General features: G+C 49.1%; 1 protein-coding gene across 1 annotated transcript; it reads right to left on the bottom strand.

The window, feature by feature from the left end:
- Positions 1-1,658: 1,658 nt before the first annotated feature.
- Trim71 (tripartite motif containing 71) lies at positions 1,659-58,079 on the bottom strand. Its single transcript, XM_028892996.2, has 4 exons — positions 56,904-58,079; positions 19,670-19,837; positions 10,402-10,536; positions 1,659-8,703 (listed from the first exon to the last, which is right to left on the bottom strand). The coding sequence occupies exons 1-4, from the start codon at positions 57,714-57,716 to the stop codon at positions 7,252-7,254; spliced, it is 2,568 nt and encodes an 855-aa protein (XP_028748829.1). The 5' UTR covers positions 57,717-58,079; the 3' UTR covers positions 1,659-7,251.
- Between the last annotated feature and the right edge of the window lie 13,827 nt (positions 58,080-71,906).

Here is a 71,906-nt window from a genome sequence, read left to right on the forward strand (position 1 = left end):
AGTCCTAAAGTTTAGGCCCACTCTCTTAGCAGTTCTACATTCTGGCCACATTAGGAAAGTGACAAATTACTGTTGCTATGATTGACTGATAAATAAAACGCTGACTGGCCAGTAGCCAGGCAGGAAGGATAGGGTAGACGAGGAGAATAATTCTGGGAGGTAGAAGGCTGAGGCAGAGAGATGCTGCCAGCCGTCACTATGACAAGCGAAATGTAAGGTACCAGTAAGCCATGAGCCATGTGGCAACTTATAGACTAATAAATATGGCTTAATTTGAGATATAGCAGGAAGCATGAGCCATTATGCCAAACAGTTTAAATAACGTTAAGTGCCTGTGTGTGTTTATTTTATAAGTGGGCTGCAGGGCTGCCGGGGCTTGGCAGGAGCTGGAGAGAAACTCTCCAGCTACAAACTACAACATCAGTTTTAGGAAAAAACGCAAAACTCAGTCAAGTGGGTGACCTCCAGTCTCCAAGAACCTCTACTCAAACCCAAGGCTACCTGCTTTGAGAACCAATCAGGTTAAGATTTAGCTCTGTTTAAGTTCCAAAGGAAGTTGAGAGCAGGCAAGGCTTGCTTGCCTTCAATCTTTAAGGAACTTTTTAAAAAAAGATTTATTTATTGTGTATACAGTGTTCTGCCTGCATGTATGCCTGCCAGCCAGAAGAGAACACCAGATATTATTACAGATGGTTGTAAACCATCATGTGGTTGCTGGGAATTGAACTCAGGACCTCTGGAAGAACAGCCAGTGTGCTCTTAACCGTTGAGCCATCTCTCCAGCCCCCTTAAGAAACTTTTATCTACGGTGTTTTACCTCCCCGTACGTCTGTGCATTGCGATGTGGTGTCAGGGGCCCGGAGGCCAGAAAAGGGCAATGCATCCTCTGGAGCTGGAGTTGGGAACTCGACCTGGGTCCTCTGCAAGAGCAATAAGTACTCTAACTGCTGAGCCATCTTCCAGGCCTAAAACTTTCCCCAATTTTTTGGGGGGTTTTCAAACCTGAGCCTCACACTACATAGCACATGCTGGCCTCAATCGCATGGTCCTCCTGGGATTACAGGCATGTGTCCACCATGTAGAACTCAAAGGTCTGTTAGAGGCTGCTCCCCTGCCCCCACAAGCCACAACTGACAGGAGGGTGAGTTGCTCACTCTCCTTGGGCCACAGCTCAGCTGTGGATCCTTCCCCATCATCCCAAGCTGAGAATAAAAGGCCAGTATCTACCAGGGGAAAAAAAAGGGCAGTGGCAGCTGGTGAGTCACACCCAGCACTCCCCCCTCTGGAGAAACATCTGTTACTCTTCTCCTTTGGGAGAAGGAAGGACAGGGATAGAAAGCCTGCTTGTAGTTTTAATTTAAATACGAACACACAGCCGGGGTGGGGGTGGGGGTGTGGCACATGTCATGGTGTGAATGTGGAGGTCAGGGGACAAATTGTGGGAGTCGGTCCTCTGGGCTTGGTGACAAGCACCTTTACCAGCCAAGCTGTCTGTACCTAGCCTGTTTTGTTGTCTTCTTTTAAAACAAACAAACAAACAAACCTACCAACACCCAGTTTAGCTGCCCACACACAGCCCTGGGGCAGTCACACTAAGGGGTTGTGTGTGACCCCAAACACACCCACATCTCATCCAGATGGAAAGATCACAGACACAGTTTTCACAGTAAGACCCTCTGTTTATTTGATTAAACAAAAATAAAATAAGCTGCATAGGAACCATTTAAAGTCCAAAGAGACACGGGCTTTGTTTTAAGGCTGCAGTAGCTGATACTGCCTTTGCCGCTTCTCCAGCCTCCTCTGTGGGGCACAGAGATACATTCAGAAGCCTGTTAGCTCACAGGAGGTTTGGAACGCTTCTCCATTGGCTCTTCACCTGCTCATTGCCCATCATGCCTGCGGCTGGCAATAATAACAACATTTAAAGTTTTAAAGGTAAAAGTCCAAAATTGGGAAAAGGGACTTGCCCCCCCCCAAAAAAAAAAGGAAGAAAAAACGTCTTTTGCTTTGAGGTTTGGGGGAAATTCCCCTAACCACCCACTGCCTTGACGAGCCCTGAAACACCCCAGCTATTCCAGAGGTGGCAGAGGCAGCTGGAATCCCAGGAGGGCTGGCAGTGAGGGATTTGCTGCCAGGGGAGGCATGCTGGCAGTGTGTTCCTTCAATCAGCTTGTGTGACAATAACAGAGACTTAAGTCACTCTAACATTAGGCAACATGCCTCTGTGAATTCCACCCAGATCTGTATTCACTTCTTTAAAAAACAAAACAAACAAAAAAAAAAAGGGAGACCCAAATGAGTTATGTAGTCTCTAGTTACTTAAAAATTAAAGTTTTTCTTTTCTTTTCTTTTTTTTTTTTTGGCTGACCAGGCATGAGAGCTAATGGATAGTATTAAACAAGATCCATTAAAACAATAACCAAACAACCCTCCCACCCACAACTACTTGTAACATGCTAGTTAAACATCGCTAAACCACCCACCCTCACCAGCATCAACATTAAGGGAAAAGACATTTTACCACCCTAAAAACAAGAAAGCCCCATACATATGAACAGTCTCCCTCTAAAGGAGCCAACTACAGACCGTTTTGCTAGAAACACAAGAACCATCGCAAAGCTGGTTACAAAGTAACCGTGGCGGTGCAGCCACGGGCGCCAACATTCAGCCAGTGTGCTCTGAGATAGCCTTAAGATACGACCTGAGCTCGTAAGTTAATACAATCATTAAAAGGAGGTCTAAGACCATGCGGATACACAAAAACATTTAGAACCATTGCTGGTTGAATGACGATGGAAAACAGCCCACCAGGCTGGATCTGTTAACCCGTAAGACCAGTTCTAAAAAATAGACATTATTGAGGTATTTCTTCACGGTGACACTTATTCATAAACCCAAAACCCAGTTACTCTGGGGGCCTTCAGGATGCTCTCACCCAGGTAGACCAGAAGGTTACCGGGATGTACAGAGGTAGGTTAACAGTACAGCATTTCCTGATAATGTGCTTCTCAAATTTATCAAGTATTTAACAAACAAGGAAAAAAGGGGGGGAGGGGCACACCACAAATGTCAAAGTGTTGCCTTTGGTAGGAAGAACAAATCAAAACAAAGAGCAGTGTACACGTCACCAGTCACTGTAGAGGGGGCTGCACCAGGCGACAGACATCCTGCTGGGTGCAGACAGCTGCAAATACAATCATGACGTCAGAGATTCTCAATGCCTTCAGACACCTGATGCTCCCCACCAGACCTTCAGGGATCCCACTGAAAGGGCATGTGTGCAGACACTCCTACCAGATAAAACAGCTTTCTCTTGAAGAGAAGAGAGACCTAAGGCCTTTTTCTAGTCAAGTTCTCCATTAGGCCAGAAGCAGTTCCTAATACTATATGCAGAATTGGGTTTGTGGCAGACAGAGAAAGCAAGATTGATGGAGAACTACTTGGATGAAGGCCCACACCGACTGAACAGGTCAATGTTCTGTATTGGAAGTCAATTCTGGATCTTTGAAGCAGCCTCCCACGGCTGCCCATCTCCACCGGATTAATACTATCCCTTTGAGACCCATCAGGTGCCCACATGAGGTAGATGACTTTGCCAAAAGTGAGGTAGACAATCTAATAAACCAACCAGTGTGGCAAGAGGTGCTGTGTCCTGTGACCCTGGTCCACACGATGACAGAGAAAGCCCTTGAGTGTCAGGAGGTCCAACCTTACCTAATGTGCGAACAGGTGACAATGTCACCTTCTTTACAGCCCCAGACTGGTCGAACCTCAGCAGGAGAGAGATACTCTAAACAAATAATTTTGGCACGTGTGTGTGTGTGTGTGTGTGTGTGTGTGTGTGTGTGTACATATTTCTTAAACAACAGGGAAAAGCCAGCCTAAAAACTTTGGCATACCTTTTACTATCTACCAGAACACAGCAACTCTAGAGTCTTCCAAACACAGAAGACAACACACCAACACTATTGTTCTGCTGCAAGCCTAAGACTCCCCAGCTCAAATAACTAAGCTTTGGCTTAACAACGGTGATTCGGTGAAGCAGACTGAGCCATCCACCTCAAAGTGCCTTCATCTTGGCAACTTCTTTGGCCCAACACGAAGTCCAGTTCTGTTTAGGGTACCCTTTTATGTTTCCCCAGATAAGTTAGACTTAAAAAGGGTATTGATTGAGGAATTTAGTGCACTTGGGGGGCAGCCCAGACAAGACAACGGGGCTCCAAGCCAACTTTAGGAGTCACCTGCCAGCCACAGTAGAGCACAGGTGTGGAGGCAGGCAGGGTGGCTTCAGGAACAAATTTAGAGATGAGTGATGACTTTTAGATTATACTTTTGGAATGTCAGGCAGGTGGCAACCAGGTGTTCAATACTCAAGCTTAGATATATTCACTTCCAATAGGGATCTCCTGATGCCCACGCCCTCCAGCTCCTGCCACCTGACCAGGGCAGATCTACATGTGTCTACCTCCACTGCCTGCCTGTCTCTCACTGGTGACAAAGCTTCCTTTCACAGCACTAAGGACCTGGTCTCTTTCCTGCCGTTCCCATCATCACCTCGGATTGGGCAGCAGGTGTACACACAAATACATGGCAACGTCACACTAGGGTGGCACCAGACATGGCTTGTATCATGATATGGAACAGTCCACATTATCACACTTTCCAAAGTGCTTAGCACTGATTCCCCCCAGGCCAGGAGCAATCTCAGGCGGCTGCAAATGGCCACTTGTTTTAAAAACAAAAGTTCTCCAGGTGTGACCACATACGTTCCTTAGAAGCCAGCCATAAACCAATTCTGGATACAGAAAGGTAAAGAGCCACACACCTCTAAGGACACTTTGCTCTAAGCCTTCACTGGCTTATCTACTTACTCTTTAAGACCTGACCATTTCAGCCACAAGGTGGAAACCTGGGCTGAGCAACCAAATCCTAAGTAAATTATCAAGTATTTTTATCTGTCGTAATTCACCAGAAAAAATTTCCCACTAAATAGCCAATATTCTTGTCATAGGTAAGCTATGAAGAGGAACAGAAAGGGGGGAAAAAAAAAACAAAAAAAAAACTAAAATAGCTTTTCCCTGGCCACAATTAAAATCAGATTTCTGAGAATTAGAATCATCGTTACATAACACCAGTTGTATTGAGTGTTTAAGGGCATTTTGCTGGAGGGGGGACCTGCCTCCCAGTTACTCTGTCCTGTAAAAGCCAGCTTAACAATTAGGGGGCACAATAAAGGCTAAGGAATATGAACTGGGGGAGGATCCACTAGGAAACTTCAAAAAAGGAGCTTGTACCGAGTACGATCTCTTTCGCAGTGGTCCTTCCACCAACCCAGGACCCCGGAAAGGAGGACTTGGCAGCTGGAAGCTACCTTCGGGGTTCCTTGATTGTGTACCATTCTCCCTAACAAAGTGACTCTGGTACCTGCTTCCCCATCTGGGTCACTCAGAAATCCTGAAATTAAAGTCATGTGAATGAACATCATAGTTCACACTGGCAAGTTAAATGTCCCAAAGCAATGTGACTGACCCATCACAGGCTTCCCATCACCACCTTCTTCTTGGGATGACAGGGGGTAAATTGCTCCATTTATTAACTTTCTCTTTTAAAACCAAATCCATTTCTGGGCAGAAACTCATCTTTTGGTCTGTTTCAGGCAGGAGCTTCCTGTCCTCAGTCAGCGATGTGAGAGCCCCTTTCAAATCCAATCTGATTTCAGTAGTGAGGAGTACAGAGGCTCGATGGGGTCCCCATCCTCAGACAGATGATGATGTCGTCGAGACCAAATGTGTAGTTTACCACTAATCAGTCCTGTAGTGGCATGGGAGCCACATACCCCCACAATCCTATTCTTTGGTACAGGTTTAAAAAAGGATATATATTGTGTCCTGCACTTTGGGTCAAGGGGGATTTGGTCTACAAATACTTTACATTCAAAGGCCTTTGGGGGAGGGAGTGGGGTTCAGTTAACCTTGAGGTCTGACTCCACTCAGAGACAAGGATCCTGAGAAAGAGACCTGAGCCAAGGGGGTGGGGATGGGATACTCCTACTTGTCATTCAAACATACTTCTATATTCCCTGAACTTCCAAAGCAGGAAAAAAAAAATTGTGCTTTTTCAAATAAAAGTTTATCCCTTTGCCTACTATACACTCTTGCAGACCTTCCCTCTTGGGACGGGATCCCACCTTCTGAACAGTCCCTGATGTGGGGTGCCTCACTTCTCCAACACCCCCCCCCACTTCTGTGGCACCCCGTCCACATCTGAAAAGCCCCTCTCTGAGAACAAGGTTAACTTATTTGCTTATACCTAAGTCTTTAGAAACAACAAAACACAGAAACTTAACTTGAGAACACTTTCAACTGAGAGTCCTGAGCTAAATCTATTTCTTAGAGAGCAAACTGGGAAGAGAAGGTTCCCTGGGACGCCATGTGTCAAGTCCAGCTTTCCCCCAGGCGAAGATGGCTTTGAAACACACACACACACACACACACACACACACACACACACACACACACACCCTTCCTAAGCAGAAACAAAGACCAGACACCTAAAATATGAATGGTCTGCTTTTCTTGGCTAGCAAGCCACAGCCATCCTAGGGATGAAGATGTTAGACATTGAGGTAACCCAAGAACAGAGGAAAGCTCTGTTGCAGCACTTAAAAAGAAAAAAAAAGAAAAGAAAAAAATTTTCCCCAAAAAGATCAAACCCAACAACCTAACCCCACATACACAGTATTCAAGAACACAAATACACTAGAATTATGAATTTTAAATCCTATCTTTCCAACATCTTATACTTTTCTTTTTTACTTAGTAGTTATTTTTGGGTTTCCTTGGCTCAATCCACAAAATGCACCCCACCATAATGCTTCCAGTGCCCTCGAGGTCGCAGGAGCGCTGGCCTGTGCATTCCATACCCTCAAGAGAAAAGGGAACATGAGCTCCGTGGAGGGGCAAAGAGGGCTGCTGGAGAAGGTATGAAAGACTTGAGGTAGATAGAAATTATCACTTCACAGGCTCAATCCCTGCACAAAGAGAATTACATTCATCTGTAAAAAAAAAAAAAAAAAAAAAAACCAAAAAAGCTGAGGTAGGACTTATGCAATGTTGTACTCTTGTCCTCTTTTAAAAATAAAAAAGGGAGGAAAAAGAAAAAGAAATATCCCTGAGATGATTTCTTCTTTGAAATTCAGAAACGAGAGACGCACACATGCACACCCTAAACACAGAAACCCAGAAGATTCTATTAGAAGATGAGGATTCGATTGTTGCCGAAGTCCACCACGACGATCAGTCCATCTGGGGTGACCGCGATACCCGAGGGGCGGTCCATCTGCCCAAAACCACTGCCCTGAGCACCAAACTTGCACAGGAAGCTGCCGTTGGCCTCAAACATCTGCACCCGGTGATTTCTGGAATCGGCCACAATGATTCGCCCTTCTTGGTCCACGGCGACACCCTGCGGTCGGAGAAACTGTCCATTGTTGCTGCCCTCTGAGCCCAAGAAGCGTGCTGACTGACAATCAGGGTGAATGACCAGAAGCCGGTGGTTGTTGAAATCGGTGACTACCAGGTGACCCTCGTGGTTAAAAGCCACACCCCGTGGAGAGTCAAAATGCTTCCAGAGAGACCCCTCAAAGCCATACTTATTCAGGAAGACCCCATCAGGCCCGAACAGCTGTATGCGGTGGTTTCGGGTGTCTGAAACCAGGATCTTGCCCTCAGAATTCACTGCTACATCCCAAGGGTAGTTAAACTGCCCATTCTTGGTTCCTTTCTCACCAAACTTGAGGAGGAACTGGCCCTCAAAGGTGAAGATCTGAATGCGATGATTGTCTTTGTCGGCCACTACGATCCTGCGGGAGGCATCGCAGGCCACCCCAGCTGGTCGGTCAAACTGCCCAGGCCGGGAACCTAGGGTACCAAATTTGTGGTGGAAGGAGCCGCAGGGCTTGAACACCTGGATGCGGTTATTGCTGCGGTCAGCCACGATGATGTAGCCCTCCTTATCCACACTCACGCCCCAGGGCCTGCAGAGCTTGCCTTCACTGTCCCCTTCGCTGCCGAAGCTCAGCCCGGGGAGCCCGATGCCCACGTAGCTGCGGCCTGATTTGACCACTACCTTGAAGGGGCTGTTCTCGATGTGCTGGTTGCACAGTGTCACCGACACCAGGTGCTCACCCTCGAGCTGGGGCCTGTAGCTCACCACGTAAGTCCCATTCTGCTGATCACTCACTTCTGCACCAAACAGGTTGCCATCGGGGCCCAGGACCACAGCTGACATCAGGTCGCCTCCGGAGAGGCGAGGCTCACCATCATGATCATAGCCCATCACGGTGAAGGAGGCCACTTTGCCCTGGAGGGCTCGCTTAATGCCATCTCCTGTGGCCTTTGTGAGCGGGGCAAACGCTCCGCTGCTGACAAAGCCGAAAGACTTGAGGGCCAGGTACAAGGCCTGGTCAGGGGGCGTGAACATAACTCGGTCATCTTCCTGCGGCTGCAGGAGGCTCCGGATGGCCTTGAGCTCTTGCACTTGGGCCAGCATCCGGTCTCGGGCCAGCAGGATGTCCAGGGCCCGGCCCTCCTCCAGGACCTGCTGGACGGCACTGACGGTGCTGTCTAGCTTGTTGAGGTTCTGACGAAGCTTCTCTACCTGCAGGTACAGAGACTTAGCCTTCACCTGCCGTATCTTCTCCACCTGGAGACGGGAGAAGAAACAGGGCAGACTCAGAACCAAGCACAGACAGAGTGTGGGCACAAAAGGCTAAAAACGATGTGGAAACAGATCTGAAATTTTATCTGACCAACAAAACAGAACTATTTCCTCCTTTCTCTTTCCTTTTGCATGCAATTCTCAACAGTTCCCTAGTTCTAAGCTAGGTGCCCACCACCACCAGAAGTAACTCATTTCACAGGTTTGCCTGGCCACTGAGACTTTTCAGTGCTCTCCAAGCTGAAAGCTATGAAAGGCCAATGCCAACTTTTCTGAGGTCTAGATTTAAAGAAAAATAAATGTTGTTGTTTTAATGATGTGTATCTGTGCATGTGAGTGCAGGTGCCCACAGAGGCCAGAGGTGCTGCATTCCCTGGGAGTCGCTGGTGGTGGATTCACTTTGGTCTCCTCCCCCCCTCCCGAGACAGGCTTTGCGCCTTTCCTGGATCTCACTCTGTAGCCAGGCTGGCCTCAAACACACAGAGATCCGCCTGCCTCTGCCTCCCGAGTGCTGGGATTAAAGGCGTGCGCCACCACCACCCGGCTTGGTGGATTCACTTTGTAAACCAGGATGGACTTGAACTCCTAGACTGCTTTGTACTCCTCTAGTGTGCAGGTGCTGAAAGGCACGTGCTGCTATCACACATGGCTTGACTGCTCTTAACTGTCAATCTGATAAAACTAGGATTACTTGAGAAGCGTCTCCATGGGATTGCCTAGATCACTATAGCCTAGCTTTATGGTGAGGATCTTTCTGAACTGGATAAAGAGAAGGAAGACCCACCCTAAAAGCTAGCTGAGCACTACCACACACATGCATCTCTCCGCTTTGGAACATGTCATGTGACCAGACACTTCAAGTCATGCTGCTTTTACTTCCCCATGACAACAGACTATATAACACAGAATAAACTCTTTTGTCAGGGTATTTTATTGCACCAACAGAAATGAAATGAAAATAAGAATAAACAAGCAAATGAAAAAGATGGATGAGATGGAGGTGTTTATCAAACAGCAAGTTTATTTAAGAACAGGGGTCCTCTTTCCTTTCCGCTCCTTCCTTCCTTCCTTCCGTCTGTCCTCCCGCCCCCGTCCCCAATAAAGCTCTAAAAAGGTTAAAATAATAATAATAATAACAACAGGGATTCTGCCGGGGTTTTTTTGGGGGGACTTAGATGTTATCCCTACCATAGTAACGGGGCAAACCAGACATCCAACAGAGGAGGTCTCTTAGAAGCCGGATTTGCAGGGTTGAATGCCAGCCCATAGGTAGCCATAGGTAGCCTCAGCTGACCTTTCTTCTCCAGTGGGGGGCATACAATCCAACAGCTAAGGTGTTGATGAAGGTGGGCCAATGGGGATCTTCCCAGCCCACCAGTGTGCTCAAAGCTCTTCCCAGCCTTCAACAGGAAACACACCCCCCCTCCATTCCTCCCCAAGTGGAGGCTTTCCACATGGGGCCAGACGTACAGCCAACCAAGACACCAACAATAAGGACTGTTTCCTGTCCGTGCCGTTAACAAGCGGAGTTTTGACTGTCTCCCTCTTGTCTGCCTCCTTTCCAGGGTAAGCAACAGACAACCTGAACCCCATCCTGCCTACTTCAAGGCACTTCTGAAAGATCTGAAATGAGGCGAATGTTCTGCACAGGCCAGCTTGGGGGAGCCATGCACCCCACATTACCTTCCACAGCAGCTCACACTCGCGCTCCTCCAGGGCTTTCTTATGGCGAGCTGTCACAGCCTTGACCTCCGACTGGACCACCTTCGCCTTCATCTCCACCTGTTCTGCCACGGTCTGGGCCTGCTCGATGCTCAGCTGGAAAAGCAAACAGAACCTTTAGGTGCTAGAAGGGACCTCACTTCTCACCCGGGACGGAAGCCCGCAGGGCTTATGCTTGGGCGATGCTGTTGGCGCCTGCTGGGTCTCTGTCCCAGAAGTGGCACCTGACAGAGCAACCAGAGTAGCTGGACCACAGTAGCTGGGTTTTGTGTTGAATACTGGGAGTGAGCGTCGGATGCAACAGCTCTGGGCTCACTACAGACTTCAGATCTCTTGGACTTCCTCCCTGAACCTGAAGGAAATCTTGCGTGTCAGGGAGGTCCCTCATGTGTGTATGGGGGTGGGGGGTGGCAGGTTAGTGGCTTCTCCACCACATTTGTATCTCCCCTAACCCAACAGGAACCAAAACAATGTGCACTCTGGGAGGATCACCTGATCTAACCTAAAAATCAATCACGCCCTGCAGTCAGGGTCCCTTCATCTTACATGACCAGCCCCAGTGTATCAGCTGGCTAAATCAGACATATTGTTCATAAAAAATTAATCCAGGAGGCCTGGTGTGTTCGTTAATATTACATGAAGTGTCTCAAAAAAGCCGCAAGGATTGAGACACTAAGTAAGAAACTGAATCAGGGTTTTGACCTGACTGTCAGAGGAGCCATTTTAGAGCAGATGATCAACCAGGTGGGTAGAGAAAGCATAAGGTGTACAGCCAGACTGACGGGGAGGCGGCGGGCGGACACCTGCTGGGGCAGAGGGGTCTCAGAACAAGAGATGGGAGGTGCTGCAACTGGTAGGTGTTCTTCAGCACCTCAGACTGGTGAGGTGGTTTATTAAGGTAACCCAGGTTCACATCCCAGCTCCTATTAATTCTAAGCAGCCATTTACCAAAATCCTCTCCAACCCTGGTCGATGGCTGACATGAGAGAAACCCAAGACACAACATGCGAGAACCAAGCCCCTGCTGTTACTCAGGGTTCAGCTCTCGGCTGATAAACGAGGTATGTAAGAAACTGAAGTGTGTGGGCCACGTTCTTCGTTGCCAATGACACCACGGTGCACACGTGGAGGTCTGAGGACAACTTGTCCAGGTCAGCCTCTGCTTCCACCACTGTGGGTCCCGGGGATGAAACTCAAGTCACTTGGCTTGGCAAAAAGCTCTTCCCATCCAGCCACCTCACCTGCCTCCAACTCACATTTCTTCTTATTTTGTGTCTACCAATTGTGGCAAGATCCCCAGAACAGGAACTACCACTGGTGACATTTTGTGCCCCCCCACCCCCTCCGGACAACAGTCACTGCAACCTAGAATTCTCATCCTCTGAAACAAAGCTCTGCATGTAGTAGGCAGCACCCTGCAACCCCCTTTCCCACAGAAACCACTCATCTGCTGTCCCTGCAGATCTGCCCATGATCGCTGCTTCATCTACATGGACAATATCCAGCCTGACAAACACTCTGTCATGTATGACGACTGGGACTCGTACATGCTACCCCTGGCCTGGCTCCAGAGTGCAGCACCTAACCCTAACCCACCTGCTGTTTAATCCAGACCTTTTGTTCCTCTTGTTGCCCATGTGAATCCCGTCTCAAGAGTCTCCCAAGGATACAAAGGCCCCTACAAAACTTGGTTCAGGAAACCTGGAAAACTGTGGTATCTGATGATGAGGGATTTGCACTTGGCATTGTATTTTTGGGAGCTTCTTTCAGTTTGTTTTGAGCATATGGAAATCAACTGGCTAAACTGTAAATATAGAGAAAAATAAAAATGCCCTGGGCGAAGGGAAAGTGTTTCAGTCCTGAGACCGGATCTGCCTGCAGCCTTGAAAGGCTAGATTTAATTATGTATACAGTATTCTGCCTGCATGTATGACTGCAGGCCAGAAGAGGGCACTAGATCTCATTGTAGATGGTTGTGAGCCAGCATGAGGTTCTGGGAATTGAACTCAGGACCTCCAGAAGAGCGGCCAGTGCTCTTAACCGCTGAGCCATTTCTCCAGATACATTCTTTTTGTTGTTTGTTTTGTTTTTCAAGACAGGGTTTCTCTGTGTAGTTTTGGTGCCTGTCCTGGATGCCCAGGCTGGCCTTGAACTCACAGAGATCCGTGTGGCTCTGCCTCCCAAGTGCTGGGATTGAAGGTGTGCGCCACCACCACCCAGCCAGATTCATTCTTGAGGTTCCAGGTTCTCCCTAGATTCATTCTTAAGATGCCTCTGAATCTTCTTTCCATGGGTCCGTATGAATCCACATACTCATGCCTTGACACTTCATGACACACCTCCAACACTCACTGGCTTTTAAATGGCTGCCTGTCAACCCCAAACTCTGTGAGGCACTATGTCACAGCTGGCTGAGAGGATTGGGTGCTTACAGAGCGTCCAGAGTGGCATGCAGTCAGTCTCTCTTTAACTCACTCTGTCGACCAGTCTGGCCTTGAACTCAGAGATCTACCTGCCTCTGCCTCTGCAGTGCTGGGATCAAAGGTGTGGCCACCACTGCAGGCCTTGATTTTTTTTTTAAAAAAAAAACAAAGGGTTTTATTTTTTTAAGATTTCATGCAGGCAAGTGTTTTGCCTGCATGTATGTATATGAATCATGTATGTGCCTAATGCTGGCAAGTCAGAAGAGGGCACTAGATCCCCAGACCTGGAGTTTTAGATGCCTGTGAAACCCCACATGGCTTCTAGGACTTGAACCCAGATCCTCTTCAAGAGCAACAAGTACTCTTTTTTTTTTTTTCCAGAGCTGAGGACCGAACCCAGGGCCTCAAGGGCTCTCCCACTGAGCTAAATCCCCAACCCCGAAACAAGTACTCTTAACCACCAAGCCATCTCTCTAGCCATTCCATCTTTTAAAGGTCTTTGTTCTATGTTTAATCGTATGTGTTTGTGCACATGCGTATGTACAAGCATGCTGAGTGCAAGCGCCTTCCGTTATCCTGACTAACTGACCTCTATGGAATCTGTTTCTAAAGAAGTTACCTTCCAAGGGGTCCCCTCTTCCAAGAGGTGTGATTTGAAGCTGGGGGGCCCAAGCCACACACAGCGGTACAAACCTTTAATCCCTAAGCTAAGAAGGTGGAGGCAGAGGCGGCAGGTGGATCTGAGTCCAAGGGCAGCCTGAGTTACACACAGATCCCCTTTTCAGATGGGTCACGAACACCCACAGAGCCAACAAGCTGACCCAGCTGTAGTTGTTTTCCATCTCTATTTCAGGACAGGACAGGGTCTCTGTGTCGCCCTGGCTGTCCTGGAACAAGAAGGAACAGGAGGAGGAGCAGGAGAAGAGTATGAGCAAGGAAGACAAGCTCCTCTACAAACGCACAAATGAGGGTCTCCAGATATGCAAATGAGGGTCAACAAGTTAGCCCGGGTGCTTGCTGTAAGCTGACAACATGCTCTTGAACCCCGGGACCCAAGTGGTGACAGAAGACTCTCACAAAGTTCTCTGACCTCTACATGAACTTCCATGTTCATGCATTCCCCATGTACAGTTATCTAATAAAATGTACCCAAACTAGACAGCATTTTCAACTCCCGTCACGAGCTTACTTTATGTTAACGAGATACCATCCATACACCAATCATCATCTTTACAGTGATTTTCAAACATGCAACTACTGTGTCTCGGGGTTTCGGGGCTTGATTCAAACCATTCTGATGGGGAGCCTGGGAAAGGAGAGGAGGGCTTGTTCCAGCTTACAGCCGTCATCCACCAGAAAATACACCAGGCCAGGACGCAGGCCAGGCTGGCGGGCATCTTCTCAGCTGAGGTTAGCTCTTCTTCAGTGACTAGTTTGTGTTAAATTGACACGAAACTAGTCAACACACTACGCAAATGTCACCTAAAGGGACAAACTGACTCTCCTGGACTATGCGGGAGCAATGACCACTTCTTTCATATGGGGTGGACAAGCGTGCCCTCTGGAGGGATTTGATTCATTTATGATTCATTTGTGAGTCCTAGGAAGTCCCCAGAGACCTGTGTTTATGTGTCACCCAGTTGTAGCAGAAGATCTGTATCTTTCACAGGTAGAAAGCTTTTATGGCACCCAAACAATCGAAAAACCTTCGAGTCAGGGTCACAGCATTCCTAAGGGTGATAAAAAGGACTTTGTGGAGAGGTGTAAGGGGTCCGTCCTGAGCACACTCCAGCAGGCATGGGACTGGATCTGCAGGGCGCTGGAATGTGGCCAGGAAACTGGAATGTGGCCAGGAAAATAACGGGGAGACAAGGGACTCGGTGGTGCCTCTGCAGCTACATCTCCGCTCCAAAGCCCGCGCTCGTGGCTTTATTTTAGCTGTGTCTGAGTTTGTCTGCATGTAACCTGTGTACCATGTGTTTGCAGTGGCCGGAGGCCAGAAGAGGGCCTGGAGCTGGAGTTCCGGACAGTTCTGACCGGGTGAGAGGAACTAACTGGTCTTCTGAAAAAGCAGCCCTTCCTTTTCCAACTGTTAGGTGGCACAGAGCTAACCTCACGGCAGAAAAGATGCAGGGCCAGGACGGGTCAGCTGTGCAGACCAGCTAACTCCGTGTGGCGGCTGCTTCACTTGGGGTAGGTTGGGATCAACCTGTTTCCAAGGTACAGCCAGGAACCAGTGACACTGGCCAAGGAGAGTGAGAACCTGGACACAGGACACAGAACACTCTTCAAACATTTCACCACATTAAACATCAGCGAACAATCATATGACTCCAGTTCCAGGGTTCAGGACCGCCTTCAGCGTCTATGGACACCAGGCACCCACGTGGTATGTTAGTTTTGCAGGCAAAACAGCCATATGCATAATAACGATTTTTTGAAATTTTAAACTTTTAAAGAGGGCTTTAAAATGTTTTTTAAAATAATTTATTTTTATTTTATGTGCACTGGTGTTTTGCCTACTACATCTATGTTTGTGTGAGGATGTGGAATCCCCTGGGACTGCGGTTACAGTTTGTAAAGATGCCTTATGGGTGCTGGGAATTGAACCCAGGTCTAGGGAGAGCAGCCAGTGCTCTTAACTGATTGCTGAGCCATCTCTCCAGCCCCCATCCTTAAAAAAAAAAAAAAAAAGACAGAAACTATGTTCAATGGACAAAAGTGCACGGCCTGTGCTGAATGCCGAGATCCACATGGTTTAAGAAGAGAACTGACCCCTACAACTTGTCCACACACACACACACACACACACACACACACACACACACACACACACACAATCTAACCACATGTGACTAAAATATTACACTTCCAGGAAAAGAGACCAGAGAGAAAGAGAGAGAGAAAGCTTTGAATGCATCAATGCACTGGTAAGCCCCCTCCAAATGATGTGGTGTGTGTGTGTGTGTGTGTGTGTGTGTGTGTGTGTGTGTGTGTGTTCTCTCTTCACAAGGGTATCTAATATTTAAGGACTTATTGTGCATCTCTCAAGGCGGCCGCCAGCTCGGTGTAACTCGGGGACTCTGCCTGGCAGTCAATGGACAAAGATGTAATTTAATCAGATAAAAACCAGATGCTTGTGGACAAAGGTTTAAGCGCATCAACAATACCTGAAAGTGCCAGACAGGAAGGCTGGTGGGAAATGAGGTATTGGGGTACCCTGGAGCCCCTCAGAGAAAAAGGCCAACCAGGCCCCGAAGGCCATGTTTCACAACAGAATGGAAACCCAGCGGTGAGTCCAGGCCCTGGCTGCAACTCAATCACAGAAACATGATCCGTGATTGTGGCAGAGACTCGAACAGTGACCAACAAGTGTTGATTATTACCAACAAGTGTTTGATTATTACCTCTAAGGTGGGGGTGGGGGAGGGACACACCAGGCAGAGAACAGACCAATCTTGTAAAGGGGATGAAACTGCTCAGAAAATCCTTTTTTCTAAATAAAGCTAGAGGACTCAAAAGGTGTAACTCAATAGAAAAATGGAACGTTCCTAACAAATGGGAGGCCCTGGCCCCTCAGCACACCTTTAACCCCAGCACTCCTCCGAAGCAGAGGCAGGCACACCACGGGTTTGAGGCCAGACTAGCATATAGAAGCTCGTGTTAGCCAATCACAAGCTTTGCTTGATGAGACCCTGAATTTTAAGGGGGAGGGGCTGTAAAGATGAAGATCGGTGGTGGTTAAGTGGGTATCGAAACCCCCCACCCAAGCAATCAGTAGCGACCTACTCAACCCGACTACAAAACTCAGCAACACTGAGACAGCAGCGTAAACTTCTTTTGTAAGGATGAACAGAATTTTTCTGTATTTAGATTAAGACACTAAAAAAAGATATGAAGGACAGAGTGGGGTGTCAAACAGTTACAAAGAGCTGTCTGATGTGGGTGTTGGGATCGGAAATGGCTGATAAGCATTAGTATTCTTAACCACTGAGCCGTTTTATTTATGTGTATTTATGTGTAGCACATGCTTGTAGTGCCTACAGAGACCAGAAGATGGAGCTGGATCCCACGGAACTATGTAGGCGGTGGGAACCAAGTCCTCTGTAAGCCGCAAGAACCCTCAAGCATTCAATACTTCAACATCTGGTTGGCGTCCTGTGAGTGGACTCTTCACTATTACATCAGAGCCTGACCTGAAGGATACACACACATTCAGTGTGCAAATATAAACAAACGTTTCTCACTGAAAAAACAAAAGACATGGCCAGGCACCATGGCACACACCTATACTCCTGGCCCTGAAGATGCACACAAAGAGAATGCTCCATGGCATCCTGGACTGCATACCATGTCCAAACTCTGTCCAAAAACAAAACAAACAAAAACCTGTTGTACTATGGCTACTTTTCCCAATGCCTTCATGATGTATGCTCATGTAACTTTAAATTACATGCACCCTGAGACAGGGACTCTGCCCTGCATCGTCATACTGCCTGCATCTCTCAGCAAGAGGGGACAGGGGCACACGCCACAGTATGACCTCTCCCTGGGCCCAACCCAATGCAGGCACCCACCTGCCACCCTGCTCATCCACCAAGCATCACTGGACACCGACACCAACACACACTTGGCCCTGTGGTCTATGCTTCAGTTTTGTGCTTAGACAGCTGAGCAAGACACAAAATCTCATATATCTCTCTTGTTTTCATTCAGAGCTCAATCACCTACAGATGTGAGATTTCTCCGTTGTAAACACTCCCTTTAAGCCAACAACAAATTTTTAAAGCTTGGACTTTTTAGTTAATTGTATGTGTATGACTGTTGTCCTCTATGTGTACCACAGGGGGGATCGGATACCTGGAACTGGAGTTACAGATGGTCTAACCACTGAGCCCATCTCTGCAGCCTCGCCATCCAATCTTGACAACTCATCTCTCCCCAGAGTGGCTGAGCCCACAAAGTGCAAAGAATATACAGCATTGGTTCTATCGTGTCCATTGGCCTGCCTGGGTGTTCTCAGTCTCTATGGGAAAAAAATGGAGGGCCAGATATGGTAGCATCCACCTTTAATCTAGCACCTGGGCAGAGGCAGGAGAATCTCCTTGAGTTCAAAGCCAGCCTGGTCTAGAACTCAAGTTCCAGAATAGGTCAATTGACAAGAAGACCCTGTCTCGATTTAAAAACAAAACACCAAGGGCAGAAAGGGATATTTAAGACTGTACAAAGCCCTCAGAAGGTAGGTGATCATGTGGCATGCTCGGTAGAGGAACAAGGTGGCAGGTCTGCATTGGGCTGGACCCAGGAAGAGGTCATACTGTGTGTCCCCCAACCCAACGCAGCTCTTAGTCCTGGGTCAGAGGCAGCGGCCAGGAACACAGTATCAAGGGGACAGAGCAAAATAGTTCTTAAGGAATTCTAATGATATCAGTACAAAAAGAGACAACTGGCACTTTACCTGTGAAGATACACACATGTGGCCACAGAGCAGAACTATGGAGATACAGTAACTTAAGAAGCAACGAGGGAGCACTATACAAGCCTTTTGTTGTTTTGTGTCTTGGGATGTGGCCTCATGTAGCCAAGGCTTGCCTGGAATTCCAGTTTCAGGTTAAGAGACACCAGGCCCCGCAGCTGTACAGACATTTTTTTAAAGATGGAGAGGGGGCTCATTGTGTAAGAGCACTGGCTACTCTAGCAGAGAACCCAGATATGGTTCCAAAGTGCCTGCGTGGCAACTTCCAACCATCTGTAACTCCCAGTTCCAGGGGGAACCTGGTGCCCCCTTCTGGCTTCCAAGGGCCCTGCACACACAGAGACAAATACACATGTGAAATAAAATCTTTTCAAAAACAAACAGATTTAAAAAAAAAAAAAAAGGTACCAATCCTGGTGGACCTGTCATTCCAGAAATATATTCTGTAACCTGTATTTGAACATCAGGCTTGAGGGAAAAAGAAAACCTAACTAATCAGAAAAGACTCCTCCAACGTCACACAAACCTGAGGCTACCTAGAAACTTATTCGGGAAGACCTGCCAACTCAGCCAGGGGTGACAGTGCCTATCTGTGACCCAACACTTGAAAGAAAGAGGCAAAACAAAACCCTGCCAAACAGTCAACAGCGCGCTCTCAATTCTGGAGTATACCCCACCCAAAAATGGCTTTAAAAAAATTTAGCCTAAATATTTCAAAAATATTTCCTATACAATTTCTGCTGGAAATTTTGCAACATTTCTTGTCTTTCAAACTTATCTTGTAATTCATGGAAAACATGTCATAATTTCCTAAATGCTTGTCACGTAGAATAATAGGCAGAAAGAATCAACATCAATCAACTACGCATAATACACCACCGCTTAACAATGTAGGAGAACTAAGCCAATTCTCAAAATGTCACACATGTCCCTCCCCAACCATAAAAGGAATGATGGGAATTCAAGGACACGTGTTTGATCACAAGGGCTGGGGACAGTTCAAAACTCATGTTCAGGTCTCAGCTTTCAGTAAGCAAATCTGTGTATCAAATACTTATGCCTAAAGAGCGTCAGGCACACAGTCTCTGCAGTCCCAATGAGAACCAATGCTTGCTAAACCCGGAAAAGCTGAAACAAACCTCGGCAAAGCTAACCCAACCCGGTAACTCAGACCACGCATCTGCCATCTTCTGGCCGCTGCTAGAAGGAAGCCCTCCAGAGCCCTCGGGAGCCTGGGTGTCACACCAGCCCCTTCTGCTCTCTAGTCCGTGCCCGGGCAGTGCAATCTGCCTTCCAGAAGGGACAAGGAAGGCTCAGGTAGATAACTCACCTGGATGGCTTGGCGGCCTTGCTGGGCATCAGCCAGCAGCTGGATGGTGAGTGCCCGAGAGTCCTGGAGGGCGTCCTGGAGGTAGGCGAAGCTGTGGCCCCCATGACGGCCCAGCGTGCACTCTCTGCAGATGGGAACAGAGCAGGTGTCGCAGTAGAGATGCAGGACCTGGGGACCAGAAACACAGGTGTGAACAGAGGGGAGACAGCACAGCCCTCACTCTAGATCCAAACATTGTGCGCCCCCTCCCTCATCGAGGCAGACAAGACTGCCATGGGTGCAAACACTTGATGCCCAATGCCCCAAACGGGGGTGGGGTGGGGCCCACCCAGGTGCCATCAGCTGCAGTGTGATATAGAACCACAACTGACCGCAAAAGTCGCAGGAGATTGTACAGGGCAGCCCTGCTGGCACGGGGGTCGCAAGAGAACATCTAGAAATAGAAAGTTCTGGTCTGGGACTGGTGGCCCGAAAGAAAGAATGAAGTTTCTGTAGCCACTCCTGTAACGTGACGAAAGGTCAAGGGGTAGTTCGGCTCCCTCTCAGCCCTCAGCCAGGGTGGTCAGCACTTGCCTGTCTCCCGGGCACTCCAGCAAGCTACAGGATGAAGCTTTCGGAATTAGGGCCACAAGCTAACGGAAAGACTGGCCTGCCTCTTGGCTTTCTTCTCTCGGCCAAATTACTCCAAGTAGTTGAACCTGGGAGGCAGCCAGCCAGCCAAGAGCTCCCCTATGAACCCGTGTGCTGGGGAAGAGAAGCCCTGGACACCTCTCACCTGCTGGCAGGCAAGAGGCTCTCAGGAGAGAGGGCTCTGCATGGAAACCAGCCACTCTCCTCTCTCGGTAAATGTCTGCTGGATTGATTTCAAGAGCAGCTGGGGGAGGGGGCCGCTGACACGCGACACAAGGAATCAATGCGTAAGCTGCATTCTTTGCCACACGCAGCAACACACTTAAATCTCCACGTGAAGACAGGAGGTGGTGTGGTGCTCCAGACCACACAGCGGGGACGCGCCAAGCCAGGCACGGGGCTGGCCACCCCACCCGTGACAAAACATCACATCTTGTTCGGATCCTGGAAAGGCCAGGATCTAATTTTTCACCCAGAAGCCAGGGAAAGCTGAGAAACAGCTTTTAAGGCTGGAGGGAACCCCGCCCCTGGGGAGAGGGGGGCTAGAACATAATTTAGGTGGAGGTCCCCGGAGTGGAGCTGAAAAAGAGCCACAGTGAGAGGCTGCTGTCTCCTGTGCCGTGTGCAGGGTGAAATGTGCCTGCGCCCCAGGATAGAATTAAGATTTCGATATTCTTCTTAATCTCAAGAGGAATAGAGAGATCTTTTGTGGAATCTGCACAAGGAAATATGACTGTGACCGGTTTTGATCACTTTTTTAACCATGATAGGGTAAACTAGGCGGCAATGGTCCCCCCTTGTCTGCTAAATCTAAAACTTCCCAGGAGAACTCTAAATGACCAACCAAAGGAAGGTGGGCTGAATAACGCGGAGGAGCATTCCCTCAAGTTTCGGTGTGGTGCAAAAAAGCAATTCTACAGGGTCCGGCAATCCTGCTACATTCCTGCCCCCTCGGCTCCCTCCTCCATCTGCCACCAGAGGGAATAAAGGGATCACTCCCCTCCTAAAGTGAGGTGTGAAAACCTCCCACCAGAGGAGCCTTTTAAATTAAAATAAATGGTCCATCTTCCCCCTTCTCCCTTCTCTGGGGCGGCTATGTGGTGGACTGACCAAAAGACCCTTGCTTTCACCAGATGTGAGTGAAAGCAAATGGCCAGTCTACAGGGCTCTGCCCGACCAGAGGGAGGCACTTCAGGCTCCTGGGGCTGGACCACCTGCCCAGCGGCTTCCTCTGACGTGCTCAGAGCTTCCGTCTGAGAAACAAATGGGGTCTGACTGGGTCCCCCGGGAGAGAGACCCTTTCCAACCTTCAAAACCCCAGGAACCAGCCTGTCTGGGGGCTGGACAACAGGAAGCAAGGGGTTTTCAAGTAATTCTGGGCTGAGATAAGAAGCTGGGCTCCCGCTGCAATTATCCAAGTGTTAGGAAACTCCCAGGCCTTTGGGCTGGTCAACCCCACAGCAGAGCTTACAAGAGGCCAGGCATGGGAGATGCCCTGAGGCCTTACAGTAAGCCTGGAAGGATGTGAGGGAGAGAAATCCTGGTCAGAACAGGCAGTGGTGTCAGAGAATAGATGGGAAGAGCCCAAAGGCTTCCCTTCCAATGAGTCAAGGGAGTCCCACATGAAACACGGCCCGGAATCCTGTCACAAGTGGATGGGAGCAAGTCCAAGGAACCGGCATGCCGGCAAACCAGAGTGAGGAGAGGCAGCAGCGGCACCCAAATGTCTGCTAAGAGAATCTACGGATCCAGAGAACAGCCCCAGCACGCTTATAACTAATAAAACTACAATTTTAAAGACGACGCATTGTTGTGAAACCATAAAACAACATCAGTATATTTAAGTCTTCAAGTTCTGAGTTGGAGTTAAAATTTGAGAGCATTCCAGGCTTACTCTCTTACCATTTCTAAGCCAGGGGAAGCAGAATTTTACAACTACAGACACACAATCAATGAGTAAGGAAGAACACCGGGAAACTCTCTGGACGATTAAAGGAGCAGACTTGGGGCTGGGGAGAAGACGTGGTGGGTTAAAGTGCCTGCTGCCCGACAAGCTGAGTCTGTTCCCAGGACCTACGCACGCACGGAGGAGATCAGACCCTACCAAGTTAACCCTGCTCTACACACAGTCTGCTTCTAAAATAAATAATGTAATTAAAAAATATATGGAGCCAATGCTTAAGAAAAAAAGCAAGGACTAGGCTAGGCTAGGTAAGAGCCCATGGCCCCAAAAGTGGCAGCCACTACTAGGGAGCAGGAAGGGGAAGGGAAGGGGTGGAGTCCGCTGGTGGCAGGAATTCCGGGGCCTGCGTGCCGCCTGTTTGGGGCTCCCCTGGCAGATGCGTGGACACGCCCCCTCAGGCCTGGCGACAATCTGGCTGCTCTAGCTAAATGGAGCTGGCCTGACCTCTGACCCTCCAAGTGACCACCCCCTTCCCTGCCCCCAGCTTCTAGAACGTCCCACCCCTCCCGGCCTTCCTCTCCCAAAATTTCTAAAATACCAAGCAGAGACAAAGACCTAGGAATGCAGGCCCAGCAGGAAAGGAACAGGGGGATGGGGGAGGCCAAAGAAAAAAATAAATAAATAACAACACAAGGTAGGGAAGCTGGCCAGGGCAGTACTGAAAGAAAACGCTCTTTTGAACAAGATACTGTGTGTGTAGCTCTTTTTTTTTGTTTTGTTTTATTTTTTTGTTTTGTTTTGTTTTTGCCGGCCCTCCATCCAGCGCCAGCTGGGACACACACATCCGGGGACATGTTGGGAAAACCTGGGCAATGGTTCTAACCACAGTGACCCATATCAGTGAGAAAGAAAGGGTAAGGGCAGCCGCGATCACCATGTGGTTTCCAAGTGTGTCAAAATGCCTTAGCTAAAGTACAATATCAACCAGTTTATCGCTTTATTTACTTAAAAATTAAGTACAGTATTCCTTAAAATGACCTCACAGAGAAAAGCCAGAAGCCCAATCCTTGGCCGCACACGGACAACAGAGACTCACTTTAAAAATGCTCAGCCGAGCTCGGAGCCATGAAAAACATCTGAGGACCATCAAAACCAAGCTTTCCGGCCGGGTGGGCTGGTGAGGTGGCTCCGAGGTAAAGGTGCTTACTGTCTGTCAACTGGAGTAAGAGCTCAGGGACCCACCGACCCTGGCAACGTGTCTTCTGCAGGGGTGCACACAGACAAACACGTGTTCACAAAAAGAGAAGCTAGAGGGGAAACCAGACCTCTCAAAGCCAAAGAGCAAGCAAGCCCGCTGGGCCAGGAGGCCAGGGGAGGCGGAGGAAGCCCCGAAACCCACGGACACATCTTTGACACAAAGAGAAGAGCAATTCACGAACTTCTTTAAACGTAGGTACCAAGGTGGGGTGTGGTGGGCACATGCTTTTAGTCCCCGCACTTGAGAGGCAGGAGAATCTCACATAGCATGTTCCAGGGCAGCCAGGGCTAGAGGCCCTGTCTCCAAAATAACTTAAAAAAAAATCAAATAAAAAAAAAAATCAAAATAAGTAAATGTAGCATTTACTCAATACCGCCAATGGTTTGGGGTTTTATTTTTATTTTATGTGTATGGGTGTTTGCCATGCAATGCCCTCAGAGGCCAGGAGAGGGCGTCAGACTACCTGGAAGAACAGCCACGGCCCTCAATGGCTGGGCCATCATCCCTCCAGCCAGCCCGGTTTGTTTGTTTAGTTTACTTATTGAGACAGAGTTTTCATGTGGCCCAGACAGACACCTCCCCTGTGCTGGGGTTGCCAACGCCCTCCACTGCCCTCGACAAACATTCTCCTGCCCCCCCCCCCAACTCTCCCCTGTTCAGAGCTCACTGTGCCGTGGCTGTCCAGAGACTCAGTATCTGCTAGAAAAGGATGGTTAAGTGCTTGCTACAGTTGGAAGCCAGCACCGGCAGCGCAGTGAGGTTAGTCTGTCCTCTTTGTTTGTGTTTCTGAGACAGGGTTTCTCTGTGGAGCCCTAGGTCTGTTCTGGAACTCACTCTGTAGACCAGGCTGGCCTTGAACCTACCTCCCAGAGCTGGGATTAAAGGCATAAACCACCACTGCCAGGCTAGGACCAACTTTTCAAACAAACAAACAAAAAACCCCCCAGTCTCTGCTTGATTTCTAGCGGCAACTCGAAGAATCCTGCATTCTAGGTACATTAGAATGTTTTGGCGTATTGGTAGGAACGGAACAGCCAGGGCCTTCCACGCTGGGCCAGCTTCCTCCTGCTGTCAGACCCCCCAAACTCGGATCACAAGTATTTAGTTTGGCTTGGTGGCTGAAGCACAGTCTCAACTGTAGCCCAGGCTAGCCTACAACCTGCATCACCATCATCCTATTCCTGTCTGGAAAGTGCTGGGATTTAGTGGCAAATACCAGTGTCTGGGTCTTCACTTACCAATCCTTCTAGAATGCTCTGGAACACTCCTTCATCGCTGAATAGTTGCAGGGTCTCATATGAATAAATTATAGCTAACGTAATCAGTATCTGGTAGTAAGAATTTTTTAAACTTGAAGTTTTTAAAAACCACCACCAAGATGGAGAGATGGACCAGAGAAGAGATGGCTCAGTGGTTAAGCTCTGTACTGCTGCTCTTCCAACAGACCCAGCAGAGTTGTTTATTTCTGGGGTGGGGATGGGCTGAGACAGAGTCCCTCTATGTACTCCTGGAATTCCTTATGCAGATTAGGCTAGCACCAAATCCAGAGGTTCTGGGACTTGCCATCAGCCCCAACCCCACCAATTTATTTACATAAACAACATTGTTGAATGTTTTATAAACACAAATAGGGTTGTGAGGTGCCTCGCAGATACGCCTGCTTACCGCCATCTCTGACTTCAGTAGAGACATGATGACCCCAAGTTCCAGGCCAGCCTGGGTGAATGAAACATCGTCTCAAAAATAAAAACCGTTTGAGCCTGGACACCTTTGGTCCCAGCAGCAAACTTGAGCTCACAACCGGCCCTAACACCAGCTCCAGGGGATCCAATGCCCTCTTCTGAACCTCAGCAGGCACTAGGCACACACATGGTGTGCAGACATACATGCAAGCAAAATACTCTATTCCTACCTCTAAAAAGATAAATAAATCTAAAAAATTGATAATCAAACAACCCCCCAAAACTCTAATTGTATACCTACACCCCAACACCACCAGGAAGGCATCCAACAACATGACAGGGTGACGCTCAGACCCTGACTCCTCTGTGGCACTCTATCTAAATACAGAACCGTAAAAGGGTTAGCTCTGGCGGCCCCACACCACTGACGACAATGGTTGTCAGGGCTGTTTTCACAATGTCCTTCCCATTAGCTATTACTTTTCCTTTGCCCTCACTTTAAATACTATCTTAAGTTCTACCTCACTCAAGGCAGGCAAGGACCAACTCCCTGGAGACTTAGGAAGAAAATTTTAAGAGAGAGAGAGTCCCCAGTCAGATTTCCAGCACCCCTGGCCAGGGGTGGGGGAGGTCGTCACACAAAGCCTATGACATCATCAGTGTCCCAGCTGCCGCCCACCTGGCATGCATCTGACCTCTGGTGCTCTAATGAGCAGTTTATGCTGCTTCTAGCGGAAATAAGAGAGATCTGTGCAAACACAGAGATCATTCCTCATGGAAATTACAGATTTTCAAACCAGACCCACCTAAGGAGACGGGTATCGGAGTCCCCGTTCCTGCTGCCTCCAAACAGGCTGTAAGAGCAGCGTGTAGTTTTAGTCAACTGGATTCTGGGCAAGTGGTAAGGCTTGGGGACTTGACTTTAGAATGGGGTGGACCCAATAGGTGGCCTGGAACTCAGCCCCCTCCCCTTCCTAACAGGACACTGTACACCTAAAACACTCAAGTAGCTGAGGCTCCCTTCTGATGCCTACTGCCTGCCTGGTGGGGGCCGTGGAGATGGTTGATTTTAAAAGCAAGAGAACGCACATAAACTGGCTAAGATGAGGAGAAAGAAAAACTCAAGACTATTATCAACAGGGCTTGGGACAAAACTTACTGAGTTAACCACACATGCACGCAAATGCAATTCGGTTTTGTTTTGTTTTTGTGGGGTGTTTTTTTGTTTGTTTGTTTTTGTTTTTGTTTTTAAGAAGCCAGCCAGTACTGCTCTTGCAGAGTTCAATTGGGAACTCAGGTCCTGTAATTCCGTTTCCAATGGCTCTGACTTCCCCAGACACCTGCACACAACACCCCCCCACACACACACATATAGGGACAGAAACTGAACTGAGATGCGGGGGTAGTGCTAATAACACAAAGTTTTATATACATACAGAAACCCAGGCTTCCTATTGTCAAATATAACAGAACCATCTCTTTCCACTGAGTTCCACATCCTGGCAGCTCAGCGGCCTCTGGCTGGTGTTAGTGGATCAAGACGCCGGGGTGATGAGGGTCCAACTCTGGCTTTCCCTGAGAGCCCCCAGTTCCTAGTCACAGGTCACATCCACTGGCAGTGTTAGGAGCTGGCTGCCTCCAAGGAAGGTTAATATTCATCTAAACCCAGGTGTTTACAGGACTGTGTGTAAATTGTGAAGGGGATTGTTTCAGGAGCAGACTCCTGTAACCTCTCAGCTCTGTTCATGCCAGAACACATCCCAGTAAACAGGACTGAGACACACCCCAAACTCAAGAAGGACAAGGACAGAAACCAAGGAGAGCATGGTGAGGACTCCCGTCTGGAACCAGATGGAGCACTAAGAACACTAAGGCAGGATGGTTGCTGCTGGGTGCGAGGCCAACCTCAGCTACACAGGTCAGTCTCACAAGACACTATCACACTCGAAACAGAAATACAGCCGGAAGCCAACCATGCTCCCGCGGCCCCAGTGTTACCCCAGAAAGTAACAACATCAGCACACCCAGGGACGCCTGCCTGCAGGGAAGCCACCGCCATGCTGGGTCTTCGGAATTCTTAGTTCCTGGCACCACCTCATTCTACCCTGGCTATCCTGCAACTCTATACCACAGATCACCAGGCTGGCCTTAAACTTGTAGTGATCCTCCTGCCTCAACTTCCCAAGTGCTGGGATTACTATTTTACACCTTTATTGGCTTGTTTTCCCTTTACTGGGAAAAATAAAGAATGAATACCAAGTCTCAGATGAATACCCTTCTCAGTGATGGACCACAGGTCTGTGCATATCATGCTCAGATGAAGAGCCTCCTCCAATGGCTTGGTACTAATTAACATAACTGAGCAAGAGGCCACTTGAGGACCCCCTGCTCAGCCACAGGGGTGGTGACAGCGCCTCTCTCTCTACTTTCCCTGATACCATCAGATCACCTCGGAGGGGGGAGGGAAGAGGGGGAAGGAAGAGAGGAAAAGAAAAAAAGAAAAATCAAGTCTTCTGGGCTGGGGTAAAAAGCTGAACTAGAGCTGGGTGGTGGTGGCACACTCAGGAAGAAGCTGGGGATGCGTCTCTTGAGTTAGAAGCCAGCCAGCCTGGTCTACAGAGGAAGTTCCAAGACAGCTAGCTAGGGCTACTTACACAGAGAAATTCTGTCTCGGAAAGAAAAAAAAACAAAAGCCAAGCTAGAAAACCAGATGGATCAGCTCCATAATCTAAAGCTTCGGAAGAAAAAAACTTAAGCACGACAACCTTCAGATCGGTTTCTGGGGGTTCCTGGACCCCCACATTTGGTCCTGTACTGATGAATGTTACGAGAGGAAAGGGCAAAGTAGAAGACACAAGACAGGGCTGGAGATGCAGCTCAGCTGACAGCATGTGACTAGCACACAAGAAGCCCTGGGTTCGATCCCCAGGCACCGAAGGAAACAGAGGTGGTGCACATATCCCAGCCCTTGAGAAGTGTAAGCAGGAGGACCAAAACTTCAAGGTCATCCTCAGCTACAAAGGGAATTTAAGGCCAGCCTGGATGCATACAAACAAACAAACAGAACTCTGAGGCTGGGAGTGTAACTCAGTTGGAAGAGAGCTTGTGTCTTCCCACAACTTGTAAGAACTGGCAGGCCTGACTGTGTCGGGCAGACCAGGAGTGGGAACCATCAACCCATCCCAAGGCCGGAGGTGCAGCTCCACTGGCACACACAAAGCCCTGGCTAGGTTTGACTGACCCCTCCCCCATGTGGAATAGCACACGCCTGTAATCCCAACACTCAGAAAGCGAAGGCTGGAGGATCAGAGGTCTACAAGCAGACTCAAGGCCAGCCTGGGCTACGGGAGACTTTGTCTGGGAAAGGAGGTACCCATAAGACCTTTCAGCCACCATTCCCTGCTGAAAAGAATGCTGAAAGATTCCAGGAGCTGTAACTAGAAGAGGTGTGCTGAATGACACCCTGACACTGCTGTGGCCCGACTTCCTGTGCAGGCCAGCAGCTGCCCATCTCCACCGAGGAACCTGATGGCAGATTCTAACGCCACGCGTTTCCTCGCCGTGCCGTGTGTGCTCCGTCCTGCCACACACATGCCCAGTCACAGTCCAGCAAACCACCAGTAAGGGAGAAAACCCAGCAAGTCCTGGGCATGGGGGATCATGCCAGCAGACTCCTGGGGGGAGGGGACCAGGGGTCGGACTTTAGTCACGTGTGCAAGCAGAGATGAAGGGGGCAGAGACTGTCCCAGAACATCAAAAGGCAGGATTTTTGTTTTGTTGTTGTTTTGGCCCCTGCAATATCTCCCATGCAGAGGACAGAGCCCTTTGCCCTTTGAAAAGTCTAGACCTGGGCATTTCCCTGGGCTTTGAAAAAGCAAGTTAGCACCAGAGCTCAACAGGCCCTGCTCAGAAGGGGGCCGTGAGACGCCACCCCACTGCCTTTGGGGTTCTCTCCCTCACACTGTGCACACTGTGACCACCTGCTTAAATCCTCCGGGTTAGTCTGCTTGAGGGTCACACCCAGCAGCTGTTTACATGGATGCCTGGCTCCCATCCAAACACTTCCTCAAACTTTGTGAGGGGGTCTCTCTGGATTGTCCAGGCTGGCCTTTAACTCAAGTAATCCTCCTACTGAGGCATCATTAGCTGAGGGACAGGTGTGTGCCACCTTGCCCCATAGTTCTTTCTTAGCACCCTTCACTCGGGAGCGTGTGTGTGTGTGTGTGTGTGTGTGTGTGTGTGTGTGTGTGTGTGTGTGTTGTTTGCGCCCTAGATTTTAAACATGGCTGTTTTGTTCATTGTGGAACTGTAGCAGCCCCAGAAACCATCTGGTAGCTCCACACTCAATAAATACCTGAGGAACAGAATGAAGGAAAACAATGGTTTTCGGTACATAATGATTCAATTTAGCAGAATGGACCGGGATCTTACCAGAGTGAAATTGTGACAGAAAAGAGTCAATGTCCCCTTAACCTGTATCAACAATTTGATGGGGAGCATCCAGAGTGATGGGGGGACTCTACTATCTGTGACTGAAATGCACACTTGACCCCTACAAACAACAAAGGCCAAGAGAAGGACGAGGGGCGAGCCTGAAGGAAAGTGACATCAGCTGGCCCACTACGAATCGTGAGCGAAGATGTAGGCTGTAGCCAGGTGGCGGCGGCGGGGGGGGGGGGGGGGGGGGGCGGCGGCGGCGGCGGCCACGGCGGCGTACACCTTTAATCCCAGAGACAGAGAGCCAGGCAGACCTCTGTGAGTTCGAGGCCAGACTGGTCTACAGGACAGGCTCCAAAGCTACAGAGAGACCATCTCAACAAACAAGTTGAGTGATGTTCAGTGAATGTTCAGGCTTTCTAGTTCTCTCCTCCCCTCGAACATGGGCGGGCCTTGCTGTCTGCCTTGCCCACAGCTGCCAAGTGGTACGGTACAGGAAACTCAGCACCGGTGGGCATCTGAGGAAGCACCGGCGGGTATGTGAGTGCCGTGCCTCACCCCTTCCAGCCAGGCTGACCATCTGCGGAATGGCTGCAGCCATGTCAGGAACAGGAGGGCAGGAGACCCTGGATGAAGTTCCTACCCAACTCTAAGAAAACCATTTACTTCTTACAGACCACAACGGGGCTTCTTCGGCTGGGGCGGAGCCCTCCACAGCCATCTCGGCCAAAGTCCTTGTCTGCTACCTCAGAGGCTTAGGGGATGAGGACACTCAAGGCTTCTTCCTAGCTAGGGTAATTCCACCCCCACCCCAGCCTTAGTGGAAAGCAGTCCAGAGTTCCCAATGCCTGAGTGCCAAGCACAGCTTCCCAGGTTAGTAAAATGTAGTAACTGAGGCAGGCAAAGACCCACACCAACATTTCCTCTTCACATAGCTTAGTTAATGCACAAAGAATTGAACCCAGGCCTGGACACACTGGGCAAGTAGCCCACCATTGATTGAGCAATATCCTCCAGGGCTGTGACCTGAGAGCTGAAGGGGGGGGGACGACCCAGAGCACTGGACTAACACCCACAGCCTCTTTTCACTTTATAATTTTGAGGCTGAGTCTCAGTAAGTTACCCCGGCTGCTGGCCTGGACTTCCATCCTCCTGTCTAGCTATTTCTAATAGCCAGAATCACAGGCCTGGGACATGACACGTCACTGTTGTTTCTTCTTTTTTAAGGTGGGGGAGGAGGAACACCCCAATATCCCCCCACCCCACCCCCACCACACACACGCACGCACGCACGCACACACGCACGCACTCAGGAAGCAGAGGTGGTGGATCTCTGTGGGTTGGGGACCAGCCTAGTCTGTATATTATCTTCAAGGACAGCCAAGCCAGGGTTACACAGTATCACCTTATCTCACCAATATCAGTCACACACACACACACACACACACACACACACACACACACACACTCTCTCTCTCTCTCTCTCTCTCTCTCTGTCTCACTCACACACACTCAGGGACTGGAGAGATGACTCAGTGGTTAAGAGCATTTGTTGCTCTTGCTGAGGACCTGGGTTTGGTTCCCAGCACCCATGTGATGTCCCACAATTTTCATAACTGTAGTTCAAGAGGATCCACTGTGCTCTCCTGACCTCTAGGGGCTCCAAGTGTACATGTGGTGCCCATACATACATGCAGGCAAAAATATGCATGAAGTAAACCTGAAACAGGAACACCAGATGGTTCAACACCAAGGGAAAACATCAGACTATGGGTGACCCATGTGATCCTAAGTAAAGCATGGGAAAGTCACTAGTCACTTCTTTTTATCAATCCCTAAGAGCTGAAACAATCATACACCATGTTGGACTACGAAGTTTCTGTATTTCCCCGTAAAACACATACAGAAACTTTTAATAAGGGTAGGGGCACTGTCTACCCAACCAAGCTTTATCAGAGCCAGGAGGAGTTTACATTTAATGGCAGGCAGATGGTCTGTCTGTCAGAGTACGGCTGGCGTGGCAGGGCTAAGGCCCCGCAGTGCCTTGTCCTAGTCAGTAACTACTCTGTGGGATGACCCCTTTCACTCCCATCGTTTTATGGAGGAGGAGGAGGAGGAGGAGGAGGAGGAGGAGGAGGAGGAGGAGGAGGAATGGGCACACATGACTTAGTCTGCTCAAGGACACAGTGGTTCCAGATCAGTGTGGAAACCAGTAGGCTTTCCTGCCTCAGCAGGCTGTAACATGACTCCTCTCCAGACCATCTATCCAGTTGGGCTCCTGCAGTCCGCCATGGCTATAATCAGTGACCCCTTCTTTGCTGAAGCCTGACAAGCCAGTGGCTCCCCATTATGTTATAAACAGGCCTGACAGGAATGGTGTATCTCCAGAGAGCTGGGTAGGGTGAGCTCTCTGACCAGATGCTGTCGTGCCTTGTCCCATTCCCAAGCCCTTGGCTGGCTCTTCTCTTATCATGCTGCATTCTTACCTCCTGGAAATACTGCTCCCAATATCTCAGATTTCTCCACAACCCCCTCAGGGGGAAAACCCGGCAGCAGAAATGCGGACGCTAGAGAGACCCAACCCCCACACTCCCTCTGGCCAGAGACAAGTGTCTTTTTCCAAGAGGTGCCCAGATGCTCCAGCCCAGGCCACAACACTATTCTAGCCCTGGAATCAAAGAGGCTCCCACCCCCGGGAATAAATGATCAATTTATAGTCCAGAGCAGGAGATCTTGAAGCAACAACTGGGTCCAAGATGGCAGCTGGTGCCTTTGTTCCGACCTCCTCACTCGACAAAGAGTTCTGGGCACACTCTCAGACCAGCGGGGAAGTGACCACCAAGACTGGACAGTGCCAGCAACACACTCTCCTGTCTGCATTCACCTGCGGTCCCTATTTTCTGGCACTGCAGAACTGTCAACCGAGGGTAGGTAGTGCCTCCTCATGGGGGAGCGGTCAGCTTCCCCTGCTACCCGGACTAACTGATGAGAAGGGAGATGTGGCCAGCCAGAGGCCTGAAACACCTGGACGCCGTCCCCGGCCGGCGCACACCCGTCATTGACACCAACCACCACCAGGTCAGCTCTATGGAGCCCACGTGACCCTTTCATTAATGGTAGCTGGAATGTAAATCAGAACACTGCTGCTTGGGTAGAGGACCCGGTGGGTCCCCAGAGCTGCTCACAACCATCTCAGTCCAGTTCTAAGGGATCTGACACCCTCTTCCAGACATGCACATATTTACGCAGGAAAATACACACATTAAAAAAAAAAACCATAAATAAACCTAGCTGGCTTTAGTGGCACACACATTTAATCTCAGTACTTGAAGCAGAGGCCAACGTCTCTACATGTAGGTTCCAGTCCAGTCTGGTTTGGTCTACATATGTTCTGGGCTGGCCGGCCAGGACTACACAGCTAAAAAAATAAATATGAATCTTTGGGAGTGGTCTCATAGTGGGATATAAATTAAACTAACTTTCTATGCATTCAACAAGAATCATTTCTGTAAAAACAAAACAAAACAGTGTTTTGCTTCCATGTATCCATATGTATACCATGTGGGTATCGGGTGCCCAGAGACCTCTGGAATCCAGTTGTGAGACACTGTGGGTGCTGGGAATCAAACCTGGATCTTCTGAAAGCAGAGTGCTCCCCCACCCCCACCCCCGGAGCTGAGGATGGAACCCAGGGCCTTGTGCTTGCTAGGCAAGCACTCTACCAATCCCGTAGAGTACTCTTAATCACTGCACTCAAGAGGCAGAGCCAGGCAGATCTCTGTGAGTTTGAGGCCAGCCTGGTCTACAGAGTGAGTTTTAGGACAGCCAGGGCTACAGAAAGAATAAATAAATAGATAGATAGATAGATAGATAGATAGATAGATAGATAGATAGAAAGAAAGAAAGAAAGATATAGACAGATAGATAGATAGGTAAATAAGTAAACAAACAAACAAAATGAAGAGCTGCTGGGGGAGGGAGCTGCCTGATAGGCACAGACAGACAGACAGACAGACAGACAGAGACACCAATGCCGGGCCTGTGGTTTTGCTCCATTTTGATGGCTACCTTGCTTTAAGAACACTGAAGTCCCAAGATTACCAAAAGTTGACCATCTAGCTAGATGGGGCCCACCTTTCAATGTGTGTGCACAGCACAGCCCTTCCCTTTGTGATGGAACACGCTTTTAACCCCAACACTAGAGAGGCAGAGGCAGGCAGGTCTCTGAGTTCGAGGTCAACATGGTCTACAGAGTGAGTTCCAAACTAGCCAGGGCCTGTCTCAAAAAACGTATGCACGAGTTTCTGATCATCTCAGGGCCTGACACCCCCCCAATGTGCTGCTGCCCAGCTACGCACAAGTCTTTGAGTTTCAGGCCTGCCTGGGGCTAGAGACTCTGTCTATCAGTATTAAGATGCTCAACTACATCCCACAGGAGGCCACTGGACTTGGGGGGGGGGGACAGAAGACTAATTAGGAGTAATTTCTTGCTTACTAGGTCCTATCCAGGACCCTTTCTCTAATCTATGGTTCTCAATCTTCCTAATAATGCGACCCTTTGTTACTCCTTCATAACTGTAAAGATTGGCAATGTAAATATCTGTGTTTTTCGATGGTCTTAGAGGTGACCCCTGTGAAGGGTCACCCCCTCCCAAAGGGGTTGGGGCCCACAGGTTGAGAACCATTGCTCTATACTCTCTTACAAAGATAACCTTTTCCAGTCAGGCTTGTGCTTGCTGGGTTCAATCACACAACCCAAAAAACCACCCAAACAAAAAACAACAACCCACACCCAGTTATTTGAGGGAAATTGTAGCCAGGCTGACAATCTGAAACAAAACAAACAAACAAACGAAACCCCAAGAATGTGCTGCCTCCATAGGACCTGCTAAGAGCTTCCTTTACTTCTCTGGTTCAAACCCTGCTTCCCCAATCCAAGATCCCTTTTTCCAAAGATCCTTTTCCAACATTCTTAGCTTTGCCAGGTGTGATGGTGCACACCGTGAATCCCGGTACTTGGAAACAGAGGTAAGGAAGATCTCTGAGTTCAAGGCCAGCCTGGTCTACTTCGTCTAGGACAGCCAGGGCTTCGTAGTGTCTCAAAAGAAAACAAAGGGGGTGATTGATGGCAGGGGATGAAAAGATAACTGGCAGCCAGGCAATGGTGGCACACGCCTTTAATCCCAGCACTCGGGAGGCAGAGCCCGGCAGATCTCTGTGAGTTCGAGGACAGCCTGGTCTACAGAGTGAGGTCCAGGACAGGCACCAAAACAACACAGTGAAACCCTGTCTTGAAAAATAAAAAATTAGCCAGGCGGTGGTGGCGCACGCCTTTAATCCCAGCACTCGGGAGGCAGAGCCAGGCGGATCTCTGTGAGTTCGAGGCCAGCCTGGTCTACAAAGTGAGTTCCAGGAAAGGCGCAAAGCTACACAGAGAAACCCTGTCTCAAAAAACACACACACACAAAAAGAAAAATAAAAAATTAAAAAAAAAAAGTAACTGTCATTGGCACGCTGCCCGGAACAAAGCTCCGTGAGCTTCCAGGTATCACTGCCCAAATATCAGTACGAGAAGAACTGTGTTCGGCTGTGTGAGCGCTAACGAGTAAAGAATCAGCAAGTGTCCCTGCCTTTCTTAGGTGGGGTCTGCCCCAGCAGCATGGCCCGGTGACTCAGCCTTCCACCCTCGGCAGGCGCCGGGCAGGCAGGGCTGACACTGCAAGACCCGACCAGCTGACTTCTGGAGACAAGATAAGGGCTGGGCGGCCAGACCCTGCAGGACTCCCTAGGCAGGATTCCTCTGACCCCAGAACAGGAGGGCAGGGAGGAACACGCCCCAGGCCCCGAGCACAGCTGGAGACAAGTGTCCTGGGCTTGCACGCAGGACAGCAGAGGTATGAGCCTGTCACCCAGGAATCCAAGGCTGGGAGAGCCAAGCTCACATTCGGCAGTGAGCAGCGCCTCAGTGCTCTCACAGAAAGTGCTGGGGTGTTCCACTGTGACTTAGAAAACAGAGATCTCTATGGAGGTGGAGAGAAGGCAGGCCCAGGGCAAACCTCAGCTGTCAGGGAATCCAACTGTCCCAGGGGAAGGAGGCGAGGCTGAGTGCAACTGAGTACAGAGCTCAGAGGCAGGAGGCACACTTCGAAAATGCAGAAAAGAAGATCACTGCTATGGCCTAGGCGCTCATTCTGAAGGACAGTCTCTCAAAACACTGTCATGCCATGACCACACTTGCTTGAAATGCTTGAAAGCATTCCCACTCCTCACCAGGGCAACATCATTCACAAGCTCAGCGTCAGCCTACTGTCAGTAGTTAAGTGGTCAAGCACAGTATCCTGTTTTAAGACAGGCTGTTCTGGCATTCGGCATTAAAAATAATAATTTTTTAAAAAAGATTTGGGGAAAAAAAAAAAAACAAGCTGTTCTAGCCCAGGCTACCCCGACCTCCTGGCTAGGACAGGCGTGGGGCACCACACCACCATGCCCAGCTTCCAGCCTTAATTTATCCTTGCACTTTTATGGTATGTTTTGTGGTGTGTGGGTGTTTATTTGTGGGCCTGTATGTGAAGGCCAGAGCAGAGACACGCCACCCTAATTTTTCAGACAGGGTCAGTTTCTCACTGAACCTGTAACTCCGACTGGCTGGCCTGGGATCTGCCCATCTCTAGCTCCCCATTAGATATGCCGTGTCCACCTTTAATGTAGGTGTTGGGGATCTGACCTTAGGCCCTCATGAATCTGTGACAAACACCACCACCAAAGTCAGTTATTCCCTAGCACTCCTTACACCATTTGTTTGTTTAAGACGGGGGTTTCTCTGCCCTGGCTGTCCTGGAACTCAGAAATCTGCCTGCCTCTGCTCCCCCCCCTCCTCAAGTGTTGAAGATTAAAGGCACGTAACACCCCTACCAAGCAAGAAATTCCATCATCTGTGACAGCCTACAGCCTAGAGGACCTTGTGAAAGGAAAGGGAAATAAGTAAACCGTGTACTAAAAAGCAAATACTGTGTCTCACTTGCATTGCGCTGCTGCAGATGGGACTCAAGCTGGGCATTTGCCTGGTGTGTGTGAGACCTTGAGTCCAACACCCAACACTGCAAACACTACTCAGGACACCCAAGTACAAAGATTAAGAAGAGTCTTAGGCGGCCAAGAGCTAAAACAAGGCCCTGTCTCAAAAATGCATGTGTTTTTGGTTTGTTTGTTTGAAGTTTTTCGAGACAGGGTTTCTCTGTGTAGTTTTGATGCCTGTCCTGAATCTTGCTCTGTAGACCAGGCTGGCCTCGAACTCACAGATATCCGTGTGGCTCTGCCTTTCGAGTGCTGGGATTAAAGGCGTGCAACCACCACCACCGCCTGGCGCATTTTTTATTCGTTTACTAATTTTTGAAATTGTTGAGAGCCAGGCAAGATGGCTCAGTGGGTAAAAGCTTCCACACAAGCCTGTGAGTCCCTGGCACCCACAGCAAAGGAGGATGAGTCCTGAAAGTCGTCCTCAGAACGCTAACACTCGAGTATACACACACTTATTAAGTAAGGCTTACTATACAGCATAAAATACAATTCTAAGTGGCCCAGTATTTAGGTTTCCTACTCAAGAGACATTTCTCACGAATGAATGAATGAATGAATGAATGAATGAATGAATGAATGAATGAATGAGCAAGCAAGCAAGCAAGCAAGCAAGCAAGCAACTTGATGGTCAGTCAGTCTCCACCCCTATTTAAACAGCTTGAGTTTTGCCCAGGGCAATGGCTTTGTGCAAGCACTCAAAAACATCCAGAAATATCCCAAGGCAATTTACACACAGGGTTGAGTGTGTAAATGTTAGAAACCTATGAAGCATCTTAGACAATGCCAGGCTACACACAATGCGCAGTAGTATTTAAGAAATGCCTGCACCCCTAAGATTGGCAAATCAAGACTCCCTGCTAGCCAGCACTCCAGCGCTGCTCAGCAGTCCACGGTACTGGGTTGGGTTTCGGTGGTGGCAACAGTGCGCAGCTGTTCTGCTGCACAACCTTTGAGATTAATGGCGCTGCTGGACAGGGCAGAAAGCAGGCGGATCTCTGTTGTGTTCAGGCCAGCCTAGTCTGCAGAGCAAGTTCCAGGACAGCCAGGGCTACACAAAGAAATCAAATGAAAAACCAAAAGAAAAGAAAAAAGAAAAAAGAAAAAAAAAAGAAAAGAAAAGAAAAGATGCCTAAACAGACATGGTGGTGTTTGCCTGGAACCCCTGTCCTTGGGAAGGAAGCCAAGGATGGAGGAATGTTCTAGAAGAGGAAGTTTTTCTGACACCGTATTTTGCCCTGAAGCACCTGGAGTACCTAGCCAGGACACACCTCCTGGAGTTACTTGTACAACATTAAATTCAGAGGGGCTTTTTCAGGAAGGTTCTCCAGAGGGTAGGCGGGAAGGGATGCCTCTTTGGCATCAGCTCTCACACCCCGCAGGGTCACAGGATGAGCACGCGGGCACATTAGCCCTGCTTCCTGGAGAAGAGCGAGCAGTCATTCCAACCCTGGCCAGTGGGCTAGCTGGCAGAGAAGGAGGGAGCTATTATCAGGACACGTGGTGACTGCTTTGTGAGTCCTGGGTCTCCTCCGTGGACCAACCTCCGTGGGCAGCATGCAGCACAGCCACCCATTCCAACGCCCCAAGGCCACTTGGCAAACCTCCACGAGCCACGCAACCCCCAAAAGCCTTTGCAACCAAGCTCAGGCATCCTGGGGGTTCACCACCTCCAAAGCGCAAACCCACTCTTTTCTAAATGTTTTCTCCTTCACCAACCTGCCACTCTCGGGCCAGATGTGGGGAGCTGGAAGCAGAGTGCCCCGGGAGGCCGAAGCCCTGCCTGTCCCAGTTCGTATATTCCTCCAGCAACTGACAACCCTGCTCCAACACCCTGGCGGTCCCAGGCTGGCCATGTCACGGCCTTCCCAGCTGGCCTTCCACCCACCACCCTGGCGACGCTAAAGCTTCCCCTCCACCCCCCAGTTACAGAAGACCAATGGTATTGCCATCAAAAAGCACTTAATAAGCGCCAAACCACTTGGGGTTCAGACACAGAATCATAGGGGCCTGGCCCTGCCTTCAGAGGAGAGGGTCATTTATGACCATTAAGGCAGGGCAAGGCAGGCTCCCAGAGGCTCATAAAACTCCAGGGAAGGAAGTGGGGATTAACCACTTCCTCCCACCTCTCAAGAAGGGGTTTCAAGTTGTACCAAATTGCAGAATAGAAGGTTCTAGGGTGGGGGTAGGGGTAACACCATCAGAGGGGCCTACACCTGGCCAGGGCCTCTGCAGGGGGAGGAGACGGCTACCCGAGAGTCCTCACGAGTGAGTCCAGTCTTCATGTGGCTATTTTACCAAGTCCTCTCGGCCCGCCCCTTGGCACGGGTCTGGACTCTGTCCAAGAACGGAGCAGAGCACTGGAGGATTAAGAGTTTGTTTGCCAAGGGCTGTGATGGTACAATGGCTGAATTCTTTTACATTCCATCAGTCAGTGTTGCTGATCAAAAACAATCCTTTCGCTGGGCTGGGCAATAAATACACAAGCCTTCAAATTGCACCCTTTTTGTCTTTTGGTTCTTAGGGACAGACAGGGTCTTACTCTATAGTTCTGGCTGTCCTGAAACTATTGTAGACAGAACAGGCTGTCTTTGAACTCGAAGAGATCAGCCTGCTCCTGCCTCCTGAGTGCTGAGACTCCAGGCATCATGCGCCACCACATGCAGCTCAAATTTCAACTTTTATTTAAAATTTATTTTATCAGCTTTACTCAAGCTTAAGAAATGTAGCTTACCGCCAGATGTGGTGGTGCATGCCTTTAAACCCAGCACCGGGAGGCAGAGGCAGGCCGATCTGTGAGTTGGGGCCAGCCTGGTCTACAGTTCCAGGACAGTCAGTGCTGTTACACAGAGAGACCCTGTCTCAAAAAAGAAATTTAGCTTACAAAGAAAAAAGGTTGTTTGTTTTTTTGAGTCGTGGTCACATTCAGGCTGGCCTTGAACTAACCTTGCCTCCCCAGTACTGGGATTCATAACCAACCAATGTCTCGAAACCCCCCTGGCAGCTTGAAGCTGTTTGAAGGAGTTTGACTGAACTCCCTACAACTTCCGGGCCTCTCTCTGCCACCCTGGCAGAAGGCTTGGGTCACTAGCCCACGCCACCACATCAGGTGGAGAAAAAAATTTACAAACACAGGCAGTCTGAGTCAGAGGAAAAAGAGGGATTGGAAAGATGACTCAGTAGTTAATTGTTGATTTTCCAGAGGACCTGGCTCAATCCAACTCACTCTTAACTCCAGTCCTGCAAGTACTGTTTCCACATGGTACGGAGATACACATCCAAAACACCCACACACAAAATTTAAATTGAAAAAAAGGTTAAGCTTGCTAACGGGGATGGTCTCCTATACAGCTGGAGCTCTGAGTGAGGCTTTGAGCTTCCTGACACAGTCTTGCCATAATCCACAATCAGAACAAGACCGACCCTCACCCCACCCCTACACTCCCCACACTCAGCAGGGAACAAAGCCACCACATAAGCTGAAGCAGAAGAGGGCAGGTGTAGATCTGCCAGTTACCCCTTCCCACCCTGCCCTGCAGCCATTTCTCAGAGCTGGGAAGTCTTTGCTGAAGTCACACAAAGGTGATGGTTTCCATGAAAGTAGGAGGGATGGGCGTTGGTGGCACTCTTTTAACTCCAGCACTCCCAAGGCAGAGAGGCAGGAGGATCTCTGAGTTAGTTCAAAGCTAGCCCAGTCTACAGATGGAGTTTCTGGACAGCCACAACTTCAAAAGAGACCCGGTCATGAACAAACAAATAAATAAAAACCACACACACACACACACACACACACACACACACACACACACACACAAGACCTAAACCCTAAAAATCCTCTTGTGGAGTTAGAACCTGTGTCCTCATGGCTCAGTTCAAGGAGACAGGAACAGTGGCGGGAGGGTCACTGTCCATATAAACCTGTGCTGTAGCAGTGGGAGCCAGAGAAGGCAGAGCAGAGCTCTTCCTTCTGACTGTCTCCACAGCCCTGAGCCACAGCCCTGGGTTCCTCCCTTGCCCCAGGCATGCATGGACAGAAGGTTCAGAGAGCCTCTCTGGTTCATTGTCCTCGGCGAGGATACAGATATCCTGTGGGGCTGTGGAGGAGATCTAACAGGGAAAACGGTCAGGATGCCCCTAAATGAAGCTGCCATACAAAAAGTTAGGCGCCATCCTAGACACTGCACGTGACACACACACACACACACACACACACACACACTAAAAATGAGGGCAATGTATTGTTTCACCTTTATCACAAAGGTCCTAATCAGGAGGCTTCCTGATAACCTGTGGGGACAAGTCACACCTTAAAAGGAAAAAACTGAGAATTAAGGCAATCCCCAACTAACCTAGTAAGAGGTAGAGGCCCTCACAGACCTTCAGCAGCAGGAAGCCAGGACAAAAAGGCTAACTGGCTGAGTACAATTTAGGGGTGTTTAGGAGGTCCAGACACAGCCAGGTATACCTGCACCTGAGGGGCAGGGGCAAGGGCAGGCTTTCATGATGCCATCATCCAAGGCAAGCAAGGCCATCCTGTCCAACACTGCAGGACAGCCATTCCAGCTTTTGGGGAACAAAGCCCGGGTGAGAAATTCCTACAGCAGGGCCCGCTGCAGGTCGGCCCGCTGCAGGTCAGCATGAAAGAAGACGCAACATGGCAGGAGGTACGAAGCAGCCCGTTCTCTGGGTGCTGGGAGAGAGGCCCAAGGGGGGCCTCCAGAAGCACCTCAAAACCCAGGTCTGCAAGCAGCAAGCTGGCTGAGGCAGGGGTGAGTCCCAGGGCGTGAGGGAGCAAAGTTCAGGCAGGAGCAATGGGAGGAAAAGAGGCCCAAAGCCCTGGATTTAATCATTAACCACTTCTCGAGGGTCTCCTTTGTGTCCCTGCTCCGTGCTGGCTTTTCGGTGACTCGGGCAAACACTCACTTGCCTGCCCTTCAAAGCCTGGAAGGTGGGGCTGTTTAAATATCAGCCCTGCATCACCATCACCGCAGGAGAGGATTCAGGGAGATTCCAGCTGAGATTCTTTGGGAGGTGAGAATGCAGGAGAGAGAGACCGCCTCTGTTCCGGTGATGACAGAGGGGCAATGGGGGGGGGGGGACAGCTGAAGACACCTGGGCTTTGGGGTGAACCCACACACCTGCATGGTTCTCTGAGAGCGGAGGATAGCCCAGGCAGGCACAGTGGCTAAGTACCCAGCCCTGAAGAGGCTGAATTGGGAGGATTGCCACAAGTTCAAGAACAATCTGGGCTACAGAGCAGGTCAAGATAGCTTGTGTGAGACTCTCTCTCTCTCTCTCAAATAATTTAATTAGCTAATTAAGCACATATTCAGTGGAACCCAACAGCTTCCTGCAGCCAGTCTAATTAACCTGACACTGGCTGAACTGAATATCTACTGCAGATGAGCTCTAACCGCCAAGGCGTCTCCCAGATTTCCAAAGGCCCATCTACTAAAAGGCTCCCAGGTCTTTTTTGGGGGGAACCACCACTGGTGGCTCTTCTTCCGTTTCCTGGGTACCACACAATCAGTTCCTAGATCTAGTCCAATCCTCATCCAGCCCCACTCCCTCCTGTTTTTAATACACTCGGATCCTACTGGAGTTCAGGGACTATACATATACAAAGCAGAGGACTCCCGAGTCCCTGACAGGGTTGGTGAGGAAGCCTTCCTCCACAGCCAGCTTAGACTTCTAGGGTGGGAAGAAGGGCTCTGGACCCAGCAGGAAGGAAGCAGCCTGCAGCCGACTGTAAAGATCAGGGAGTCACCTGCCCCCACTGGTGGGATCAGTTCACTTCCCCTGGGACCTCATCACCAGCGGAAGGCTGTTCTGAAAGGCATTTACAATAGCTGGTCCATGGCAACCCTGCCCTGATGGATACTAGGAAAGCAGCAGCTCTGTTGGTAGAACGTCTGCCTAACTGGACCCCATCTCATCCTCTGCAGTTTACATTCCTGTTAAGAAGCCAAAATGCAACGTTTTCTGAAAGGAAATATGCCTTTCAGGAAAGGAAGCCACCTGGCTGCCTAGGCAACTAACCACTCAGACCCAATGGCCCCTACAGAAAATAGACTGTCAATTCCAAAGGCGCCCCCTGACTCCCCTCCCCTCTGCCTGGTCACCTCTGTAACGCCACACAAAAGCTGCCTTTCTGCTTCTGTAATGGTACCCTGTGTGACTGCTTGATAACTTAAAAAAAAAAATCTATTTTAACAGAAGCATACGGTACTTTTACCAATGACATACCCCGAGTGCTGCTGGGTAATTGTCTTTCCCTATTCCAGTGATGCAAACAAGAAACAAGCCCCCAGAAGCCAACTCTGCTTCTCTGTGTCCCTCAAACACCAGGAAGGGGAGTCATGCAAGGCGGACACTCAGTGAAAATCGTACTGATAGGATGGACTTCACCTCCACATTTTCCAGGCAGTCCTCGAGGAATTCGCCTCCCAGCGGGAATCTGCTCAGTAAAAACAATGTGCCCTGGCCATTTGCATTGCGGCCCAGAAACTGCAAGCGTTCACAATGGGGGAGGGGGGGAGAATCTGGCCTTCCTTGGAGACTATGTGGCTTTCAGGTAGGGACATCCTGCACCTATCAGAAGGAACCCAGGACATGGCAGTTTCTGCTATTAAGACCACTCACTTGAGGGCTGGAGAGATGGCTTAGCAGTTAAGAGCACTGGCTGCTCTTCCAAAGGACCTGGGTTCAATTCCCAGCACCCACATGGCAGCTTACAATTGTCTGTAACTCCAGGATCCAAACACACCAGGATTCGTAACTTCTTCACACATATATAAAGGAAAAAACACCAATGTACTCACAAAAAAATTTTAATTAATCAATTAATTAAATTAAAAAAGAAAAAAGAGCGGCACACTTACTAGGATAGCGGTGGTGGCCACACCTTTAATCCCAGCACTCGGGAGGCAGAGGCAGGGGGATCTCTGAGTTAGAGACCAACCTGGTCTCAAACCAAGACTACAAAGAAACCCTGTCCAAAAAAATGTCTACACACACACACACACACAGAGTAACTGGGTCTGCAAGATGGGTCAACAGGTAGGAGCTTGCTGCTAAACCTGACAACAAGAGTTCAAACCTCAGGACACACAATGGCAGGAGAAAACAAGCTCTCTGACCTCCATGCACACAAAAATAAATAAATAAATTTTAATCTTTAAAAAGAGTAAGAAGTTGGCCAAAGTACACAAGCAGAAAACTCAAGGGAGGAAACCCAAGTGAGCAATAGGACATACGAAAGCTACACCCATCCGCCCTTTCTGGTAATCTCGGAAGTGTAGGGGAAAACAGGACCGGCCATTTTTCTTCCATTAGCCTGATGGAAATAGGGGCAGACAGTGGGAGGAAATGTGGCAGGCAGGGGGGTGGGAGGCAGCTCCCAGGAGCAAGGCCTGGCCTATTCACATCTCAAATGTGCCTCTCCAGGGTCCCAGAAGTCCCAAGGGCCAGGCCGGGCGCTGCTGGAAAAGACCAAATATTCAGGAGGGAAGACCAGGAACCCCAAGCCTGGAGCAGCACAGAGAGCAGCCGGCCGGTTAGGTCAGCACTCAATGCGGTTTTGCAAATGGTTTAATGGCATCTCCATAGGCTTTGTGTGTGCTACTAGGAAGAAACAAGGGATGGCGCTCTTAACTTAATTAATTAGCTAATTAATTGGGGGCCATCGGGATAGTTGTGCAGTCAAGAATTCTTGGGGACTCCCAGCACACACAACCATCCAGGGTTGGGGTATACATACAAATATGTAGACAAAACTCTCATACATGTAAAATACATCTCTCTTTTTTTTTTTTTGCTTTAATTGAAATTTACAGGTAACCTAAAGGGCACATTTACATACAGTAGGTATGTCAAATCAGGATTAGAATAAACTAGATAAATGTATTTTTACAATGAACAAGGCAAGCCGGGCGGTGGAGGCGCATGTCTTTATCCCAGCACTCGGGAGACAGGCAGGTGGATTTTTCTGAGTTCGAGGCCAGCCTGGTCTACAGAGTTCCAGGGCAGCGAAGGCTACACAAAGAAACCCTGTCTCCAAAAAAACAAGTAAGAAGAAGGCAGCCTCAGAACTGCCTCTTTTTCCTCCATCTACCGGATTGTGAACTGAGTGAGGACGTAATGGGAAGGGCAGAGACAGGTTAAAGGTCTGAGCAGACTCAGAAAAATAAACGACATCCTAGTGAACAAGTGAACTGTATAGTCTTTACAAGATCCTCTAGGGTGACTCTTTAAAGGAGCACACCTTAAGAACAAAATACGATCACCAGACAGTGGTAGCACACACCTTTATTGATCCCAGCACTCAGGGAGGCAGAGGCAGAGGCAGAGGCAGAGGCAGAGGCAGGTGATCTGAGTTCAAAAGGCCAGGCTGGTCTACAGAGTGAGTTCCAGGACAGACAGAGAAACCCTGTCTCGAAAAACCAAAAAAAAAAATTGTCCATCCCGAGCTCCTGTTCCAAGTGTTACCAAAGCAGCTCAAGCGGGGCTTTCGGGGTGTTGGGAATGGAACCCCATGCTTGGTGCCTAGTAGGCAGGATCCCTGTTACTTATAAGCACTCAATGTAGCATTTATTCAGTGTTCATCCATGTATGTCCCTCTTCTGTTAACTAAGCCAAATGCCTCAGATGGAGAAGACTCTCACCCACCGACAATCCACACCTGACCTCAAAGGGCCTGGCAGAAAGACAGCCAGTTACGGAGAACAGCAAGCGGCCTGGAAACCAGTTCTCTGGGCCTGAGAGCAGAGACCAAGAGATGGACATCATAAATTCAGACACTGTGCTTAGCTTCTCCAGTCAGCCCTAGAAAACCAGCAGAAAACTGCAGCACCCACAAATTCAAGGCCAACCCAGGTGACACAGAGATTCTACCTGGGAGGGAGGTAATACACATCATCTCTCCTGAGAAGAAAACAAAAATAAATTAAAACTCCCTGTACTAGGCTAGTGAGACAGAACCAAGGTTAAGAGGACCTGGGTTCAGGTTCCCACCACCCACATAGTAGCTCACAGCCATCTGCAGCTCCAGGCCCACCACCATGGGCCCTCTTCTGACCTCTGCAGACACTGCATGAATGCAGTGCATACACACATAAATTAAAAAATAATTTTAATACTGTCAAAAACCAGATATCAGTGTAAGTTTTCTGGAAGACGAAATAAAGGACTGTGGCAGACAGTGTTATGATAAGGCTAGTGTACAGGAAAGGGATAGACTTTTTTATTAAGATTTATTTATTATGCATACAGTGTTCTGCCTGCATGTATTCCTGCAGGTCGGAAGAAGCCACAAGATTTCATTACAGATGGTTGTGAACCACCATGTGGTTGCTGGGAATTGAACTCAGGACCTCTGGAAGAACAGCCAGTGTTCTTAACCTCTGAGCCATCCCTCCAGCCCAAGGAATAGACTCTTAAGTATGTTATTTGTTTGTATGAACATGCCTTTCTCATGCACTCCCAATAAATGACTACATATCAACAAGAATACATACATTAAAATAATGAATGTACAGAAACCAGATGTAGAAACAGACTCTTGCCTGTAATCCTAGACGAGGAGGCTGAGGCAGGATAAAATTTTGCTTAAAGAATGAGGCTATCATGCCGGGCGGTGGTGGCGCACGCCTTTAATCCCAGCACTCGGGAGGCAGAACCAGGCGGACCTCTGTGAGTTCGAGGCCAGCCTGGGCTACCAAGTGAGTTCCAGGAAAGGCGCAAAGCTACACAGAGAAACCCTGTCTCGAAAAACCAAAAAAAAAAAAAAAGAATGAGGCTATCCTGGGCTATATAACATACACTGGGCCAGCCCTGGACTAGAGTAAGCACTGTCTCAAAAACAAAAAACCCACAACAAATTAAGTATATCACCTCAATGAAAGAATGTATTATTAGGGGACTGGAGAGACAGTTAAGAACATTACTAATGCCATGCAGCTTACAACCAGGTCTGGAGGCTCTGATGCCCTCTTCTGGCCTCCTTGAGTACCTGCACTCACATGCACATACCTCCACACACACACACAAATTAAAGGGCTGAAGATATAAAGAACCCAAGTTTGATTCCCAGCACCTACCACATGACAGTTCACAACTGTCTGCAACTCCAGTCCTAGGAGATCCAACACCCTCTTCTGACTTCCATGGACACCAGACATGCACATGTTCCACAAATACATATAGAAGCAAAATACCAATAAACATAAAATAAAAATAATAACAAGAATGTTTTTAAACAAACTGCACTAAGCCCCTCCCCATCTCACAGGAGGTTAGTCAAATGCAATCTAAATTTCCCTCTCACAACATACTAGAGAAGCTAAAGACACAGGTAGAGAAGAGATCCTGAGGCTGGCCAGCCAGAGGGAGACAAAGGGGAAATCTATTCTGTATTTTGGCTGGTGCAGTTTTTACCAACAGCAGGTGTTGTCAAAATGTGGAGCACCCACAAATTCAAGGCCAACCTGGATGACACAGTGAGACTTATCTAGGAGGGAGGTAACGGGAATACCTCCAAATTCCATCTCTGGAACCAACACATTCTCCACTGTCTTCCAGAATGACAAACCTCTACACTCATGGTTCAATCAGGAAGGCTCACAGCTCAGCGGGCTAGGAGGTAGGGCCACAGGGCCTGAGAGTAGGGGTCCCCTTCAAGGCCCGGTCTGGTGTGTTGGTTCCACATGTTGGACACAATCTAATCCCTAAGAAAATTTAGGTCTCACGACACTGAGATCACAGACTTGGGCCATCATGCCAGGCTCTTGGCCCCCCAGTGACAAGCCACCATACCCAAGTAGAAATGGCCTTTTTAACTCTGCTTCATGTTCTACCGTGCCTCCCCAACAATGAATGGTCCAGTTGCTGTGGGCACAAACTGAGCAGCCACAGGGACCCAGCTGAGGACTGCTGGATGGAGTTCACTCCTTTCTACCTGGGTTGGAAGGCACTTCCCAGGGCTTGTTTTTATTCCTGACAAGCGAGCAGTCATGTGACAACCAGCAGGTCAGTTTTCTCTTTTTGCCGTGTGGGGTCCTGGGGTCTTCAGGTTTGGCAGACATCGTCTTTACCAGTGGCCTTCTCTAAGCAAGCTCTTCCTATCATTTACCCTTGACCTGGCCTTGAATTTACAGCAAGCCCAGCCTCAAATCTATCAAAGACTCAAATAGTCCACCACCCTCCAGGAAAGGGGCAAGGAACCTCATCCCTTCCTGAAAGGTGTGTGAAGATCTCCATTATGACACACCTCCTTGCCGGGCAGTGATGGCGCACGCCTTTAATCCCAGCACTTGGGAGGCAGAGGCAGGCGGATCTTTGTGAGTTCAAGGCCAGCCTGGTCTCCAAAGCAAGTTCCAGGAAAGGTACAAAGCTTCACAGAGAAACCCTGTCTCGAAAAACAAAAAACAAAAAACAAAAAAAAAAAAAAAAAACACTTCCTGGAACCACTCTCTACCAGTCAACATCGAAACCCCCTCATTCTCCAAGACTTTCATTTCAGTTCAACTCACCTGAACCTGAACTCAGATGCCACCAGGACCCTCAGGACTTAGGTTTCTCAGAACAGACCACACGGACAGCAGCCAGGCCCGGGAAGGCCGAGACCTCTTGCCCAGCTCCCTTTCCTCTCTAGCCCACAGGCTGTGTGAAGACAGATCTCCCACACATTGTGAGAAAAACTAAGGAGCCATCCAAAGCATTTCAGGGTATCACTTTGGCCCTCAAAAACACGAGTCTTGCTCTGTAACCCTAGATGGGCTGGGAATTTTCATTCCTCTTGCCTCAGCTGGAATGACAGGTACAGATACCTACTACAAACTACTGTTATAAAATGGAACACAAGCAGAACCTGGGAGGCGAAGATCACACCTGCAATCCTAGCCCAAGAGGAGAGCCTGAGCTACAGATGTCTTAACCAATGAGCGGGCTCAGTGAGTAAGCCTGGTGACCTGGCTTCATCTCTCCAGGCCAGACCCATCAGGCCAGACCCATCTAAGTCTTAGCACTCTGAAGGCAGAGGCAGGGGGATCTCCCTGAGCCCAGCCTACTCTACCACAGGAAATTCCAGGCTGGCTAGGGATACACAGTGAGGGACCAAGGTGAGGGTACGAACTTCACCCACAAACTTGTCCTCTGAGCTCCATATCTGCACTACACACACTGTGCACGCGCGCGCACACACACACACACACACACACACACACAAAATACATTATTCATCTTTATTATATCTGCTTTTATTATTACCCCACACTTAGGCACACACTGGGAAAGACATTGGCTAGAAGCCTATGATGGATTCTAAGTCAACATGATCTCCCTTTGGCACTGATCCTGGAGGGCAGACCGGATGAAAGTGCAGGTGTTAAAATGTCCCACACCTGGCTCTCCGCCTGCTGGTGGCCTTGGGTTCCATGCCCAAGGAAAAGGACGAAACAAAGATGCTTAGTAGCAAAATCTAGGGCAGTTTCTTTTGTGTTTGAGACACAGGTCCAGTCTAACCCCATGTCCCTCCTGTCTCAGCCTCCAGCGTAGTGACACCCAGGGAAAGCTGGCTGGTCCATGACCCCCCCCAATGCGGCTGTGAGCTGCAGGTGTGGGAGCTAGGCACTGAGCTCCACGTCTTATGGGATGAGCTGTCTCTCTGGCCCCAGAAAATAGACTTTAAAAAAAAAAAAAAAAAAACTCCGCAAATGGTTATGGCTAGAAAGCAGCAAGTCCAACATTCCTTAAGTAATAGGACGGAGCAAGTGACAGGTGAGATACAGAACTTTCAATCCCATAGGCTCCCCACCTATTTATGCTCCAAAATCCAAGACACACACCTTGCTCCCACAAACACCATTTCACAGGGAGACAATGCCATGTGTTGATATTCTGATCCTGCCCCTTGGGTCAGCCTGTGTTCTGATGTAAGTCTTTCTAAGGAAAATCTCCACCCCTTTCTCTTCTCTCCCACTCCATGAGGTGTGTGCACCCCTCTTTCTGTCTCTGTCTCTGTCTATTATAATGAACTCCACATGGATGCAGCATCTGGGCTGTATATTATTGGCCGCCATGCCCACATAGACTGGGTTGCCCGCCAACACGCTGCTGCATCTGCTCAACATGCCAGCATGTTTCCCTGAACGTGGGATACCTGGAGAGGGGGTTGTGGGGGGAGACATGTAATAATTCATAACAACAAGGTCCTGTCCTCTATTTCATCCTGTGCTTTTCTGCTCCCAACTGTTACCACTACCAACACATGCTATCCCAAGAAACCACTTACAGAGAAATGACTTCAATCAAAACATAACAGGAGAGGCTGGAGAGATGACTCAGCTCTTCCAGAGGACCCTGGTTCAACTCCCAGCATCCGCATGGTGGCTCACAACCACCTATAACTCTAGTCCCAGAGTATCAGACACCCTCTTCTGGCTTCCACCTGCATCAGGCATGTGTAGTACAGACATACACGCAGGTAAAACACACATAAAATAAATTTTTTTAAAAAAAGGATTAACAAGGGCAGAGCCTGATGGTGCACACCTTGCATCCTAGCACTCAGGAAGCAGAGGCAGGAGGATCTCTGTGAGTTCAATGCCAGCCTGGTCTACAAGCCAGTTTCAAGCCAGCCAAAGAGCTATCTCCAAAAAGCAAATCAACAAAACACATCCACTCAGAATTAACAGACCATTCAAGACAAAACAAAACCCCAGTCAACTTGCTAAGACACAATTACAGAAAGCAGATGCCCTTAGAGACCACCTTCCTCAGAAGCACCTGGCTTGAGAACTGGCAAGTGTTGGCTGGGGTAGAGCGTCATATGATAATTGAACTGGGATCCCTGCTGGGAGAGGGGACCCCTCACTAGATGAGGCTGATCTGAGTAGAATTTAAAAGTGAGTTGAGAAATCTACTTTAAGGACAAAACAGAACTAGCCCACTAGTAACCTAATGTAGATCTCTCAAAAGAAATATTCAGAGCAAGAGTTCACCTATTCCAACCCCTCTACCTTTTTTATTTTTTAAAAAAGCCAGTTGTAAACAAGTTTTCCCGGTTAACATCCAGGGAGGGAAGCTAAGTCACTTTCAGATGCAAATAACTAGCACTTTGCCCACAGGCCCCCAAATCTGCGATTCCATTTGATTTCAAACTCAATAAAGGGGTTGGGGAGTCCTCTGGTAGGGAAAGTGCTTTGGTAAGAACCGAGGAACTGGGTTCCAAGCCCACTTCTGGCTACCCCGGCTCCCTGAGAGGCCTGGGACACCCAAACACCACACATGAAGAACTGCTGGGTTTGATGCAGGCAGGCCTCAGATGAAGGGAAAGGAAGAACCGAAAGGTGAGGAACCCACCCAGGCTGGACGAAGGGTCTTCTGGCTGCCTCAATGGCAGCTGTCTGGTATCCTTCTTTTGCTGTCTCCCAAAACAGAGAAATAAAAACAACCCTGGGGTGCCACATGCTTCTGTTATAGGTGGAGGAGGAAGAAGGATATTTTGAAACTGCAAACACGGGCTAAAACTCATCCCAATGACCTCCCTACCATTATTTACTAAGAATGAACTCAGCTACAATAAACCTTGACCTGTGTTTGGAACTGGATGGAGAAAGAGCCAGAGTACGCAAACCTCGTGACTCTGAGTGCCAGAGGGGATTACGCTTTAGAGCGGCAGGGTAGTCAGATAATGGGGCCCCGGTCCTGCTGAGCGGTGCAGTCTCATAATCTCACTACTGGGCAGGCTGAGGCAGGACTGAGTTTTGAGCCAGCCAAAGCTACATACAGAGCAGAAAGCTGGCTGGAGTCAACAAGACTAAAGAACAAATCGGAATCTCAAGTGAAAATGATACCCTTTCCACCCTGGCAAAGTTCAACAACAAAACCCCACGTTAGCTCCCACAAACAACGACAGACACACAACCAAGTTGTGCTTTAAAAGATAAAGGCTATGTATGGGGCTAGTCAGCAGTTAAGAGCACTGGCTGCTCTTCCAGAAGACCCGGGTTCAATTCCCAGCACCCACGTGGCAGCTCACAACTGTCTGTAACTCCAGTCCCAGAGGATCCAAAGCTTTCACACAGACATACACTGCAGGCAAAACACAAATGCACGTGAAATTTAAAAAAAAAAAAAAAAAAAAAAAAAGGTTGGTAAAAGCCAGGCTCAGCAACCAGCTCAGGCATTCAGTAGAGAGTTGCAACCATTTTAAGGGGTGGGTTTTATTTTGTTTTGTTTTGAACAAACTAGACACTGTAGCCTCGAGTCTGAAGGGCTGGGACGCTTTTTAAAAACTAGTGTTTATATGATCAAAATAAAAGTAGGAAAAAAATTTCCTCAGTCTCCAATCTCTTTCAAAGTTTCTCTATTCCAGATTCAACTAGATGTTTAACTCTGAAATATGTCCTTAATAAAGGACAGTAAGTGAAACCTGTATGTCTCTTTTCCCTAAAATACCTTCACTGATATCAATATGTAATCCAATTTTTATAAACTATCATGTCCATGCAATTTCAAAAAGATTTTTCCTTCCTTGAGGTAATTTTAGAAGCATATGCAGAAAGGTTCCCACACCACACAGATGCCACAGCCTCAGTTTGTTCTAGTTCATGGCCTTTCATGCATGTGAGGAACCTTATCATAGCGTATGGACTGGCCACACAGATGAAATCCTGCTCTCTATGCACTTCAATAAATATTCCACAAAGTTTAGCAGTCAGTAAGTGCCTGCCATGTTTTTATTTATAGTCATTTGAAATATTTGCTAAACCACAGGCAACAGCCTCTATGAAGGTATTCAAAGTTTAGTTTTGCAGCCCACAGATGAAATGCATGCACTGTGACCTGAGACCTCCAGCTCTCTCCCAATGAGATTCCAATTTAAAAGTTTTAATCTGACCTCCAGAGATGGATGGAGGAAGAAAGAGAAAAGATTGGGTTTTGTTTTGGTTGTGACACTGTAATCCCAGCACCTTTTGGCCCGCTGAGGCAGGAGAGTCAGGATGAGTTGAGACCAGAATGGTATATGGGGGAAGATCCTGACTGACTTAAAACCAAGAAAGAGAGAGGGGAAAAGGAACCAACTACTTTGACATTGTTAAGTATAAATGAGAAACAAAACTGTATAGTTTCAAAAACCATTCTGCATGGATTTTGTAATTCACACACATAAAAAAATGCATGACTTCACACACACACACACACACACACACACACACACACACACACACACACACACACAGTACCTACACACTAAAAGCAGCTTCAATCCTGAGACTGCAAAACAGTAATGTAGAGTACAGGCATGATGCTCACTCTAAGATCAGGTACAGGAACTCATACAACCAATTATTTTATGCAGCAGCAAATTGCCTCGTTCGAAGTTGAAAGGCCTGAGCCAGAGGACAACTCTATATTGAGTTAAATCGGTTTATAATTCTGGATCTTTCCAGGACCCAGTCTCAGGCGGGATGAACTCCATGAGGACCTTCAATCCTTAATTTCAAAGTCCATTTTCTGCAGAATCCCAGCCAGCCCTCCCCTATCACCTGGAACAATGCTTCCCTGGGATCACAATGGCAACATTACCTATCTGTCCCCTGAAAGTCCCCAGGAGTCCTGCCATTTTAACCAAGTTTGCCGCCCAGCTCTGGGACACACACTGATTTCCTTCCCAGTATAGCTTCTCAAGAAAGGTCTCACATCTTAGCAGCCACTGGGAGGGTAGAGGGGGATGAGTTCACAAGGCACGGGCAGCTTCAAGAATGTGTGTGGCCATGGGAATCTGTCCCTAGGATCAGAAGCCTCTACCCCATTCGTGAGAGCGGTGCCCTGTGTCCCTGAGGGTACATACACAGTGCCTTCCTGGGACTAAGGGGCTCACCAGGATCAGAACTAGCCAAAAGCCCAAGCAAGTGGGTCTCCCCTGGCTGGAAAGCCCAAAAGCCTTTTTTTTTTTTTTTTTAAGTTTTTCGAGACAGGGTTTCTCTGTGTAGCTCTGCGCCTTTCCTGGGTCTCGCTCTGTAGCCCAGGCTGGCCTCGAACTCACAAGAGATCCGCCTGGCTCTGCCTCCCCAGTGCTGGGATTAAAGGCGTGTGCCACCACCGCCCGGCTTCCAAACGCCTTCTTAAAAGTTTTCTTTTAGTTTTTTGAGACAGGATCTCACTTTGTAGCCCTTGCCTCACCCTGGGATTTCGGGTATAATCCACTGCTGAGGTCCTTTTAGATTTTCAAGTTCTTGTAATTTTTATTTAAACCAAAAATGTTCCAACATCTTGCCTCAGTTTCCAAATTTGGGGTTTGGAAGATACCTAAGTAAGGCCATCTTCCCAAAAGAAGCTGAGTCCTCCCCGACCCCAAAGTCGGGTGATGAGCAAGGCACTGCAGCCACTTCACCATCAGTCCCCAGAAGACACCCCATATTATTTCTCCCCGCTGACACAGAATTAACTTGACAGCTGCAGATTTTAAAAACAGGGTGGCACAATGGCATTCTAGCACTGAGGTGTTCTGTGTGCCAAAGTCAAGACAAGGGTCCATCTATCCCCCCAAAAGTGAGGACAGCAGCACATCTATCATCCACTCCACCCCCAAAAGGAGCCCAGGTACTCTCTCCCAGCCAGAGGCAATGAGTTTTTCAAGGAACAACTTCCTGAGACCTTAGAGATCATTTCCACCAGGAGGGAAAAGTAAGACTTGTTGCTCTCTTCATTCAAAGCACTGGTCTGTCAGTCAGTAAGAGGAATAAAGGTCTAACAAGCTTCTTGCTTTAACGAAAAACTGAGAAATGTTGCTGAAGACGGAGCACACTTGATCCCTTCAACAGCCTCACATCTTACCGCTTCCTGACCGCACATGTTGAAAAGGAGACTTTTAAAGGAACCCAGGGTAGGAAAAAAGCCTCACTTGGCTAATTCACACTCTCTCCCATGGTTCAAATGGTTTGACAATTTACAGGGAATAAAACCAGACACAGCAAAGAAATAATGAAATCATGTCATCTGCAGGGAAATTGATAGAAATAAGGACCGTCCCCATATTAGGAAAAAGCCCGACTTTTCCTAAATGTGGCCTGTGCAGGGAATAATAAGGGGCTTTAACAATGGGGACAGGGTGTGGTGGTGGTGGCCTTTAATCCCAGCACTTGGGAGGCAGAGGCAGGCAGATTATCTCTGAGTTCGAGGCCAGCCTGGTCTACAGAGTGAGTTCCAGGACAGCCAGGGTTACACAGAGAAACCCTATCTTATAAAAACAAAAGATGAGGACAGAGAAACTAAAAAGGAAAAACACAAAGCTAGGTATTTATTACGACCCCAAAGCAGAAGAAAACTAAGCAAGAGAGATGGTGATTAAGAAGGTAGGAAGGAAAACACGTATGAAGATGCCATCAAGAAACTATTTGTCAGTTTACTCAAAATTGTGGCTCCCTCATCAGTAATCTCAGCATTTGGGAAGTTCAGGCTGAGTCAGAGACCAACCTTAGTTTACACAGTTCTGGACCAGCTAGCCTCTCACAAATCAGCCAGCACCAAACACCTACAACCTTAGCCCAAATGGAGCGTCTTTGACTAAAAATTTGTTTTTTGTTTTTTTAAAAAAAAAGACATTTCCACTCTTTCCCTCCATGGCTGGAAACAAACCCAGATTTGGGGGTCTCTTTCCTGCCTCCTCCTCGCATTTGATCCCAATCTGCAAGTGAACTGGCCCCATCTTCCAGCTGAGGGATTTTCTAAAAGTAATGAAAGAACATACTAGAAATATCAAACCACGAATGTGAGACAATCAACGGGAACCAACGCGGGGCTGAACGCCAAAGTGAACCACAGACTTGACTTCAGAAGAAACCTTTTAAAAGGGTAACTTCCTCGCGTTAGAATTTCAAGCTTTTTTCCAACCTAGTCAACTTAAGGCCAGGAGGTAGCTCCGCCCTCCTCCCCAAATAACATGTTGAAAAGTGGACCCCGAGGCGGCGGTGCCCGCAATCCCACTCTAAATCACGCGGGATTGCGAAGGCCCTGTTTGTCCCGTGCTCTCCTCCCAGCGACAGGACACTACTGCGATCGCACACGGGTCTCTTATTTACGGGTGGACCTGGACGAGGTTACCCACCCCATCACGGGTGGTCCGCCAAGCTCTGCTCTCAGCTTCCAGTGGATGGAATAAGTGGTGATGGTCAAGAGCCCAAAGGGACAATCAGGGCGGAGGGCAGCAGGGCCCTCAGATTCTGCACGCCCCCAGGTTAGAGCTGCGGGTGGCTGCGCAAGTGGAGAGCCTGTGGATGGGCAGGGAGGGTGGCGACCGAGTCCCCGCGGAACGGGAGATGGGGCCGGCTTGGGAAGAGCGCCCCAGACCCAACTGCGGTGGTCCCAATCTGGCTTCTCTCTCTCTCAGGGGCCCCCACGAGGCCACATGGTCACTGCACGTGGGTACTCTCCGACCACAACACGCTTTACACACCGTATATAAAACAGAAGCAAATACAGCGGCTCAATACTGGGGGGGTTCCTTGGTTCTTACAAAACTACAGCCGGGGGGCCCCCTTACCAATAACCAGACAAGACAGACAACCCGGTGAATGCCAACTTGTGCAAATGACAACAAAATCCAAGTCCTCCGGCCCAGCACACACGCGGGGAGCAACTCGGCACCTCAACCATCCCTTCCCCACCCCGGACAACCTCTCAGCACGTTGGGCGGCCTCTGGCTGGCCCACACAAAAGGAGTCCACGATTCCACAAATACACTTATCTCTTCCAAACTCGTGCCCAACTGGACACACCGACTGCACATTTTATCACACAGGAGAAGTAGTTAATATTTTAAGTTGGGCTGGCGAGATTGCTTACTAGTTAAGAAGTTCTTGCCTCAAAACCTCCAAGACCCGACTTCAATCCCTGGGTTCCACAAGATAAGGGAGAAGCGATTCCTGAAATTTGTCCTCGACCTCCACACACGAATGCAAATAAATATAAAAACTAAGAAAAACAGTGAAATCCAGGGACTGGGAGTCTATTTCATGGGTAGACTTGACTAGCAAAAGGCCCAGGGTTCAATCCTCTCCACTAAAAACAAAACACACACACAAAAAAATGAAACAAAAAAGGGAGGGAATCTGATGTTTTGGGACTCTTCGGTCATGCCCGGAGAAGGAAGATGTCGCCAGGTCGCGGTTCTCTGAGCAACTTAGGGAGGCGATGATACAAGTCTGCAAAAGGGCCCCCTCCCCACGTCCGCGTCCCACGCGCTCTCACCTCTTCGTCGTGGTGCTGGCAGAAGCCGAGACGATCAGGGTACATCGAAAGGATGGAGAAGGGCGCGCCAGCGAAGGGCGGCCCGAGCCCCAGCTGCTGCGCCGCCGAGGCGGCCGCCGGCCCGGGAGGGCCGCGCTCGATGTAATGGTCCTTAGTGAGGCGCACGCGCTGGTGCGCGCGGACACAGTTGTCGCACAGGTGTTCCTGGCAGTCGAGGCAGCGCGACGAGGCGGCATTGCCCTCGTCGCACGAGCTGCAGCCGTGCTGTCGGCGCAGCAGGAGCGCCGCGGGAGAGGCGGCCGGGCCGGGCGGCGGCTGCGGCGCTGGAGCGGCGGCGCGCTGGGGCGGGTGGTGCGCATGGTGCCGGTGGTTGCTGTGGCCGCCCGCGCCCCCGGGGCCGCCGCCCGCGCGCCCGTTCTTGGGCGGCGGCTCGTCGGCGGTCGCCACCACGGCGTCCAGCAGGTTGCTGAGCAGGAAAGCAGACGACGGCAGCGCGTCCATGCCCGCCGCCTCGGCCAGGACCACTTTCTGGTCGCACACGGGACAGCGCAGCTTCAGCGCCTCGGTGGGGCCGGCGCCACCCGGAGCGGGCAGCCGGTGCGCCTCGAGGCACGGCCGGCAGAAAGCGTGCAGGCAGGGCAGGACGTGCAGACGCCGCGCCGCCGCCCCGGGGCCGCCGCCGCCCGCGGAAGACGTGGACGTCTGCGAGGACGACGACGAGGCGGACGAGCTGGAGGAGAGCGGCGCGGGCGAGCCGCACATCTCCTTGCACAGCAGGCAGATCTGGAAGTCGGTCTCGGGGAACGAAGCCATTTGAAGGCGGGCCGGAGGGAAGAGGGCGTGCGGCGAGGAGGAGGAGGAGGGCGCGCGGCTCACTCAGCAGAGCGCATCGAGGACGCGGTGGAGGCGACCCCCGGGCCACCTCGGCACGGAGGGCATGCACCGCCACTCCGCAGCAAGCGAGCGCCCGCCCAAGTCCCAAAGTCCGCCGTGGAATCCAGTCCCCGAGGCGCAAGAAGAATTTGGTCCCGAGGAGTCTTGCGTGTGTTGCTTGCTTTTTTTTTTTTTTCTTTGCCCCGGGCTAAACGGATTGAGTCTCCTGGAGGGAGGGGAGAACGCCCCGAAGTGGCAGCAGCAGCAGCAGCAGCCCGAGTCCGCGCGCGCGACGCCGGCCGCCCCGCCGCATGACGCGGCGGCAGGAGCTCCTGCGTGGCGGCCGAGACGCAGCCTCCCCCGCGGCGCGGTCGGCTCGAGCGCGCAGCTGCACCTCGTGCGGGGGCCTCCGGCCCGCGGAAGCACGCGTGCCAAGTACGCACGCGCGCTCCACGCACTCCGCGCCTCTGCGCAGCCCGGCCGGGCCGCGGTCTCCGTGCGCTCACACGCACGCGCGCCCCACGCGGCCCGGCGCCCGCGTGTCCACGGGCCTCCTCGCTCTCTCTAGCGCGCGCTCCGACCCTTCTCCGGCCTCAGGCGCTCCGCGGCGCGGGGCCGCAGGTCCCCGCGGGCCGCCCTGAATTATTCATCGGCGGGAAGATATTGGATGTACCCGCCGCCCGCTCCGCGCGGGGCCGTCGTGCAATGCTATCCGCGTTCCGCGCGCGCTGCGCGCCCCTCCTCCTCACGGCCGTCCTCTCCGAAACCTGGGCAGCGAAGGGGGATCACATTTCCTTTGTCATCGGGCCATTTCACCCTCGCTCGGGTCCCCCCTGCAATCCCGGAGCCGCGGGGACGGAGCCTCCCTCCCGGGCGTGCTGAAATCAGAGGAGCCGGCGAGGGACCCGCACGGCCACTTCAGGAGCCGCGTGGCCAACGCTGCCCGCGGCTCCCGCCTGCGTCATCCTCCTGCAAACGAGTCGCCGAGCGGGGACGCGGGTGGCCCCGGCTACGCTGCGCCTACCGGGCTCTAGCTTTCCCGGTGCCCTGGTCTCCTGGGTTGCTTTGGGTTTTATTTTTGCACAACTCCCCTGAATGGGGGCAGCGTGCGCGCGCGTGTCCCCTCTTTCTCTGCTTTGCCGCCTCTCGGAACGCCGGTTATTGGGACTGATCGGAATTCGGAATCCTTTTAATCTCCAAAGGAGCAAACTCACTTCCGCCCGAGTGCTGGGAGGGGTGGGGGAGGGGAGGCCGGGGAGGGGGTTCCAGGCAAACAGGAAACATTAGCCCTCTTGGCCCGGCCCGCTTTTGTGTGCGCCTCCCCTCCTCCCACCACCCTCCTCCCCCGCTCCGGCCGCGGGGGAGACGATCGCCCCCAGGCCTCAGTGTGACGACCTTTGGAACCTCCCGGGCGAGGAGCGCAGAGCGACTCTTCCGTTTATTTAAAAAAAAAAAAAAAAGGAAAGAAAGAAAGAAAAAAGACTTCATTCGGAATCCCTGCCTCTTGGAGGCTGATGGCCACTGCCCGGGAGAGCTAGGGTTCCCCCTCTCCACAACCCCCCCACACACTTTTCTCTTCCCTTTCCCTTTGCATTTCTCTAGGACTCGGCAAAGCTGAGACTGACCTCGAAGCATCGCACAGTTGGGCAGTTGGATGTGTGGAAATAAAAGAATCTGAATTCTGATCTTCTGAGGGGCCGGTTACTCTGTTTTAATGGGAACCCAGGCATCTGTTAAGAGGAGGTGACCTACTGACGGCCCCTAGTCCATCTGGGTGGTGCCCCAGGCTCTTCTAGGAGAGGAACTCTAAGACTCTCTGAAGAATGACTTGGAAAGGCTGCTCTCAAAACTTTTAAAAAATGTCATTTAAGATGGGTGTGGTGGTTACCGATTATAATTCAGCAGGAGCTGAGGCAGGAGATTGATCTGAGCCTGAACTGCGCTGTGAGACCTTAGGTCAGATGAACGCATGAGAAAATACATAAATAAATGCCATCTAAGATGTGTATGGAATTTCACTGTATAGATTATACCCCAGTGGTAAAAAAGAAGATGGACACTGGAGCCTCAGAAGTTCAAAACCTGGGCCACATGAGACCACTCAAGAAAGAGATGAAATATCTGGAAAGATGGTTCTGTAGTCTTTCAAGAGGACAGGAGTTAAATTCCCAAAACCAGAGTTGGGTAGTTGAGAACTGCCCGTAACTTCAGCTGCTGGGAATCCGACTTCTTGCTACCCTTGGGCACCTGGATTCATGGGCACATAGATGAAAATAATTAAAAAAATAACAAATTTAAGCCAGGCGGTGGTGGCGCACACCTTTAATCCCAGCACTCGGGAGGCAGAGGCAGGCAGATCTCTTGTGAGTACAAGGCCAGCCTGGGCTACAGAGTGAGTTCCAGGAAAGTTGCAAAGCTACAGAGAAACCCTATCTCGAAAAACCAAAAATAAATAAATAAATAATATAATAAATTTAAAGAGAGACTAGAAGAGAGTTTAGCCTCCAATATGAATAACCATACCTGGATCATAAGGGTGGGATGCAATTCTCGATGCTGCCTCTCTAGCTATTCATGAAAAAAAACAGGGAGATCATTCTGGAACCATGAATCAATTCTACTGGATAGACTGCTGGGAGAGCCCTAAGGGCTCCAATGCTCCTGAGGTGAGAGCTTTCCCGGCCCACCAGTATCTGAAGCACCATAGGAAGACAGAAGCTCCTCGCCACTGAACGAACAGCGAAGATCTGTGACCATCTACTTCTGAAATGTGGAAGTGAGAAAACTATGAGTCGTCTAAAACTGAGCAGGGCTTCACCAAACAAAGAGGACATCTTGTGTCTGTTTATAATAAAATTGTAGGGGGCACCTCAAAAAAACATTCTTTTAAATGACCATCTGCGCACAGAAAATGGCTCTGCCGGGCAAAGGCAGTTGCTACTAAACCTGAAAAACTGAGTTCCATCTCTGGGACCCACATGGATCCAGGAGAGAAGCAAATCTCACAAGTTGTCATCTGTGGTGGCAAGAATATGCCACACACATGCAAATAAATGTAAAATGTAATTCAGATTTATTTAAAGACCTCTTGCTGCACGTGTGTGTACAGGTGTCCAGGGAAACAAGAAGGGGGCATCGGATACCTTGAAATTATAGTTACAGGCATTTTTTAATGGGTGCTAGGGACTGAACCCCAGTCCTTTGATAGAGCAGTAAACACTCCTAACTGGTGGATCTTCTCTGCAGCCCCTGAATACTGTTTTAATAAAAAGGAAGGGCAGAACTGGACAGGGTACAACAGCCCATGTAATCTCACCACTGAGAGGTTAAGTCAGGAGTATTGCTGTGAGTGTTTGTAGCCTTGGTTACGTATTGAGATCCTGTTTTCAAAAGCAAAGCAGTAAAATTAGGGGCAAAGCTTGGTGTGGTGTCACAGCCTAAAATGCCAGCATTTTCAAGGCTGAGGCAGCAAAACAGAAAGGCTTAGGTCACCCTGGGCTGCATAGTGGTACCCTGTTTCCAAAACATAAAATAAGCCAGACATGACCCTACTACATCCCTTTAATCCAAGCACTTGGGAATCAGAGGCAAGTGTCTTTGAGGGCAGCCTGGTCTAAAAACTGACCTTGTCTCAAGAAAAATTAATAAAAAAAAAATATAAAAACTAGGGTTGGGCCAGGTGGTGGTGGCATATGCCTTTAATCCCAGCACTCAGGAGGCAGAGGCAGGTGGATCTCTGTGAGTTCAAGGCCAGCCTGGGCTACAGAGTAAGTTCCAGGACATGCTCCAAAGCTACAGAGAGACCCTGTCTCAAAAAACAAAAACAAAAGCCGGGCAGTGGTGGCGCACGCCTTTAATCCCAGCACTCGGGAGGCAGAGCCAGGCGGATCTCTGTGAGTTCGAGGCCAGCCTGGTCTCCAAAGCGAGTTCCAGGAAAGGAGCAAAGCTACACAGAGAAACCCTGTCTCAAAAAAACAAAAAAAAAAAACAACAACAAAAATCAGGGTTGGAGGTATAACTCAGTGGTAAAGAGTGTGTGTGTGTGTGTGTGTGTGTGAGAGAGAGAGAGAGAGAGAGAGAGAGAGAGAGAGAGAGAGAAAGAGAGTGAAAGGACCTTCTTGTGGCATCTCTTCATTTTTATTTATACTAGCCTCAACAATCCTAAGTCAGCCCCAAGTGTAGAAGACATCAGTTACCACACCTGGCTAGTATTGCTTGGGGACAATCCAGGGCTCTCCTAATGTAATGTTAAGAGACAGGGACTGGAGAGGTGATCTAGCAATTAAAAGCAATCTTTGTGCTTCCAGAGGACCTGGGCTCAGTTCCCAGCACCCATATGGCTACTTACAACCCTCTTTAACTCCAGTTCCAGGAGATTCCACTCCCTGTTCTGGCACTAGGCACATACATGGTGAACATATACACACACAGACACACATGCAGACAACACACTCATAAACGTTAATAAATCCTGAAAAAAATATTTTTGGCCAGGTACAGTATCACATACTTTTAATCCAAGCACTCGGAAGGTAGAGGCAGGCAGATCGCTGTGAGTTCAGGGCTGCATAGTGAGTCCCTGTCTCCAATAACAATGAAGAGGAGGAGGATGTGCAGAAAGTATTGTAGAATCCATGCACACCTGTGTGTTTTCACCATACAGACCTGTCTGTAAAGGTATTTTATGAACCTTTCAGTTTGGTTTCGTTTCCTTTCTTTGATTGACTTTAGTTTTGTTGTAGTTTCTTGAGTTTTTCTTATTTGTTTTAAAAAATAAATTTTTTTGTTTTTGTTTGTTTGTTTGAGACAGGGTTTCTTGGTGTAGTTTTGGTGCCTGTCCTCCAGCTCACTCTATAGACCAGGCTGGCCTCGAACTCACAGAGATCCGCCCGGCTCTGCCTCCCGAGTGCTGGGATTAAAGATGTGTATCACCACCGCCCGGCTTAAAAAATAAATTTTTGCCGGGTGGCGGCGGCGGCGGCGGCGGCGGCGGCGGCGGCGGCGGCGGCGGCAGCAGCAGCAGCAGCAGCAGCAGCAGCAGCGGCACACGCCTTTAATCCCAGCACTCAGGTGTCAGAGGCAGGTGGATCTCTGTGAGTTCGAAGCCAGCCTGGTCTCCAAAGCGGGTTCCAGGAAAGGTGCAAAGCAACACAGAGAAACCTTGTCTCGAAAAACCAAAAAATAAAAATAAAAAAATAAATTTTTTTTTGAGACAGGGTCTCACTGTGGTCATGGCTGTCCTGGAACTCTCCATGTAGACCAGGCTGGCCTTGAACTCACAGAGATGCACTTGTTTCTGCCTCCTGAGTGCTGGGGTTAAAGGTGTGAGCCACAATACCTGGCAGATCTGGCAGATTTATTTGTTTTATTTTATGCATATGAGTGTTGTGCATGCTCTTGAAGGCTGGAAGAGGGCCTCCATCCAGTCTCCTGGAACTGGGGATACAGACAGTTATGAGCCACCATGTAGATGCTGGGAAATGAACCCTGGTCTTCTTCAAGAGCCGCAAATGTTTGTAACTGCTGAGCCATCTCTCTAGCTCCTGTTTGTTATTGTCGTCGTCAGGATGGAGACCCTCATTTAGCCTTTCTGGTGTCAAACTAGCTATGACCTGGAGGATAGCCCTTGAATTTCTAATACTCTTGTCTCTCCCTCCCAAATGATGGCATTATGAGCATGTACCACCAGACTGGATTTAGCTTTATTGGGTGCTGAGAATCGAAGCTAGATGCCATGCATTCAAAGCCAGCAATCTAGTGGCTGAACTATGTCCTAGGCTTCTGATTTGGTTACTTAAAAACAAGCAAACAGGGCGGTGGTGGCGAATGCCTTTAATCCCAGCACTTGAGAGGCAGAGCCAGAACTCTGAGTTCGAGGCCAGCCTGGGCTACACAGAGAAATGCTGTCTCAAAAAACCAAAATAAATAAATATGAAACAAATAGGCAAAACAGATTGGGGAGCTGCCAGATAAGGGGAGTAGGAGAAAGAAGGAAGGAAATCAGAAGGAAGATGGCTCCAGAGGCTTTGGCTCCACCCACCATCACCACCAAAAAGACAACAGAGACAAGACAGAGCAGCCGGGTGGGAAAAACCGACAGTCCCTGAGGAGCAGGGCCGGGGACTTGAGAAGTGACACTTGACTGCAGAAGGTAAATCGGTTTCCTGAGCACAACTGCTCAGAACAACCAGAGAGAACGGGAGGAGGAAGGGAAGGAGGAAACCGGGAAGGACTGGCTGCGAGACTGTAATCTTGACACTAGCAAGAGCCAGGCCAGCCTGAGCTACATGAGACCCTCTCTCAGAAACAAAAGTGACGTAGAACTCTGGTTTGGGGTTCCATTTCTCCATCCTGTGACTTTGGGGGAGATTATTTAATCTGTGTGCATCCAATTCTCTGTCCACATAACAGAAATGATAGAAATAGCCAATCAGAACTCAGTGAGCTTCTAATGTACAATGCTTTCCATAGTACCAAGCATACCTCTATTAGCTCAGTAAATAGACGTTTTGTAAGTCTATTGTATGTGTACAGGTGTTCTGCCTATGTGTATGTCTATGGACCATGCATGTGCAATGTCTATGCAGGGCAGAAGACAGCATGGGACCCTCTTCGACTATAGTTACAGATGGTTGTGAGCCACTGTGTGAGTGCTGGGAACTGAACTCAAGAGCAAGCAGCCAGTGCTCTTAACTGCTAAGCCATCTCTTCATTCCTCATTAAACAGACTTTTTTTTTTCGGGGGGGGGGGGGGTTTGAGACAGGGTTTCTCTGTGTAGCTTTGCGCCATTCTTAGAACTGGCTTTGGAGACCAGGCTGGCCTCGAACTCACAGAGATCTGCCTGGCTCTACCTCCCGAGTGCTGGGATTAAAGGTGTGCGCCACCACCGCCCGGCTAGTAAACAGACTTTTTAGAAGAATCATTAGGGTCACCCAGCCAGATGGCTCAGCTTGCCTCTAGGTTTGACAGCCTGCGTTTGAACCCCAGGACTCATACCGAAGGACAGAACCAATGTGAGTTGTGCTATGACCTCCCTGTACATGCCAAGGCACACACTTGCACACACCCCACCACACAGACAAAGACCACTGGAAAACAATCCTGAATGCTATCTAACGGGACAATGGAAAAGCTGTGTGCTTTTTCCCAGTTTCTGACTAACATTGTCCTTCAGTCTTGCCCCTGATGCCTCCACTCAGGGATCCCCCTTAAGTAGATAATGGACCCCAAGCTGCTTGGCCTGACAGTTCCTACCTGCCCTCTCCCTCCAGTCTGTCTCCAATCTGGTCCCCTAAACCCTTCCCCTAGAATGCTACTACTGTCACTGCTTTGAAAGGAGAGGTGAAACGTGCCTTTCCCTGCCTGCCCTGCAGATAAGCCTTGGTCTCCGGGCCACAGCCACCATGGAAGAAACACTGACTTACGCTTCAGAAGAGCCTCAGAGATCTCTGGAACGCAGAGGAGTCCAGTCCTGGCTGTCCAGACAGGTGTATGAGGGAAGCCATCTTGGAGCCTCTGCGAGCTCAATGTAGCCCTGTAGAGTCAGTCTGAATTCTGAATCCACAAGTGGTGAACTATAATAAAACGGTCAAGGGCCAGCTAGATGGCTCAGGGGGTAAAGGGTCTTGTAACCAAACCTGACACCCTGAGTTTGAGACCCCACATGGCGGAAGGAAAGAATTGATGCTCATAAGTTATCATCTGACCTCCACAAACTCATGGTGGCATGCATGTACTCATTCATTTATACACAAAAATAAATAATTGAAGAAGTTCATCAGCACGCCTGATGCCCATGACCAGAAGATGGCGTTACATAACCTGGAACGAATTAGACAGTTCTGAACTACCAGGTGGGGGCTGGGGATGGAAACTGGGTCCTCTGCTGCCTCTCCAGCCCTGAATTTATTATATTTTTATTTATTTATTTCGAATCTATGTGTATGTGCATGTGTACATACATACACATAAGAGCACAGAGGACAGTTGTGAGAGATCCTGGGGATGGAATGGAGATCATTTTTTTTTAAGATTTATTTTATTTATTCTGTATACAGAAGAGGGCGCCAGATCTCATTACAGATGGTTGTGAGCCACCGTGTGGTTGCTGGGAATTGAACTCAGGACCTCTGGAAGAGCAGTCAGTGCTCTTAACCTCTGAGCCATCTCTCCAGCCCGAGATCATTTTTTTTAAAATAATTTATTTAGCTTTATTTTATGTGCATTGGATTGGCATGAAGACATCAGATCCCAGGGAACTAGAGTTACAGACAGCTTGGAGTTGCCATGTAGGTGTTGGGGATTGAACCCAGATCTTCTGAAAGAGCAGCCAGTGCTCTTAACCCCTGAGTCACCTTTCCAGCCCCCGGAATGGAGATCTTTAGGCTCAGCAGCAAAGCCTCTTGATACACTGAGCCATCTTGCCAGACCTTTTTTTTTGTTGATGGAGACAGGATCTCACTCGATAGTCCGGGCTGGCCTGGGACTTGCTATCCAGACCAGGCTGACCTGGAACTTGCTATCTGGACCAGGCTGGCCTGGAACTTGCTATCCGGACCAGGCTGACCTGGGACTTGCTATCCGGACCAGGCTGACCTGGAACTTGCTATCCGGACCAGGCTGACCTGGGACTTGCTATCAGGACCAGGCTGGCCTGGAACTTGCTATCGCCTGGAACTTGCTATCTGGACCAGGCTGACCTGGAACTTGCTATCTGGACCAGGCTGACCTGGAACTTGCTATCTGGACCAGGCTGGCCTGGAACTTGCTATCTGGACCAGGCTGGCCTGGAACTTGCCGCAATCCCCCTGGTTGTGCTCCTCCAGAGCGAGGATTACCAGTGTGGACCACCACACCCAGTTTAACGACTGTTTATGCTACTGCATTTTAAAATCACTTGTTCTGTAAAAAATAATCTTTGGAACAAAAGAGCCCCCACCCAGCCTACCTTATATCTGCTGTCTGATTCAAGCCCCTAAGGATTCCCTCCCTGGAGGGATAAACCTTTGCTTGCTCTTCCAAATTGGCCAAAATTCCCCAACCCTGGGCTATCCCCAGCCCCTGACCTTGACACACTGATAATTACTTTGAAGTTAATTTATGCTGTGATAAATTTCTGTTTGGCAGGTTTTTTGTTGTTATTATGGTTGTTTAGCATTTTGTTTGTTTGCTTGCTTGTTATGTTTGGAGACAGTGTCTCTAAGACTGTGTAGCTGAGTTTGACTTTGAACTTTTGATCCTCCTGCCTCAGTCTCCAAATGTTGCTCCACTCTTGCCCAGTTTATGCAGTCCTGGTAAAGAACTCAGGTTTTCCTGCATGCTAGGCAAACACTTTACTGCCAGGCGGTGGTGGCCCATGCCTTTAATCCCAGCACTCAGGAGGCAGAGGCAGGTGGATCTCTGTGAGTTCGAGGCCAGCCTGGTCTAAAGAGCCAGTTCCAGAACAGCCATGGCTCCACAGAGAAACCTTGTCTGGAAAAAACAAACAACAACAACAACCCACTTTACTACTGAGCTACATAACTAGACCTAATATTTTTCTTTCTTTTTGTTGTTTTTGTTTTTGAGACAGGATTTCTCGGTGTAGCCCTGACTATCCTGGAACTTGTTCTGTAGACCAGGCTGGCACCAAACTAAAATATCTGCCTGCCTCTGCTTCCCAAATGGTATTAAAGGTGCATGCCACCACTAACCAGCCCAATTTCCTTTCCTTTTCTTTCTTTCTTTCTTTCTTTCTTTCTTTCTTTCTTTCTTTCTTTCTTTCTTTCTTTCTTTCTTCCTTTCTCTCTCTCTCTCTCACTCTCTTTCTTTCTTTCTTTTTTTAAAGACAAGGTTGCACTGTGACAAGCTCTCACTGTGTATGTAGCTCTGACTGTCCTGGAACTCACTCTGTAGACCAAGCTAGCCTCGAACTCACAGAAATCCAACTGTCTCTGCCTCCCGAGTGCTGGGATTAAAGGCATGCATACCACCACCACCACCACCACCACCACCACCACCACCACCACCACCACCAGGCTACATTTTTGTTGTTGTTTTTCCAAGACAGGATTTCTCTCTGTGTAGTTCTGGTGCCTGTCCTAGACTGGATCTCACTCTGTAGCCCAGGCTGGCCTCAAACTCACAGAGATCTACCTGGCTCTGCCTCCTGAGTGCTGGGACTAAAGGCGTATACGATCACCGCCCAGCCAATATTTTTTTTTTGTTTTTAAGAACAGATCATTATGTTGCCTGTATAGCTCAGACTGACCTCAAAGTTTGATTCTCCTGTCTCAGCCTCTTGAATAGGTAGAATTACAGATGCACGCCAACAAATGTCTTTCAGATTTCACAGTTGAGACCACTCACCATCTTTCTGTGCTTGGCTTCCCTCACTTAGCCTTGTGTCTTCCAGGCTTTTCCATATTATCACAGATAGCAGATTTCTTTTCTTCCTGAAGACAAATAAGGCCTGGAAAGATGACTTAGTGGTTAAGAAGGGAACACACACACACACACACACACACACACACACACACACACTGGGCAGTGGTGGCACAAGCCTTTAGTCCCAGCACTCGGAAGGCAGAGGCAGGCCTGGTCTATAGAGCAAGTTCCAGGACAGCCAGGGCTACACCGAGAAACCTTGTCTCAAAAGACCAAAAAGTGAGCTGCCTGGAACTCCAGCTCTGGGAGATCTGGCATTTGAGAGCACTGTTCCTGTGTGCATAAATCCACACACAGATACACATAATTAAAAATAAGATTAATGTCAAAGACTAAATAGTATTCCATCACATGGGCCTGTCTTTTTCTTTCTCTTCTCCTCTTTCCCCTCCCACCCACCTGTTGTCATTCATCCTTTCTCTTGTCTTCTCATTTCTGATACAGGGTGTTACTTCATAGTTCCCCAATATCCTCAGATTCCTGACTCCCCTACTTCAGCCTCCCAAGTGGTGAAATGAGCTGTGTGTACCACTGTGCCCACCTGCTCTCTAATTTCCTTTTTTTTTTTTGGTTTTTCGAGACAGGGTTTCTCTGTGTAGCTTTGAACCTTTCCTGGGACTCACTTGGTAGCCCAGGCTGGTCTCGAACTCACAGAGATCCGCCTGGCTCTGCCTCCCGAGTGCTGGGATTAAAGGCATGCGCCACCACCGCCCGCCTCTAATTTCCTTTATTCGTGTACACGTTCACATTTGGCTATTATGAACACTAGAACATAAAAATCTCTTCAGCAGGACCTGGAGAGATGGATCCCAGGTTAAGAGCACCGGCTTCTCTTCCAGCAGACCTGGGTTCCATTCCCAACACCCACATAGTGGCTCACAACCATATGTAACTCCAGTTCCGGAGGACCATCTGTCACTGTCTTCTGACCTCTTAGGGTGCCGGGCACACACGTGGTGCACATGCATACATGCAGGTGAAATAATGCACACACATAAGATAACAATAATAAATCTTTTCAAGAAATCTCTCCCACATGCTGAGTGCGGCTCCTCTGGGTACACGGTAGGACTGCTGCTTCTGGGTACATGCCTGGCAGTAGGGTTGTTGTCTCTGTCAGGCTCTGCTTTGGCCCTTTCTAGAAATCGCCAACAGTTTGCCTCAGCAGCTGTACGAGGTACATTCCCTCTAACATTTCTTAGTCCCCATCCAGGGGTCCCTGACCCTGGGGCTGCAGCCTGCAGGCAGGTGAGAATGAGCACCTTGCGCAACCACACCTGGGCAGACTCTGCGGCTCCAGGTGTTTGTCTGCACAAGTCTGGCCTCAGCCGTGCTTGGGACTGGCCTGTCTTGTCCCCCCACCACCACCACTTAGATCTCAGCTTAGACTCTCTGGCCACTGAGGTTGGGGCTAGTGGCCACCTGGGATCTCGGCACTCACAAAATAGAAGAAAGAATTGCTGCAAAGGGGTAGCCTGGTCTATAGAGTACAGATTGGCCAAGGCTATATAGTGAGTCACTGTCTTAAGCCTAATGGCCTGAGCTTGATCCAGGGAACTACGGGGCAGGAGACCCTCTTCCTGCCAGCTGCTCTCTGACCTCCACAGGCACACCATGATACAGTGTGTGCACATGATACAGGTGCACACACTCACTCACACTAAATAAGCAAGTGTAAAAAAAATTTTAAGGGCTGGTGAAGTGGCTCAGTAGTTAAGAGCACTGGCTGCTCTTCCCAGAAGACCTGGCTTCAATTCCCAGCACCCACATGGCAGTTCACAACTGTCTGTAGCTCCAGTTCCAGGGGATCTGACACTTTCATACAGACATCTGTGCAAGCAAAACACCAATGCACATAAAATAAAAATTAAAAAAAAACCACAACAGACTAATAAATAAAAAAATTTAAAAGAGAATTTCCCACTCCCTTAATTCCAGCACTCACAGGAGACAGAAGCAGGTGGATCTTTGTGCATTCAAGACCATCCTGGGAACTTGCCTTAAAAGAAATTGTTTGTCATCAAAGAAATGCAAATCAAAATGACTCTGAGATACCACTGTATAGCTGTCAGAATGGCTATGATCAAAAACACTAATGACAGTCTATGTTGGAGAGGATGCGGAGCAAAGGGAAACACTCCTCCACTGTTGGTGGGAGTGCAGACTTGTAAAACCACTGTGGAAATCAGTATGGTGGTTTCTCAGAAAATTGGCAATCGATCTACCTCAAGACCCAGCCATACCACTCTTGGACATATACCCAAGGAATGCTCAATCATACCACAAAGATACATGCTCAACTATGTTCATAGCAGCACTATTTGGTTTGTTTTTTGTTTTTTGTTTTTTTTTTTTTGTTTTTTCGAGACAGGGTTTCTCTGTGTAGCTTTGCGCCTTTCCTGGAACTCACTTGGTAGCCTAGGCTGGCCTCGAACTCACAGAGATCCGCCTGGCTCTGCCTCCCGAGTGCTGGGATTAAAGGTGTGCGCCACCACCACCCGGCTAGCAGCACTATTTGTAATAGCCAGAATGTGGAAACAACCTAGATGCCCATCAACTGAAGAATGGATGAAAAAAATGTGATACATATACACAATGGAGTACTACTCAGCAGAGAAAAACATTGACAGCATGAAATCTGCAGGCAAATGGATGGAACTAGAAAAAATCATCCTGAGGTAACCCAAACCCAGAAGGACAAACTTGGTATGTACTCACTCATAAGTGGATACTAGATATAAAGAAAAGAACAATCAGGGCTGGAGAGATGGCTCAAAGGTTAAGAGCACCGACTGCTCTTCCAGAGGTCCTGAGTTCAATTCCCAGCAACCACATGGTGGCTCACAACCATCTGTAGTGAGATCTGGTGCCCTCCTCTGTATACATAATAAATAAATAAATCTTTAAAAAAAAAAAAAAAAGAAAAGAAAAGAACAATCAGACTGCAACCCACAGAACCAGGGAGGCTATATAGCGGAGGAACCCTAGGATGACTGCGGCTTATAATAAGTTTTGGTTTTACTCAATTACTGGGCAAGCCTCAATGAAACATTTCACAATTAGGATGAGAATTTATACTGTATCAAGCTGATAATAGGGGGAAAAAAAAAAAAAGAAATTGTTTGGCTGGGCGGTGGTAGCACATGCCTTTAATTCCAGCATTTGGGGAGGCAGAGGCAGATGCATCTCTGTGAGTTCAAGGCCAGCCTGGGAACTTGCCTGAAAAGTAATTGCTTGTTTTGTTTTGTTTTGCTTTGTTTTATGAGACAGCTCTGGCTGCCCTGGAACTCACTATGTAAATCAAGCTGGTCTCAAACTTATAGAGATCCTTCTACCTCTGCCTTTAGAGTGCTGGGATTAAAGGGCATTACTAAACCTAGCAACCTTAAGATTAATAAAGAGCTAAATAAATAGGGGCTGGAGAGGAGGCTCAGAAGTTAAGAGCACCTGCTGCTCTTCCAAGAGACCATGGGCTTGATTCCCAGCACTGTGGCTTACAGCTGTCTGTAATTCCACATTCAGAGGGTCCAATGTCTTCTTCTGGCCTCTGAAGGCATCAGGCATGTACATGCCCCCCCCATATACATGCAGTCAAAACACTGATAACTCATGCACATAAAAATTATAAATTAAAAATAAATAAACTGTATTAGTTCAAAAAATTTAAATTGCCTATCGGGCAGTGGTTGTGCACACCTTTTAAT

Source organism: Peromyscus leucopus, chromosome 7, assembly GCF_004664715.2.
Source record: "Peromyscus leucopus breed LL Stock chromosome 7, UCI_PerLeu_2.1, whole genome shotgun sequence".
Classification (NCBI taxonomy): Eukaryota; Metazoa; Chordata; class Mammalia; order Rodentia; family Cricetidae; genus Peromyscus; species Peromyscus leucopus.

Bases quoted from the DNA above. Each gene is read 5' to 3' on its own strand.
- Trim71 (XM_028892996.2), bottom strand. From the start codon at position 57,716: ATGGCTTCGTTCCCCGAGACCGACTTCCAGATCTGCCTGCTGTGCAAG. The intron at 10,537-19,669 runs GTGAGTTATCTA...TTGCTTTTCCAG, and splicing joins AAGGCCGCCAAGCCATCCAG to CTGAGCATCGAGCAGGCCCA. The intron at 8,704-10,401 runs GTAATGTGGGGT...TCCCGTCTCCAG, and splicing joins AGTGTGAGCTGCTGTGGAAG to GTGGAGAAGATACGGCAGGT.